General features: G+C 51.8%; 1 protein-coding gene across 2 annotated transcripts; it reads left to right on the forward strand.

Annotated features, from left to right (window-relative positions):
- Positions 1 to 247: 247 nt before the first annotated feature.
- Positions 248 to 34,037, forward strand: OLFM1 (olfactomedin 1; the record flags this gene model as incomplete). Of its 2 annotated transcripts, none has more annotated exons than XM_082008903.1 (6): positions 248 to 1,328; positions 14,283 to 14,432; positions 19,859 to 20,014; positions 22,482 to 22,701; positions 29,617 to 29,723; positions 32,894 to 34,037. In XM_082008903.1, 6 exons carry the CDS (start codon positions 1,263 to 1,265, stop codon positions 33,566 to 33,568), a joined length of 1,374 nt encoding a protein of 457 aa, XP_081865029.1. In that variant the 3' UTR covers positions 33,569 to 34,037. The 2 variants fall into 2 exon arrangements, with proteins under 2 accessions (XP_081865029.1, XP_081865028.1); XM_082008902.1 differs by lacking the exon at positions 248 to 1,328 and adding an exon at positions 12,170 to 12,319.
- Between the last annotated feature and the right edge of the window lie 36,458 nt (positions 34,038 to 70,495).

Here is a 70,495-nt window from a genome sequence, read left to right on the forward strand (position 1 = left end):
CCAGTAATAACCAGTACCAGCGGACTCCAGAAGAAACCCTTTGCAATGAACAATCAAGGCGGAAAATCCTCTCATGGAGCCCCTGCTAATTGTGGGCCTGTGGCTGAGCGCTCGTTAGGAGAAGGTCTGTGTCACATTTCTCACCTCTGGAAAAGTGGAATGATGCTATTCACCTGCCTTGCCAGATACAAAGAGACTTAATAGTATTTATGAGGTCCCGGGAAACCTGTGGTTTGGAAAGCTTTCAAGGAGCGTGTGAGAGGGAAAGGAGGGGTAGAGTCCCCAGGGAGCTTGGGGAGGGGAAGGGCACAGCCAGAGCAGTGTGGGGTGGGCACTGCCTGCACCCCCCGGCCAAGCCCCTGGGAGGGGGTGCAGGGGAGGGTGCCCTGCGGAGCAGGAGGGTCGTCACCTCCCTCCGCTGCCTTAAATGAATTCGGATCTGAGCCTCACAGCCAGTGCTGCTCAGAGCCCTCCTGGAGGGCTTGGTTTGGGAAGGCATCTTCGCTTGGGGGTCGGTCCTTAGGGGGGGTGAGATCCCTCTGCAACCCCCCCCGGACGGGGGGGGGGGGGCGGCTGAGCACGTCCCCGAGCCCGCGGGGGGAGGGGGTGTTGGGGTGTTACGGCCGCCCCCCGCCGCGCCCGAGGCTGGCTTCCCCCGCTCCCTTCGCCGTGTTTAGTTAAATTTCCCCCGCCTTAGTTGATGTCACATCCTGTTCCCCAGCCATCCCCTGCCCGTAGCCAGCCCTACCAATTCCTTTTTTTTTTTTTTTAATCCCTGTCCTCTCCCCATCATCCCCCCCTTTTCAAGGGAAACTTTTGGCAATAGCAGAGATAATCATTTCGTGCTCCGTTGAATTTCTCCTCGCAAATGTCTTTCGATCAGGGGAGCCATTAAAAAAAAAAAAAAAATTGCCGGAGAGCCAGCAACGAGAGCAGAGGAGAGAAACTGGGATCCCAATAAATATGCAAAGTGAAGGCTCTGCTGAGCAGCTTTCTTGCATTGCTTCCTGGGGGTGCTGAGAGCCGCCCGGAGAATCATTCTGATTTTTTTTTTAATTGCATTTTGTTGTTTTGGTTTTTTTCTTTGTGGTGTGTGGGGGGTTTTTTTTGTTTGGTTGTTTTTTTGGTTTGTTTTTTTTTTTTAATTAAAATAATAACACCGCGAAAGCAGCGCGGAGGCAGCGAGGCGCCGGGCGATCGGCGCGGGGAGGCTCGCCCGGGAGGTGATCTGCATGCGAGGTGCCTAGAGCTGGGTGCGAGACATGCAGCCGGCAAGCAAGCTGCTGACCCTCTGCTTCCTCCTCCTGATGGGCACAGAACTCACTCAAGTAGGTTTCTCTCTTGCTTTTCCCACCCCCCCCCCCTTTCTCCCCAACGCCATTTTCTATTAAACCTTGAGAGCACAAAAGAAAACTGGAGTAGGGAGCTGCACCTCCGTGCCCCCCCCCCCCCCGGCACCCCCTTTTGCTCAGAGCCCGCGGTGCAGGTGGACCCCCGGGCTGGGAGCGGGGGAGCGGTGCGATGGGGGGGAGCAGGTCGGGGGGGCTCAAGAGACCGGACCCCCAGAGCCGGGGAACAGAAGGGGGGCTGCCCTGGCGTGCCCCCCCGGCGGTGTGCGGGGGCCCGCCTGCCCGTCCCACTTGCGGGGAAAGTTGCCGTGCGGGGCTGGGGGGCCGGGGGGCAGCGGCACGGCGGGGCTCGGGCTCTGCGAAGTTGGGGGCTGCCCATCCCGGGTCCCCGCAGGGACGAGGGGTGCGGGCACGGTGGCGATCCCTCCTCGTCACCCCCCCAGCTCCTCCTGTGAGGGTAGCTTTGCTGATTTTAGGTGACATGTAAATGTCCCTTGGTGTTTCTATCTGTGACAGGCTTGTGGGAGAAAGGAGCATCTTATTTATCTCCCTCTCCCCCCTCCACCTTTTTTTTTTGTTTCCTTTTTACTGGATTTTAATGCTTGCATTTACTGTCCCGGCCCCTGGACTGAGTGAGTAGTGGGGCTGGGGGCAGGAGGGAGCAGGGAAGGAGGCACACAAAAGCCAGCTCTTACTAAGTGGAAATAAAACTCCATTTGAGTTCTTTAAGACAAGAGGGGAGAGGCAGGTAGGGAGGTTGTCTGTTGAGTTTTTTCCCCCAGTCACTGAGGAAAGGAAGAAAAGTAATTGCAAGAGGATGCTCTAGATTGTGGGGTTAATTGTGATGCTGCCTGGAAGCAAAAAGGAAAGAAAAAGAAGCTATAAATAGGACGGCAATGGAGGCTTCTTAGTGTAGAAGCAATTAGCAGCTGGGTTCTCATCCTGGATGCTTTATGTAGATTATTTTTTCCTTTCTCCTGCTGACAATGCTCTCTCCTGTCACTGCCCTATTGCTGAAGTTTCAGCGGCTGAAGCCTTTTGGCTTTGCACCCTCAGAGTATTCCTGCTGCCCTCAGGAAGAAACGGTTTAAGTAAAGAGCTGCCTTAATTGCATGGAGCCCTGCGGAGAAGGGATGAGAAGGTAGGAGTCATCTGGGAGGGAAGCAAAGACATCCAAGAGCTGTGTGGATGAGCAGGGGTGGGAAGGAACCAGAGCTGCAAGCGAGCACCCAGGAGAAGCCCATTGTGCGCGAGAGGATGCGCGGGGAGCGCGCATGCGCCGCGCTGGACAAAGCAGCCAGCGGCCGCCAGCGTTGCTCAGGAATCAGCAAAAAGGGGCTCCTCGCTACGCGCCCGGCCCGGCCGAGGGCACAGCCAGCCGGGGACCGTGGCAGCACCGTGGCGAAGCAGTGGGACAGGGCTGCCCCTTGCCCTGCTGCCCCTCCAGCCTCCCCGCCTGCCCAGCCCCAGGGAGTGCACCCACGGCCTGGGGACCTGGGTGGTACCCCCCTCCCCAGGGGTTGTCACCGTCCCTTAGCAGCTTTCTCAACCCCCACCGCTCTGGTGGACTTTTTCAAGGACGCAGAGTTATCGCCTCTTGTGCCAAGGATGCCGCTGTGCCTGGCTACTTTTTCCTTTCCTTGCTTTCTTTTTTTGTGAATGCAGCACTCCAACTTTTTGGCCAACTTTACATCAGGGTGAGGATGGGGAATCAAATCTGCTCTGAACTGTGGGGCCAAGCGCCACGGGCTGGCTTCAGCAGAGTTACCTCCCAGCCCGTCCCTGCCCACTGGTGGGAGGTTGGGAGCCCCTGCTAAAGCCCTGGCTTTGCTGAGCTGCCTTTCTGGGGCTGGTTTCTGGTTTGCAGCACCTGCCTGGGCTTTGCTGCCTGCAGGTAGCCGAGTCCTGCCAGGCCCCACGCGCCGGCCGTGCAGAGCTCTCCCGCCAGCGTGCCTGCTGACTCGCTTGGCACTGCAGAGCCCTTTCGGAGTTTTAGCATCTCCTTTCTGTAGCACAGCTGCCAAATGCAATCCCCAAATACGCCTTTCAGCCCAGGCACCGCCCAGCTCAGTGTCTTCCACGTTTAATTCAGTGCCGGATTCATCTCTCTGTCACATGAATGGAGTCTCTCCCATCCCCTACAGAGATCCCGTGCTGGGGAGGAGGGATCGAGGTTCAGGGGAGAGAGGTTGCCGATTTCGGCAGCTTTCCCTGATGATGCAGAAGCTACTGCCGTCCCCTCCTCTCCCTCCCTGCAGTGACACTGGCAGGCCAGCGCACAAGAAAGGAAGAAATGGGGAGAGGGATGGCTGTTAAATGGGGCTGGAAGGGCTGAGCACATGGCTGTCCTGCCAGCTGGGTGCTGGGAAAGCTCTTCTCGTGGAGGGAAGGGAGTAGTCTTCAAGATATTGCTACTGCAGCATCCTCTGACGGTCCCCCTGGGTGGGAGGAAGGATGCCCGCGCCCAGCTGGGAGCACGCGGGTGACGCGCACGCCGCGGGCTGCAGCCCCAGGTGTGGTAGGGGCTCTGAGACCCGCCTAAGGTGGATGGTAGTTCTACCTGTGTGAAACAAGGCAAGAGCCGCCCCTGCGCACACCCCCCGCGTCCCGGTCCTTTGCAGAAGCCCCTGCCCGCTCCTTGACTGCCCGCGTGCCGCCGGCAGGCAGGGCCGAGGGGCGGCGGGAGCCCCGGCCCCGGAGCGAGACCTGCACGAGGCTCTGGGGTTTCTTCTACCTGCCAAAAGTCTCCTAATTTGTTTTGCGCCTTGCCTTGGCTCTCCACAGGCCAGTGATCAAAACCCGAAATGACGTATTTCGGCTGGGTTGAGCAGGCTGATTTCGGGGTGCAGCGGCCGGGTATGGGTGCTGGGGCGGGGGGGCAGAGCTGCTGCTGCGGGCACCCCGGGGTGCAGCACCCTCGCTCTGGCTGTGCGTGCGGCACAGGGCTTTCTCTCCCTGCCGTCTGCTCGGTGAGACCCGGGGCAGCTCTCCCGTGGCCGTGGAGGAGCAGAGCCGACTTACGCTCTCTAAGGATCTGCTTGTCACGGGCAGGAGGACGGTGCTGCCAGAAGGGCAGAGGATTTGGGCTGCTGTAGTAAAGCCAGGGGTATTGTCAGAGGGGGTTCAGGATGCCATCTGCTTGTCTGTCTGTCCAGCCCATCCCTTTGTCATGCCTCATGCTTGCTGGCGAGCTGCTGGGGTATTACCAGTGAAAACCTCTTTGCATTCCTCAAAGTTTCGCAGGCGCAGAGCGGGGCAGCCAGTGCTCTGACATCCACTTACCTGGTAATCATTGAAACCATGCAGGAAGAAATCCCTTCCCGGAGCAGGCAGTTACTAAACAGTTAGGGCTTCTGCAAGAAAAAAAAAAAAAAAACACCACAAATAAACAAAACCAGTTTTGCCATTGACTTTCCTAAAAGCACTTCAGGTCCCTCTTGGGGCTATTTTCAGGGGAGCGGGGGGGAGCTGCCAGGGATGTGTGCTGCATGTGCCCCTCTGCCCCAGCAGCACCCAGCCAGGCTGTGCTGGCTCCCCTCTGTCCATGGAAGACTTCCCAGTGCCCAGTTTGGTGACTGGGCTTTTCCCTCCGCTGTCAGAGAGGCACATGGAAACTAGTAGGATTAAGCTGCAAATCTGCAGCCTGTAACAGGAGGCAGCTGCCTCATCTCATAAACCAATTTGTGTCTCATTTCACTAACTTCAGCTTTAACCAATAAAAAAGAAAGGTAATTTTCAGCCCGGGGTCATATTTATTACTCAAGTTATCAGTCCTTGTAATCAGTATTAGCATCACTGCGTAAAGTAATACAAAACTAATTACTATCTGAGTGAATTAGATAGATGAAGGCTGTAGACTGCGTTGACAGCGGAAGAAGCTAATTCTCAAGTTATGAGTGATAAGTGTTGGCTTTGCTCTGCTGTGATGAAGCTGCGAACAAAAGGGAGCAAGGCAGGGACAGAGACACCCAAGGAGTGTTCCTCTGGGGTTTGTTGCCTGTGGGTGCCTCGGCCAGGCTCTTTGGGAGACCTGGGTGGGCAGGGGGATGCCTGAGAGGTTGAATCTGTCAAGCAGTCCCCCAAAAAGGGGAAGATGCACTTGGGGAAACTGAGGCACAGAGCCTGAAATATATCTTAGCACCAGAAAATCCCAATTGTGGGGGAAATGCACCTAAAAATCCTGATTTTCCTTCCTCTGTAGACTGTAGCTATTGCTTCCTACTGCCCTCCCAGAGTTGAGCCCAGGAGACCCGGTCCCAGCCTCTGGACCAGCTTTGTCCTGGGTTTTGGCCCTCTGAAGCTTTCTTCCCATTCAGGACCCAGGTTCTGGCTCTGAGCCCCCGTCCCAGCTGGGAGGCAGCATTCAAAACCAGCCAAAACGCAAAAGGTCTCCTGGAAAGGTAACAGTGGGGCAATCGCAGGAGCCAGCCCTCGGTTGAGGAGCGCGCCGCAGCGAGCGAGCCGGGAGCAAATGCTGTGTTTTCTAGCAAGCAATGTGCAGAACAAGTTTTCAGTCTAAAGGCGCTTTCAGACTGGAGGCATGCACCGGCCCAGGGAAATGTGCCCCAAAAAATCATCATTCCTAACCAAAACATCCCAGTAACCTCCTGAGGCACCCGCGAAACCTGTGCCTACTTTAATGGGCTCCGATCTAGCCCGGAGGCTCTGACATGTGTTGGCACTCGCTGTTAGAGCGTGGGTTTAATGTCAAGAGCAGCTTTAGCTAAACACAGATGTGGCGAAGTGAAGACCTGCAAAGGGGATTATTCTGTTCCAGTGTGACATAGGGAGCATGTTCTTTCTGCTGCGGAGCGTTTCTACTCGCCGTGCGGGTAACAAAAGGAAAGGCTGCAGAGCGCTGGGTGTGCGCAAGGAGCAGTCCCAGTGGCTGTAGCTGGGGGTTAACTCTCAGCCCAGCACACTGGGCTGCCTGATCCCAAAACACGGCCGCTCTGGAGCCAAGCTGAGCACCAGGCACAGGCAGCTTCGCACAAAGTCCCTCCAGGAGCTGGCAGTGATCTGCAGCATCATGGTCACTGTTTCCAAAGTACTTTGGGGTCTTTGATTGCCATTTTGTTTCCTTCCTTTGCTTTTCCCGACTGTCCATCCATACCTTCCCTGTGATGAGAGGGGAAGAGTTTGCTCTGCGTTGGTACGGTGCTGAGGCGACGGTCCAGCTCCAGGATTGAGGCTTGTGTGAGTGATGGTAGCACAGGTAGTGGCAAAAACAGATGAAGGGGCGAGGATATTTGGAAGTCAGACACAAAAATGGGGGGAACCTGGTACCATTTATCGCTGTGGCAGTCACGACCTGCTGAGGGACAGATGCCCCATGGCAAATGTGACAGAAGATTGTCCCACGGTCCAAAGGTGACAGGTACAAAGTGTATGTTCTTTGATGATGCTGAACTTGCCCGTGCTGCCTCCCAGGGTAGGTGGGCTGCCTCTTCTGCCCGGCGCTGTTCACAGCCCTCCCGCTGCCCGCTGGCCAGTGCGGAGGGGTTTCGGATACCTCCTGCCACAAGCCCAGGCAACGGGGAATGTGAGGGAAGGGGTGACCCTTTAGTGAGTTGAGAGAGGGATGAGAAACATCGTCCTCCTCTCAAGAGCAGAGTCCAGGTCTCTGTCCCGCACACCCCTGTGGTGGCAGGCAGAAAGCGGAGTCCTCTGCACGCCGCAGCTCGCCTGCCTCCGTGCAGCCCGCGCTCCTTTGCGAGGGCAGCAGCACTGGCAGTGGGGCCGCGACAGGGACTCGGGCAGCCCGGCATCAGTCAGGGCTCAGCAGGGATGCAGAGAGTCCTCCAGAGGCTGGTTCAGAGCCCCTCCATCAACTACAGGAGGGAGGTTTGGGGAAAAGTCACTTAGACCAAGCATCTAAGGAGATTCCCTTAGAAGTTACAGAGCAAGGTCCTTCTGGAAAGGACTGACCTTTCCTGCAGCCCCGGCACATCTCACAGCTCTCCAGTGCAGGGAGGAGGCATCAGAAGGAGCTGGGGTACAGGCTGTCCCACGCACCACAGAGCAATACCAGGGCAGGCCTGAGTGCCCTGCCAAATTACTGAGCCCTGCGCTCCCAGGACAGGAGCTGCCAGCCCTGGGAGGGTGCCTGGGGCCCTGCCCTCTGCTGAGCAACCAGCTCAGCTGGACACCGCCTCGCTGGAGATGTCGGCTGTTAGCTGAGATGCCTCCTGCATTTCCTGAGCCAGCTCGGAGCACCACCAAGGTCTGAGGTCGTTAGAATACGGGTGTATGTCTGTTAAAGCAGATCCCGTTCTCTCACCATGCATTAAATAGGAGCTCTCTGACTGGGGTCCACGGGCACAATCTCTACTTAAGCTTGGGAGCAACAGAAACTTCAGCACCTCTTCTTTGAACCAGCCAGGAGAGGGAGACAACGTCCGCTGTGTCCTGTGTGTGTGCGTGCGCACACATACACACGCACACGCACACACACATACGCACAGAGGACTTGGCCCGTTTGCAAACCTTGACCTTGTAGGGCTTCTTTAGGCAGACAGGCACATTTTGCATTATCGCTTCTCAGCAGCGGAAGTTTCCACTTAGTAGCTATTTTGGAAGACCCTGGCCTTTGCTTTTATCTGTCATTCCTCCTCTTTCTCTGCTCGGAATATATGCATGCAAAGAGGCTCTTTTGTTCCCTAAAGGTTCATCTTCTCCTGCTGTTTACTCTCTGCCTACAGCAGGAGGGGCACCGAGGGGGCCGCTCTGCCCCCCCTGCTCCTGATGCGAGCACATCAGGACGAGAAAAACTTGGGGACGTGATGGGGTTTTTTTCCAAGGCAATGCCCTGTGCAAAAAAACCCCAAAGTTTTCAGGAGAAAGGTCAACTCAACTGGTTCAGCAAAACTGGTACTGAAAAGATTTCTGCAGACTTTAGAATGGAAAGTTGCTCCTTTAAGGACAGATCCGGCTTTGCCCTGGGAAGGCCCATCAGTGAATGCCATCGAGTCAAAAGGAGTCATCTTCTTCATCAGCCTCCTCCTTCTTCATTTCACTGTGTTTCTTCTGATTTGCTCTAGCATGAGTAAAGGCAATGTCAGGTCTCCCACATCAACTTCATGTCCTTACTGGTTTTTTGCTGTCTGTGTTTTGTTTCATTTCCATGCTGGGCTTCTAAAACCAGGGAAATCATTGGGGTGGGGAAGAGGTTTCCATGTTTGCCCATCACCTACTTCAGGCACTGAGATGACAAAGGTCGTTTTCCTGCTTGATGCCCACGACCTAGCACAGCACGAGGTGACCGACAGCATCTCATTGCACAGCAGCGACTGCTGCCTCTTCTCTCTGAATAACCCTTCGGCCCTAAAAAAGGGAAGCAGCGGCATTCCTGAGAGCCTCTTTTTTGTCAGGTCTCTGCTTCAGACCAGCTGATGTGGGTCCAGCTTGTGTGGCCGTGCGATGGGCAGCCCGACGTGTTGGGGAAGGGCCGTGGCTCTCTGCCGGCAGGGGCTCAGGGCCATCCTGCTCCCGGCACAGGCCATTAATGCATTAAGTCACTGAACTTTCTGAAAAGGTACGGAAGAACGATTGATCTCTTGATATCCCTACCTTCACTCCCTTTATCTTACCAGCAAAGAAAAGACTCACAAAAACCAGCTGCTTTTGGCTATTGCATAAACACTAGAAGCAGGAGAAAGAACGAAAATCACCTGGATTTCTCTCTCCCCTGTTATTACGTGCACAGCCACTCTTTCCGCTGGCATGAAGGGTTTTGCTCCAGGGAAGCGGAGCGGCTCTGCCGACTGCCGCTGCCGGAGCCCAGCCTCCCCCCGCCTGCACAGACCCCCTGTGCCGGGCACTGGGAAAAAACTCCTGGTAGTGGGCCCTCTCCTTAGCAGGGACTTGTGGCTGCTACTCTTCTCTCTGTGCATCGCCATCCCCGTCTGCAGAAGCTTTAATCATTGCAAAGCACTTGAAGGGCATACGAATGAAATCACCTGCGTGCACTGGCAGGAAATGAGTCTCTCTTTAGTCCAGGTGGAATCCAGAGCAAGGCAGAGGAATGCTTCTTACCCCACTGAATACCATTTTAAATAATAAAGTACCCATAGGTCTAATTCCCTTTGCATGTGTTTGGAGTAGACAAATATGAGGGACAAACTTTACTTATAAACTCAGTTTCAAAATGAGCATTAAGATGATTTAAGTGTAGCACTCAACTTGTTTATATGGTATGAAATCAGATAAGCAATCAGAGTCTCGTCTGCTACAGTGCTGAGCACAGCATAAGCACCTGTTAGAACGGGAACAGCACGGCGAGCTGTGATTTATTCCAAAAGATGGAAGCCATCCGAGGATTTTGCTGAATTGATCTGTTCCCATAACCACAGCCTGAAACAGCCCCTTGGTGCAGACCACCTCCCCAGGCACAACGCTGCACGGCCTGACGGCAGTTTTGCCGTGGAGAGAATGCCTGGGCTGGGTGAAGCCGATTTCATGGGGTGGAAACAGCTCAGCTGCTTTGGGAGCCCTAAGCAGGACAGTGTCCGATTCAGAGGGCAGGAGTGTTTTCTTACTGATTTCAGCAGCAGATTGACCTGTCAGCTGGCTGACTTACCCCGATCAGAGCTCGTCTGGCCTGAGTGTGGGGAAAGGGCAGAGGTGACACGGTTTGAGGGTGCTGGGAAGCGAGGGAAGGGAATGGCATTTCAGCTGCTGCAGCCTGTGACACGCATCAGCCGCTGCCTCCCAGCTGCCAGTGTCTTGATTGTGCCGCCGCGTTGTCGGAGGGACAGGATCCAACCCGGCGTCAGCACTCGTACTCTCTCTCATCTCTTTTTCTCCACCTGGTGGACTTGTTAAGTGTGCTTTTGTTTCAGTGCTTTACAGGAGCTCCCCAGCGCTCTCTGCAGAAACAGCTCCACTTGGCTGTCACCGGTCTCTGCTCCCTTTGCCCAGACCAGTGGTGCTGGGGGATGCTGGGATGATCCCATGTCAAGGGCCAGGTCCCCAGCTCAGGGCAAGGTCCCATTAAGGTGGGGCAGGCCAGCTCGGCAGCGACTGCATTTCAGGGCACAGCTTCCCCGCTTCCCTGGTTGGGACTTGCTCCGCACACCAGCCTGAATGCTGTAGAGCAAGGAAGTACTGGTGGGTCAAGACCGTGGGGCACCCCTCAATGCCCTCTCAGCTGTAGCCCAGCCAGCTCCTGGGGAGGGGGCTGTGAGACCCACGCCCCACACGGCTCTAGAGGTGGCAGGTTTGGGGCTGGGCTCATCAGTCTCCAGTGGGAATGTGGTGGCTCCGGCACGCTGGGTGTGGTGGGGCCACGCGACAGTGCAGGGTCTCCTGGAGCAGGGCCGTGGTGGCTGTTCCAACATGCTGAGGCCAGTTGGATCTGAGGGGTGTCACTTCTGTCTAGTGAGGGCCAGGGGATTAATTTCATAATTTCCTTTGCATGGGGTGTTTAAGGGTTCAATTAGGGAATAATGTGTAAGGAACTGCAGATCTCTGTTGGTTGGAGTCTTTGGTTCTGAAGTCATCAGGACAGTTCTGCAAACGCCTTGAGGAAACCAAAGTTGTGACAAGCTCCATCTCGCTGCCAACTATCTGCCAGGCCCAGATAGATGCGCTGTATGGTGTTAGCAGGGTAACAGCCCATGGGGTTCCTCAGCAGGGTTTGCCGCTGAGCCACAGCAGCCACAGAAAGTCAAGAGTTTTCTTCAAACTCTGGGGTGGGATGTTCTGGCAGTGTCTGACACTGTCCCAGCTCTCCTGTCCGTGCAGCCTTGCCTGCTGGCAGCGGGGCGAGAGCAGGGCTGCTAACTTGAAGGCAGGCAGAGTTGCCAGGGCATTTTTTATTTAGCTCAAGCATGCTGACGGAGGGCTGTGGCTGCAGAGTGTGGTGAGGAGGCAAGCGGGGATGTTGGGGATGCTCTGTTGCCCACAGCCGGGGAAGACCACATGTCTGGGCACCACCAGGTGACCCGCCTGGCTCCCACACCTCGTGGGTTTGGGCGGGAGCGGTGTAGCCCCTGCGTGCACCCCAGCAGGGGATGGCGCTCCCGGCTGCCCTCGCTGGCAGCAGGTCCCCGTTGTCACCCGGAGAAGCTGCGTCCCCGGTCACCCCGGCCTTGCGCCCACCGGCCCCGGCTCCGGCTCCGCGCCGCGCCGCGTCCGCCGCCGGCAGGGGGCGCCGCAGTGCCGCGCCGCAGCGGGGGACCCGCCCCCCGCCCCGGCAGCCCCGCCCCTCGCCGGCGCTCTTCTCCCCCCGCCCCAAGTCCTTTCCACCTCCTCCCCAAATCTTTTCCCCACCCCACCAATTTTCTCCGAGCTTCCGGAATCTTTTCCCCACTCCCCAAGCCTTTCTCTCCGTTCTCCAAGCCTTTCCGCCTCTCCTCTAGCCCTTTGCCCCTCTCCCCAATTCTTTCCCCCCTCCCCAAATCTTTTCTCCTCTCCTCCCCTCCCCTCCGCTCCCCCCTCCCCGCATCCCATCTCCCCTCCTTCTCCCTCTCTCCCCCTGCCTCCCGCCCGCCCCCGCAGTCGCTCCGGCTGGCTGGGCGCTCCGCGGCGCTCACGCCCCCCGCCCCTCCCTCCCTCCCGTCCCGCCTCCCGCAGCCGCCGGCCCCGCTCCGCTCCGGCTGGGGCGCAGGGAGGCAGCCCCGCTCCGGTGACACCGGCACCGGCAGCGGCACCGGCAGCACCAGCGCCAGCGCCGGGCAGGGCCGCGGCGGAGCGGCGGTGGACGATGGGCCGGCGGCGAGCGGCGGCGGCGGCCGGGCGGCTGGCGCAGCCCGTCCCCAGCGGCATGGAGCCCGGCGCCGGTGCAGAATGAAGGGTGCCTGGCGCCCCCCCCCGCAGACATGTCTGTGCCTTTACTCAAGATTGGAGTCGTCCTCAGCACCATGGCCATGATCACCAACTGGATGTCGCAGACGCTGCCCTCCCTCGTGGGGCTCAACACCACCAAACTCACGGCGGCCACGGGCGGCACCTTGGACCGCAGCACGGGAGTAAGTGCGGGGGGCGGCGGGCAGGGCACGCAGGGCGGGGGAGGACGCCCGGAGCATCCCTGCCTCCCCGGGGCGGCTGCTCCCCGCCGCCGCCCGGTCCCTCCTCGTCTGGGTGTCCCCCGGGCTACCTAAAACCCCTCCTTGCCCGAGTTCCTCCCCTCCGGGACCTCCCCGCCCGTCTGGCTCCCTCCCTGCCGCTCCCCCGCCCCAAACCGGCAGGCCCTGCAGGAGCCCCCCCGGCTGCAGAGAGCAGCTTCCCGGGGAGAGGCTGGCCGCCGCCCCTCGCGGCGATGGGGGGGCATCGCTCACCCCCGCCCCCCGGGTCCGTGCAGGGGTCGAGGTGGTCCGGGGTCGGGGGGGGGGGGGCAGGAGACGGGGGAGAGGGGTGGCGGTGTGGGGAGCACCTCTCCTCCTCCGGCTCGTGGGTTGAGCCAGCCCTAGCCCTGGGCCAGGGGCGACCCGGCTGTCGGCCCCCCCCCGGCCCCCCGTGCCTTTAGCCCGTGGGTTGCCAAGTTTCCCTCGTCGCCTCTTTGCCGTCGCGGGGCGAAGCAGCGTGGGACAGGAGGTGCGGGTCCCGCCGGGTCTCGTTCGCCTCCCCGCTTTTAATCAACCGTCCTTAATGGGATGGCAAACGCGGTGGCGAAGTTGCGGGGTGTTTTGGTCGTGCCGTATGTGCCCTCTTTCGCTGGAGGGCTGGTACCGTGCCTGGTCTTGCCACTTCGGAAATGGCTGAGAAAACCAATCCTGCCGTCGGTCTTTCCGTAGCGGGGAGAGACGGGCACCTCTCGCCTCCAGGCTGCGTGCCTGTGCCTGGTGAAAGAGCTAGCGTCTTATAGCCCTGCTGTTTTAAGAAGACTATTTCATGTGGTGCTTGCTTGTGAGTGAAGCTGGGATATTTTTTTTTTTCCATGTTACCGGGGATTATGAGACCCATTTATTATTTTTTCTTTTCCAGTTGCTTTAGCTAGAGAATCACATTGTCTGTCTGTCTGCCTAGCCATCTCTCTCAGTGCATGTCTGTCAGCATGGGTATTTGCAAGGTTATTTGCAATATATTGAAATAGTAGAACGTTTCCTTTCTGGGTGGCAAAACAGTGGTATCTCCAAAGAGATCAGAGACTGGATTGTGGATAAATAATGTATTTTGCAAAGTACTGTCAGATCAAAGGAAAATTTAAGATCAGAGGGGTTTGGAGAGCACAAGGAGCACGAGAGGGGCTGGGGAATGTGCTGTGTTTGTGACTGGGCTCCCTTTCCGTGGTGTGTCTTGGAAGCTCAAACAGAGGCACCGATCGTACCCTCCAGACCACATCCCTTCTTTGCTGGCATGCTTTGCAGGGCACGGCACCGGGCTTTCCCTGCCCGGGACCCACCAAATGTTTTGGAGTGAAATGGCTGTCTGGTGAACCTCCCCATTCCCAGGAGAATCTGGCAGGGGAGGGGGAAAGCATAACTCCCAGTGTCCGTTTACTCAGGAGAGCTGATTTTTCCTGCTGCCGGATCCGGGAGAGCTCTGCAGAGGCACACTGATCACTGCTTAGCCCTCAGCCAGGACACCGTATCCTCACTGGTAGCTCGGGCACGTCCTTCTCACAGTGTCAAAGTCAAGTGCTTTGTAACCACAGCCAGGCAGCGGGTTCCTCACCCCGGTGCCTTACAGCACACTACAACCCTCGCTGTCTCGTGGCCTTCCTCATGTCCGTGCTTTCCCACTTGCATTGCCTTGTTGCTTCAGCTCTTGCTCTCCTTTTCAGACCCTTCTTTTATTTGTCCCAAATCCATATTTTTGCATTTCAAGTGCGTTTTGCCAGCTGAGCCTTTGGAGGAGCCTCCCTCCACTTCCAGCACAGCTCTAGTATCTGCCACATCCATCCTGCTTCCTCCACTCAGCCCCCCCTCACCTCCCACACCCCTGCCAGGCCTCCCCCCATTTACTTAACCCGTCTTTCCCTGTGCTAATTAGGTGTTGCCTACCAACCCAGAGGAAAGCTGGCAGGTCTACAGCTCTGCCCAAGATAGCGAGGGACGTTGTATATGCACAGTGGTGGCACCTCAACAGACGATGTGCTCGCGTGATGCCAGGACAAAGCAGCTGAGACAACTATTAGAAAAGGTAATGGTTGGCCCCTTGTGGGAAAGGTGGTTTGGTTTGGCATGACACTGGGAGTAAAAAGCCGAGCGAGCTGCGCTGAGCCTGGGTTTCCAGGGAAGATGGAGCCCTTGGGCCAGCCCTCCTGTGCCATAGTTGTCCCTGTGCGTGTAGTGGGGAAAAATCAGCTGCAGTTGGGAGTTTAAATCTCTAAGTGTTCCTGTGGCACAGAGGAAAAGGGATCGTGGCCTAAGGTCAGGTTAAAACTGCTGACATCAAAGCAACGATATTGAACCATATTGCTAAAAAAAAAAAAAAAAAGATGTAATTTACTCATTTTTTTCATTATGTTAACACAAGCAGTTTCAAAGGGTGAGCCTCAACAAAGACGAGAGAAGATAGAATTAAAAACCCCAAGCCCATGCATTCCTAGCCAAGCTGATATTAAAAAGGTCGAATAAAACAGTAGAAGTTGTTGACATCAAATAGCACAGAAATGACAGTTAGTGGTTTTCTTTCTAACGTTGACATCCACTTGATCAGTTTTTAACAGCCCGCTGTCCAAAGAGATCAAAGACTCTCATTAGGGAAACATTCCCGATAACAAGAAATTTTCCAGATAATAGATTTCATTGAAGAAATGCTGTTTCATGTGAAATGGTGCTCTTCTCTTTAAAATGTAAGTGGACTCCTGTGCTGGATATGTAATTATCCCTCATGCCCTAATGCTATGTTGGCATGTGTTGTGCATGACAAAATAATTTTTATCCTGCTGCTTGTAGGAAGTTGATGTATTAGTCACTCATAACAATATTAAACCTACACTTAACTGATTTTCCTATGTGATAAGGACAATAAAGCGAGGCAGGAAACATTTAGCCCCAAAACACTTCTTTGGTATGTCAGAGGCTTCTAAAAATAATCCCACTCAAGCTTTTATTACTCTAAGCAATATCAGCAATCGGTCCAACAGCACATTTGTCTAAGAGGCAGCAGGCATTATATTAGCAGCTGACACGGGCATCCGAGAGCCATCGCGTTCCCAGAACCGCTCACGTGCATTAAACAAGCGGGATTTGACCCAGTGCCCTCTGCTAATGGACAGGCGAGTTGGGCGTACGAGCCCCGGGATAACAGCAGCTCCCGTGCCGAGGGTGTAAGTGCTCAGTGATTTTTCCCTTATGCAGCTCTCCGGCTGCCAATGAATAAAGTGAGGAGGAGCAGTATTTCGAGGCGTGTGTTCTGGGGATATGTTACCTGCCTGCTAATCTGTCTGCATCTCACTCCTACGCTAACCTATATCAAAACCCCAAAATAAAAAATAGGCTCTTAGTGCCAGACATCTGATCTTGACGAAGGCTGAAACGATAATCCCTATAGGAAAATGCAACTGCAGAGAAGAGCTTACAGCTTCCCAGGAAGGATTTCAAACCTGAAAACTTCTTCCCTCAGCTGACATTTTAACTCCAGCTTTGTGATGGAAAAACTCGCATCTCCTAATTTCCCTCCGCCAGCGGATGAAGAAGCATGTGTCAAAGAGGTAACTGTTTGGATTTTCAAAGGAGGAGACCTGGCAGTCACCTATGGAGATAATAAGGCATTGCTTTTACGGGCAAGAAATAAGCTGCATTTGTGTGTGCGTGTGTACACGAACCAATTACAGCATCTTCAGTGAAAATTTTCTTCCCAGGGACTTCAGCAGCTGAACGTACTTTGAGGTTCAAAGATGGCAAGACCCCGTCTACCCTCAGCATATGGGCACAGGCATATGCCTGGAAACTGCGGTTCACGCCGCTTGCAAGAGAATCCTGGGCACCCCGTCAGTTTAAAGAGCAGGCGGTAAGGGAGGTGAGGTGAGCCAGGTCTGCTCGCCACCGCACAAACTGTTCAGCCCATGTTTTGACACCGAGGTGTCTGAGCTCATCTTTGGCTGGAGTACACGGAGTCCTTCCAGTCTTTTATGTGTCAGGTGCTGAGTCCAGATCTTGGACTGCATCCAAACCAAGACATTGCCTAAATCTTGTTCATAAACAGATTATGTTTTATCTTCAAATGGATTTTTTTCCTTTTTTTTTTTTTTTTGGCCCTGTTATCTGGGAGGTCTTCCTCCTCTGATGGTTAAACCATTTTTGGTTTCCTGCCAATTCGTATTCTTTGCCAGCACCTGGTTGCCAGATTAAACAGTTCTTTTTGTTCCTTTGATATTCACTCCAAGGTGTATATAGGGAGGACAATGACATCTCTTCTCAGTCTTCACTTTGCCTTCTAGAGACATTATAAGATGAGCTTTTCATGACCTGGTCTGTCGGCTGAGTCCCTCTCTCTGCTTATCCTTCCTATAGACCACAAAAGTCTCCCTCCAGATGCCTCATGCTATTGCTCCCCCCGTTTGTCCAGCTACCCAAAGCTAAAGATGCATCCCAGTTCAAACCCCAAAGATGGGCTTAGAACAGCTCCTTTGAGCTGGCATGAAAGGCTGGTCCACAAGGAAGCTTGAGCAGGGTTTAAACCATGGCTTTGACCACATGAATTTCACTAGGGTCATCAGGCCAATATTGTCTCTCGGTTACTTAACTTGGTGTCAAATGATGACAAGAACAGCACTGGAAGTTTCGTTTGTATCAATTTTCTATTTCAAAATTAACTCTTTGCCCCAAAACAATCACAGGTATCTCTCCCATTAGCTTGGTGGAGAATGAAGTTTCATGTTGAGAGTGTGTGTTCCACCAATGGAGGCAAAGAGCATTTTAGCTGATGTTTGAGGATAGCGGTTAATGGATGAAGCTGAGGGAATTTGAGAGACAGTATCCTTCATTCTCAGTTCATTAGAGCACTTACGTACGTGCTTAAGTTTAAGCTATGAACAGTCTCATTGAAATCTAATCATATGCCAAAGTACTTCGCTGGATCAAGGGCTTAATATGCTAATGAAGGAAAACAAGTAGATCTTCAGCTGATGAAGCATGCAGAGATCAGGAACGATGAAGACCGACTTTTTACAAGTCTGGCCAGAATCTTGCCTGGTTGAAAACAATATGGGCAACGAAGAGTGAGAGTCTGGACTTGTAAAACACATTCCCAAAATAGCACAGCAGCTAATTTTAGGCATCTCGATTTAGAGACATGTGAGGAGGCTATTCTCCTCTGCAGTCAGGGGAGAGGCAGACTCCTCCAGAGGTGATTCAGAGCAGAAGCCTGAGCGAGATGCTGTGATTCATTTCCCAGTAGAGCCTGGCTCTCCCTCCCCACCATCCAAGAGGCAGCATAAGGAGCCTCCCTGTAGCCTTGCTCAGCCCCTACGGGGTCAGGTACCAGTGTACTGTTACAGAAATGCTCGTTTCTGATTATTTGCAGCTTGGCCTTTAATTGGGGTTAAGCATTAGTGGAATAAATGAGGTCAATTTTGTATGATCCCTACAAGTCATTCCTATGCCAACACACTGGAACAATTCTGCTATGTAGATACAGCGCAACTCAGAGGAGGATAAGACTGGATTACCAGGATAAAAATATGTGCAGACCACTCATGCTTGTCTAAGACTTTCCTTCTCCTGCCTCAGGGTAGAGAGAGGTCTTCAAACTCCTCCACATCCAGCCCAGGTAAATTAGCACCCAGCCGTGTCCGCTGAGTGCTCGCGTACCCCGGGGGAGGCATGGCTAAACGGGAGCCACGCAGGCTCGGGCTGAGCTCAGGTTTGCTCTTTTCCTCTTCAAACCAAGAGGGTCTTGTTCTGCTCTTCCCTGCTCCTCACACCTCCCTGAGCAGGTCCGTGGTGGTAGTCAGGATGGGTGCTGGTTCATCTCTGGGTGATCTGTTGGGACTCAGGTTGAAAATAGCTTCAGCTTTGCTGAGGAAGACTATTAGACCCCCGGCGCAGTTGTACTGGTTGTAGGAAATGTTTCCTCACTGTTGGCCTTTGAAATATAGGTTGTCCATACATTTTTTTAATAGTTCCCTGTAATAGTTTTCTTGTCATCATGCATGAGCAATGGGCGTTTTGATCCCTCTCAGAGATGCAGACGCCAGAGCTGGCATTTGACCTATGCTGGTTTCAGCAAGTAGTCTCCAAGACCTGGCTGCGTGCGGGTGTCCCGCCGTCCCCTCGCTCTGTCACTCGAGGTAAGTCACAGCAGCCCAGTATGATTTGCTGGAGGAAACACTGCCCTTGCACCGTTCTTTCCCCATCCCAGCCTGTCTGCGCGTGGCTTTGGCGAGGACGCAGACGGGAGCGGATGTGGCAGCATGGGCTCTGGGAAGTGTCTCGGAGCGGATCCGCAGAGACGGCGCTGGCTCACATTTGGGTTTTGCTCAGATGCCCACAGACGAAGAGGCTTGGTCCAGGATGCCTTTAGTTAGGGCCATGATGCAGCAGCGTGCTTAGATGCCTGATTCATTTTAAACACAGACGTCATCCCTACCGGTGCTGACAGTCGTATGTATTTCTGTGGGCAACGCGGCAGCGGCAGGAGCACCAGCTGTGGGCTGAGCCCTGTAATGTACAAACCATGGCACAAACACAACTGTCCCTGGTGCAGACGTCTTAAATTACACCCACTGCTTAATGCTAAAATAGGTGCCTGCCTAAGTCAGAGCTTCGTTTACCCTCTCCTAGCCTGAAAAACGAGAGAAGGAAATGTCTTAATAAATCAAGTGGCAGCCAACCTTCAAAATCAGGTCAGCCTAGCTATCGTTTCCCTCCCCTCCTTGCACCTTCAGCTCTTTTTCTCACGATGAGCCCAGCCAACCTTCTTGCATCGTTCCTTCGGCGGGGCCAGATGGGCGCTGCGCGGGGAGCCGCGGGGATGCGGCATCGGTCGGCTAGAAAAGATGCCGACGCGGCACGACCGCCCGAGTGGGCAGGCACCCGTGGGGCCAGCCAGAGCGCGGGAGCTCCCGTGGTACTTCCCAGCTTCGAGATGCCCTCCCCTGCCGCTGGCTTTGTGGTGGCAGATGCTGTGTAAGAGTGGGGCTGTTTGGATAATGAAGTTTTTACTAGCTGGGAGTAAAGTTTGCACATAGGCAATCAGTAAGTGTCACTTGCGTACACGAAGAAATGATAATGTGCACCTCAGCAGAAGCGTTTCTCGTAGCCAGACCTGCTTCTGCTCGACTGAGAGCCTCTCGTGCGACAGCGGGTGCCGTCCCAGCCTCTCAAAGAGGCCGTCGTGAGTGATGCATTTTAGCCTTGACTTACAACCCTCATTTGCACGTGGGATTGTTAAATTATTCTCTGCAGCACGGCAGAATAAATGTTTATGAAACCAGTTTGCTCTGTTTTAGAGCGTAGGGGTTGTAATACTGTGGGATGCTGCTGATGAACTAGTAAATAATGCATAGGCTGCTCTACCCTTTAGCTTTGCTGCCTGGGGAGAAGGGCAGTGTTCGGCACTGCGATGCGAGCGGGGCTGCCTTGCGACACCTTCTTAACGAACCCCTTCTCGTTTGACAGGTGCAAAACATGTCCCAGTCGATAGAGGTGTTGGACAGGCGGACTCAGAGGGACCTACAGTACGTTGAGAAGATGGAAAACCAGATGAGGGGACTGGAATCAAAATTTAAGCAAGTGGAAGAAAGCCACAAGCAGCACCTGGCAAGGCAGTTTAAGGTACGTCTGCTTTCCAACCTGCTCACGAAGCTGTGGCCGGGGATTTAGTGGGGTGCACGCGGGACTGTGGCCCCGGTCCCCATCAGCCTGGTCGTACGCGGCGCTGGCGGCCGCCGCTGTGCGGGTCCCTCCTATCCAAAGCACGGCCAGATCCGGGATGCGGCGGCGTACCCTGAGCCGCAGTACGTTTTTCTGTAGGGTAAAAGCATAAATCTCCGCGTTCCCGTATCCACAAACCACCTGGGTGCCTCAAACAAGGCAGTGTAGGATTGCTCCGCGAGAGAGGGTCTGCAGGGAGACCCCAGGGCGGCTGAGGTCAGGGCGAGGTGGGTTCCCCTCCACGGCCAGGCAGCCCTTCCCCACGCCGTGCCCGGGACCCAATTTTCTTGGGAAGAGCCGGGAGCTGGGGCTCCCTTCCCATTTCTGCAGCACGTGGCAGACCGCAACGGGCTGTCACCAAATCGCTCCCCTCCTTGGGGTGGTTGTAGCAATGGGGCAATCGATCAAACCAACCAACCCCCTCCCCCCCCCCAAAAAAAAACCAACTATTTTTACGACTATTGCAGCTGTCCTTGGGCTGGCAAACTGCACGACTGAAGGGTGTGCAAATGTCCAATTTTGAATTAATGGTGTTGGCAGCAGAACCAGCACCTTCTGATGGATTATGTGTGTGTTGTCCTGGTGTCGTACAAATTAGAAGTAAAGATACCAGCCTTTTAAATGAAGCTGTCATTGCGAGCGATGGACTTTCAAGAACTTGCCTCAGAACAAAGGAAATCATTGCCAGAAAGAGGCTGTCAGCAATATTTGGAGGGTTAAAGTTCAGTAATGTCGTGGATTAATAGATATTAAAAAAAAAACAATTGAGAAGATTTCTAGTGAAATTTGGGGACATTTCTAATCAGCCACCCAGCTGATTCCCATCCTCGTTTTCAGGCAGCTGCCCAGCAAATTTTTTAAATTGATATGTTGAATACTGAAATACCAAAACTACTAAAAAGCCGGGAAGAACGTTCTTGAAACTTTTCACCAACCCCATCTCCTCCACTCTCCATCTCCTGTTAACCACAGGACCCTAAATTTAGCTCCACACTCTGGACGTCAGGACCATCTTTCTGCTTTAAGCATGACTTTCTTTTTTGTTTATTTCTTTTTTTTTTTTTTTTGTCCCCCCTCCATTCTAATGCGTTTAATCCTCCCCATTGCCTGCCAGGGAGCTTGCACCAAGGAACTGCAAGTAAATAAGAAAACAAATATATTCCCCACATGCAAACCACAGGAGGGAAAGCCTCCTGGCTTAAATAGGAGGGGTTGGGAAGGGAAGAAATGAGGCTGAGGACCAATTTCTGATCCCGCTCACCCCCGAGCTGGTTCAGCAGACAGCCAGATGTCACAGCCCTGAGCGCCGTGAACTTGGCCACTGTGCAATAGTTTAAGCAGCCCCAGGTATACTGTGTACACTAACATGCTTCATTAACGGCTAGGTGCATGCATATTTATGTCTGCTCATTAGCTGCTGGAGCAAAGCATCTTTAACAAAATGCTGCATACCGTGCCTTTAAACGAGGCCTTCATTTAATTTAAAAAACAAAAAAGAAAAAAAGTCTTCGTTTCTGCAAAATAAATTTGATAATGACTTTGATTTTTATGTTCTTGATAGCATGCCTAAAAACAGTATGGAATTTTTGTCTACTTTGCTGCCAAAGCACCATTTTAAATAACAGCCACAGCATTTTGTTTCTGCTAATGCCAGCATTAAAATGTGAGTGGTTTGGAGCTCTTGTGTTTTTGTTTGTTTTTCTTTTTTTTTCCTCTTTCGTTCCGTAAGAGTATTTGTCTATGAATGGCTATCTATATAAGGCAGGTTAGTGAGCTAGATCCTCAACAGTATTTCATTTTCTTGCTTACAGGGCTAACTTAAAAGCAAGTTTTTTCAATGCTGCAGTGACTGAAGAAGCAGTTCACTCCCATGTAACCATGAAAAGAGGGCCACAGAGCATTTTGCACCATGCATTTATTTTTTTTATTATTTTCCAAATTAGCACCATATCTCACTAAGGAACCTTGAACCACACAACTGAGATCTTCCTTTGCATGCAATTGTAGATGCATTTCATGAATAGTTTGAAACCCTTGTCAATGCATATATATTATTTTATTTTATTTTTTGGAAAGAAAAAAAAAAAAAAGAACTCTTTGTGTATGTGATCTGAAGCATGTAACCCTAAGATGTTGCATTCTAAAAATGACAAATAAAGGCCTTTCCCAAATATTTTGGTGTTCTGCAGCCTGTTTAATATGTTCTTTCCAATACATCATTTGGACCAAAATAATAATTAAAATAATTTTAATGATAATAATTGTGGGATATGAACATTGCACTCACGTAGGAAGCGACCAGGTCAAGGCAGAGTGTTGCAGATTTTTGCACGCATAGCACTGAACCGAGCTTATTTTAACCTTGCAGGCAATAAAAGCGAAAATGGAGGAACTTAGGCCTTTGATACCAGTGTTGGAAGAGTACAAAGCCGATGCCAAATTGGTATTGCAGTTTAAAGAGGAGGTCCAGAATCTGACGTCAGTTCTAAACGAACTCCAGGAAGAGATTGGCGCCTATGACTACGAAGAGCTTCAGAACAGAGTGTCAAATCTTGAAGAAAGGCTTCGTGCATGCATGCAAAAATTAGGTAGGCTCAGAACAACGTGGTGGCACTGGCTTAAATACCATCGACGTTAAACCACGCATCCCGTCTGGAGGCAGAGATGCTAGACTGGACATCTCCTCGTGCCTTGCCTGGCTGTAAGGGATGAGTTCGCACAGCCAGGTTTGATCCTGTAAATATTTATGCTATAAGTAACATTAATCTTGGGAGTAGTCCCGCTGAGGATTACTTGCGTGACCGATGTTGCTCATGGCGTAAGTGCTTCAGGATCGGGCCCTTGACCAGGCATGTGACTTTTTGCAGCGCGTTTGCATAAGCGGACGGTGAAACGCGGGAAACGCGCGGCCTGCGGCGAGCGCCGCTTATGCAAAGCAAACACATGCTCCCATTTTGCTTACGCATCCACGTCCCATCTGTTTGCTGGCCGGACCCGGCCCATCAGCGGCGGTCTCCGCGCGCCGCTCCGAGTAGCGCGCGCGCAGGCTGTGACTCGGTTTCCCTTTTTTCCTTTCCTTTTGCATCTTGCAAACCCCTGTTGAGAAGAGCATGATGTGGCCGGCGCGGGTTCGCGGTTTGGTCCGGCCGGTGCCGCCGTGCAGGGTGTGAGCCCTCCCCATCGCCCCCGTTCCCCGAGGGAGCCCCGTCCATCAGGCCACGTAACGAGCGGTGCTGAGCCCTGAGGGGCTCCTCGGTAATCCCAGTCGGGGGGTTTAACTGACCGAAGCCTGCGGGTCCGCTGTGGGGAGACGCAGCTGGAGCTAAACCCGGCATCGGACCCCAGGGAGAGGGTGGCGAAGGGCGGAAGGAGGGTGCTGCCTCCCGCGGCTGCCAGCAGCCTCCCCACCTTTGTTGGCCTGGCTCTGACTTGATTTAATTTCTACTCACATGATTGACTTTCTTGTTAAGCAATTTAGATAATCTAAACACATTAACTGCTCTGCAGTCTATTTTGGTAGCACATACGAAATTACACTCTCAGGTAACTTCATGGAAGATCAGGTCTCTCCTGAGCTCTTTATATCCTTGGCAAGGTAACGCTTCGTTTCTCTCTTGTCTCCGCTGCTGGGATTGCTTTTGCTCGGTTCTAGATGCCTCCGCGCTTCCGTAGGCAGCCGCCTGCCCTGTATTTCCCCCTGCGGTTCCGTCCTGCCCTCGGTTGCCCTGTACGTCCTCCATGAGCGACCTCAGGGAGGAAAGCGAACCTCCGCGTAAGCCTGGATGCTCGAGGGGTTTAACTGTGGAGCGAGTGGTGCCCTGAGACCCCCGGGGAGCTGCCGGGCGGCAGGTACAGCCCCCCGGGAGAGGGCAGAGCCTGGTTTCTCATTTTTTGGTTCGGGGGCAGGACAGGCTGAGGCGAGTCGTGCCGTTGCTTTCCGCACCGCGTCTGCGGTCCTTGTCCTCGCCCCGTGCTGGTCACGGGGGAGGCAGCGGCGCCGGGGGTGGCGGCAGGGAAGGCCGGACCTTGTCCTCACCCGCTGGAATTTCACCCTGAAAGCTTGGGGGGGACAGAAAGGGGGGAGGTCGTAACGACTTGGTGCGCTCTGCCTTAGCAGTACCTAATGCCTGGGGCTTTACCACGTGGGGTCCGTACAGACACCTCGGGAATGGCGGTCCTGCAGCAGGTGAGATAAGAAGGGATGGAGAACCGGCCCAAGAGCGCCTGGTTGAGCAAGGTCACACAGCAACCCCCCGGCAGCCCCCCCGCAGCTCTGCCCTATGGCTTTTCTCATTGCTCCCCTGCTGAAGGCAGAGGCGGGCGTGACGAGAGGAGATGGTGCCCAAGGAGGGATCCGCTTGCTGCATCCGTAGCCTTCAGTCCATCTCTTGAAGATGAGGAGGAGCTGTGGGTGATCGGGAGAGGGAACAGCAGCAGGACCAGGGATTTCAGTCTGGCTGTAGCAGTACTTTCCCAGGGGTAGTTCTTTAAACGAAACCGCCCTGAGCCCCACAGCCCCTCTGCAGCCGGCTGTGCTGGAGCTGCCCAGCCCCGGCTGACTCCACCAGCACCAGGAAGCTGCGATGATCCTCCTGCAGCTCCCAAACCACTCAGGGCTCCAGAAAAAATAGAGTTTGCTCTTGGACCATTAGCCCCTTCTGCTGTCGGCCATGTCCTGGCTCATGCTCAGGTCCTCCAGCTGGCCCATCCAGCCGAGGCAGTAGCCCAGCTAAGACTGAGGCAGCTAGGATGGTGAGCTCTTGCGGACAACATTTTCTAGAAACTTCTGGGGGGGGTCTGGAATCTTTTTGAGGCTTTATTGGGGCTTCTTGTTGGTGCCCCTTCTTTCTCCTCTTGCTCTCTCTGTGACTGTGGGGTCAGGGCAGCTTTTCTGCCTCAGGGTGTTGCAGCAGCCCTGGGTGCTTGTGGAGATGGACACTGAGCCTCGCAAGGGTTCGTCCGTGAGGGTTTGCTGCTCTCCCGGCAGCGTGATTTATTTGGTCACTTAACAGCAAACAGCATGGATTGAATTTCCAATGTTGTTTATCGCTCGGGAGTGTAAACCGGTGAAAACGGTGGTTAATTGAGTTAAATTCGGATAACAACCTTACAGACACTTCGCTACCGCACGGTGAAGCCGTTTGCTGAGGATGGCTGTTTGCTGCAAATTATCTGCTCAGAGGGATTCGCTGACACTTCAAGTGGCACGTCTGAGCTTAGATTTGCTCCTGCCTGGGCCAGCAGCGCTGCTCCCCTGGTGCGTGTTCACCTGCTAGAGCTCAGGATACAGCTTAGAGACCCCAGAGCAGGACCAGGGAGCTGCTGCATAAGCACGGGACAAGGGAAGGGGGGGATGTGCCATGTTCCCATCCAGTTTGCCTCTCCCCATCCTCTGGGAAGCACTGATGCTCAACAGTGCAGCAGCGTTTTCCTTAGACAAGGTCCTGTTTTGCATTTTGGGTTTCCTGAGCATTATTGATGGATCAATAGTGAAAACACTTCCTGACCCTGGCATGTGTGTGAAGGGAAAAAAAAAATCAATAATGGCACGTTCAATCTGTTATTCTGTTTACACTCTTAAAGATCACTATTTATACAGGGATTTTAACGTTTCCATTAACGTTCCTAAGAGGAGCCTTGGAGGAGTGGAGAGGTTGTCGCTCCTTGATCCAAGGGGGAATTTAACTCGGCTGTGCTCCACAGGCTCACGTTTGCCTGGTAGCACAAGCTTTCCCTGACTCTTGCAAAGATCTCAGCCCACAACCCTAGTGCAGAGGTGGGGACAGAGCCCTGCCAGCCTGTCCCAGATGTTTTTGGGACCCACCCCAGGGTCCGGGCCAGGTCACAGAGGCGAGAGCAGGACGCGACCCAACCGCCGCAGCCCCGTCCCCGCTGCGGAGGGCTGGGACCGGGATGGCAGGGAGGTCAGACCTCGGCTTTGTGGGAAGCCCCAGCAGGGAAGGCAGCAGGCCAAGCAGAACCGCGGAGTCCAGAAGGAGATGGTGCTGGTGTCAACACGGTGGTTGCGTTGGCGGATAAATTGCTGCTGAGCTGCTAAACGTCGCTTGTGGGCTGGATCTTAGGAGAAATATGGAGCGGGGGTGTTGGTAACCGGGGAGGATGGTAGCGCTCGTTTTAGCTGGCTGGAGGAAAGCGTGTCTTCTCCTGATGGAAAATTCCTCGCGCAGCTAGAGGAAGGGGCTGTGTGCCTGGAGGTGGTGTTTTGTCGCTGCCCCCCTGAGCTGCAGGGAGCAGGTCGGAGGCAGCTGGCTGGGTCAGCCTGGAGGGTCACTCGGGAAGAGGCTGATTTGTGCTGTTTTCCAGGAACGGGGACACACACGTGGGCCACAGGTCCAGGGACCTGAGCAGTGCTGGGGAAACCGGAGTGAAAACAGATCCTCTGTGCATGCCCCGAAAGCTGCTGCTCACAGGCTTCCCCCGTGTCGCGGACTCGTGGATGAGCACCAGGCCATGCTTTCCCGGTGTGCATTCATCTGAGTGACTTGAAATGCCTGTAGCATCCCATGCTCCTGCCGTCCCAACGGCAGAGCAGGTTTGCTGCGAAAAGCTCAGCACCCGTGGGTGCTGGGCTGCTCGGGGCAGGAGGGCTTTGCTCAGGGCAGCAGCTTTAGGGCAATCACAGCCAGGGCTTAAAAAGTCCCCTGTGCGAGTCAGCAGAGTCTGGCAGAGGAAGGACTTGGATGCTGGGTGGCTCGGGCTCTCGCCCAGCTCTGCTCTTCATCCGCAGAGGAGAGCACTGCTGAGACCGGCAAGCGCTGCTGGTGGGTGCTTCAAGGCTGCGCAAGCTGCTGCTTTGTGCTGGAGCACGGGGAGATGCGGGAATCTTGTCTCGTGAGCTGCTGCTCTGATTCAAGCTGCAACATGTCCAAGGGAAGCAGTAGAAGGCAGAGTCCCCTCTGCCCCCAGTAAAATAATCCTCCTGCTTTTAATGATTGCTTGTCCCATAGAAGGGGGGAAAAAAGCCGACGGTGTTAGGAGTGTGGTGTGCATCTCGGCAGGAACGGACGGTGAATGAGGAACACAGAGGCTGTGGTTGTCCATCCCTGGGTGGTAAGCCCAGGAGAGCTGCAGCAATGTAGCTAACGAGGGGCTTTAAAGCGCTTGGTTCCAGGATCCGTCTGAAGCCTTCCCGCTAGCATCAGCCTTCCCTTCCTTACGCCAAGGAAGAAAACCCCTCGCCCTGTGTAAGAGCAACCCTCTTGCATTGCTGAAGAGCTGTTGTGAATGTGCCTCCAGCTAAACCTGTATGAGATGTAGCCTCACTACTTGCAAACAACACTGGTTTACCCTTATCAGCTGCTGCTGCTTTTTCTTTACTTTTTTTTTTTTAAGCAATGGGCTTTCTCTCCAGGGAAATGGAAGGAAAGAGATAAAGTGACAGCAATATAGGGCTGTGATAATGGAAGGTAGCGTTGAGCAGATCTGTGATTAGAGGAAGGCTGGTCCTCTGCAAGGGGAATTTGCAAGACATTAAGCATCTGTCATTTTAACCCGTTACATCCCTTTGTCAATACCTCGCTCTCCTCCCGTGCTGAGAGGCTTGGAATGCATCAGGCAGGCAAGAGGACAAATTCCCATACGTCATGTCTCAGCGAGGCCAGGAAAGCTCTCTGCTTCTCGGTGGGGTCTCTGTCTGCCTGCTGTCTGAATGCTGTGGGAAGACTGATGGTCCCTTTGGCCATGTCGTGCTGGTGCATATCAAGAACGTCTTCATCTGGTTTATGCCCAGGCTAAGGTGACCCCTTTGCCCGCAGCGCAGAGCTGAGGTCGGTGGCTGTGGCCCGTGAGAACAGGCAGCGAGGAGGTGTTGCAGAGTGCGCGTACCGGAGACGTTCAAGGTCAGGTTGGACAGGGCTCTGAGCAACCTGCTCTAGTTGAAGATGTCCCTGCGCACTGCAGGGGGTTGGACTAGATGGCCTTTAAAGGGCCCTTCCAACCCAAACCGTTCTGTGATTCTACTTGGCAATTTTGAGCAGAAGGGCCTTGTCCTGAGCTGGCAGAGCTCCACACATCTTTCAGCAGCACCTCCACGGGCTCCCACCGGTGGCCTCGGCCCCGGGTGCCCTCAGTGCAGCTGCAGCTCAGCCTGCAAACCCACGTCAAAAAGGAGACGTCAGGAAACACCTTCTGAACTTCAGGTTGCGGCTGTCCCGCTGGTGCCGCTGACCTCGGCTTGCCCGGCTCAGGAGATGCTGCTGCAGCACCGGCTCTGCGCTGAACGTGTCCGGGTTTTAAGTGAGTGCTCCCGTAGCGACAGAGCATCCAGCACCAGCCCCCCGCACCCCCGCCACATCTTCACCTCCTCCCCTCTTGTTCCTGAGTACACAGGTGCTGAAATGCTGGGGTTGCAGGAGACCGAACGGCAGCTTTGCTGAAACTCGGGGGTATCGTTGGAAGTGGGAACTCGGCGTGTGGCTGCGCCTTCGGCACTGAGGTTGTAGTCACTGAGGTTGCAGGCACCTATTCCCGGGCATCCCTGGAGGGGTGCTGAGTTCAGTGTCAGGGGACAGAACCACGGAAGAGGAACAAGCAGCCGGCGCAGTGAGTTGGGGAGAGAGTCGACACTGCTTCACCTCCTGTTCAGGGCTTAAAAGCACAGCCAGGCACTTAGCTGGGCTTGCACGTGTGCTGACATGCCCGGTGAATTCAATGGCCTGAAATCAACGGTGTGGAGCACCTAAATATGTTTCAAAACCTGGTGTGTAGCGCCGCATGGGTGCACATCGCTGTTGCGGTGATGCTGAGTCTGAGCAGGATTCCTGGGGCAGCACCCGAGGGACCCTCCCACCTCCTGCCTTCCATCCTGCTGTGTTTGGGCTCCTCTCCTGGCGCTGGCGAAGCCCCGGCGGGTGGAGGAGACAGGAGGAGGCTGGGGAATTCATTACTGTCTCCTGAGTGTGCAGACATGATGGGCAACAGACAAGGTGGCTGGTAGAAGCTGGTAAATAGTTTTTGCAGGGAAGAGATTTATATTGCAAATAATTTCCCACCTTTTTTTTTCTTCTCCTTTGCATAACCTGTAACAAGTACATGTTTCCAGCAGGGCTGGAATAGATACCTCTGTCTTTTTATCTCGGCTGCACCCACTCGATTAGAGCAGAACTGAGCAGAGCTATTCAGCTAATTTCTCCACCTGGCTGCTTGACCCCGGCTAACTCTCCTCATTTTCTGTTCTGTGACGTTAGCAGCGTGGCTGGTTCAGGAAAGCTTGTTTTCTTGGGGCAGTGTGATAAGGACAATTGTTATTAAGAGGCATGAAACAAACAAAAGCATCCGACAGTTGTTCTCAGCCTAATTACCTCTAATTAAATAAAACCAGAGCTGCCCATCAGCGGGGGAGAGCGGTGGGCAGAGCGGTGTGGGTGGTGGCCGGCGCTGGTGCCCCTCATCGGGGGTTCGGCGCTGGCTGGCAGACACCCACCGCCGAACGGGCCGTGGCGGTGGTCTGACGTGCTGCTCACCAGCCTTGCACTCTCTTTCAGCTTGTGGCAAGCTGACGGGAATAAGTGACCCAATCACAATTAAGACCTCGGGGTCCAGGTTCGGATCGTGGATGACGGACCCTCTCGCTCCCGAGGGAGAGAACAAGGTAAGACCGCGGCAGCTTCGCCCCTGTGTTCCCACCTCCACCAGCGCAGCTGGGGTCATTGAAAACTCATTACATCCAAGGGCTGAAGCCCAGGCTGTGCCCCGTGAAGCCCGGGGAAGGTCCTAATTCATCTCACAGGGCTCTGCTGGCCTCCTCTGCAGCGGGAGGGGGCTGCGGATCCCGCAGGGAGGGACGATGAGGAGGGGGCTGAGCAGCCCCGCACAGCGGTCCCTTCCCAGGGCAGGTGAAGCGCACTGCAGTGCTGAGCGTGCATGGTCTCGGAAGGGTCACCACGAGGTCTGTGCCCCCTGCGGGGGGGGCGGAAATCAAATACTGGGTTTTTCATCTGGGTTTGGCAGGCAGGAGGGAGCTGGGGCCGACCCATGGTCCTGGTCCCTGCCGCCCTTCTGCTGCCAGTGCCTCCAACACTGTCATCTGACTGCATTTGTCCTCCATCCTGCACCTTCATTGTTGTGAGGAATTAAGTGACTGCAGCCAGAGAGAGATTTGTTTTGCTTTGTTTTTGTCTTCCTTTTTTTCCATTCAGACCATTCAATTTTGATCCCAAGGAGGTAGGAGGCCAATAATGGGCTGAAAATCAATCCAGGCTTCTCATGACTGATGGAATGGAAAAAATCTCGAGTGTTTGCTGCGGATTTGCAGGCAGCAAAACAAAACAAAAACCACAGAGCTTGGCTGCGTGGTAGTTCCCTCCTGCGTGCAGCAGCCTTCATCAACGGATGAAGGCACCAGTAAGGGCTGTATCGGGGCAGCTATTTTGAGGGCTCTGCCCCATGATCGCCTTTCTGTAGCTAAGGGAGGAGGAGGGATGCTCTGGAGAAGCCGTCCCTGGGGGTGGCTCCATTTGCCCGTGGATGTGCAGCAATGACTTGCGATGTCGGGCTCTTTCCCTCCAGCAGCCAGCTGGTTGGCGCTGGTTCCCCAGTGTGACACCTCCATATTTTACAGTTATTAAACAAAATTTCACCTATAGCCCCAATATGATCCTAATTATGAAGCGGGATGGGAAAGCTCTGCCCACATCACATCTTGTTTGCTCAAGAGAGGGGACAGACTTGTCCCCTTCAGGCTCTGTTTGCTGCATCCCTCAGCACTAATGTGATTTATACGTCTGTGAAGGGAGGGTCAGGCCTGTTGCAGCTGGAGCTGGTTGATCAAATGCTAAATATCTTCCTGTGTCTTCAGAGAGTTTTGTCTCAAACCACTATTTTTAAATATTTTTTTAGCCGTGCTTTTTTCTGCAGTGCATTTTTGCTGCGAGATTAGACAAGCAGTTTACTCTGGACTGTACCTCAAGCTTCGCAAGCGTGTATGTGTATATAATCTATAAATCTACTGGGAATTTTATTAGAAACACACAATTAAGTGAACTTCATTGGCTACCTGGCAGAGTGGGAAGCTGGTGATGGGGAGAGATGGGCAGTTCCCCACATCCATCTTAATGTCGCCAAGCCCCGGGAGGTGTTCGGTGGTTCGCATGGTCATTTGTTTGTGTCAAGAAATCATTGAACACAACTGGGGGAGGTTGCGAGTCTCGCCGGCGCGGCCCGGCAGCGAGGCGGCAGGTGGATGCTGAGCACTGGGATTGATGTGTATTGGCAGGAGGAGGTTGCTCAAAGCCAGCCGGTGCGATGAGACGTTGCTATCCATCGATCTCTGCTTCTCCAAAGCGTGAAACGCCATCGGGTCCTGCCACCTTGCAGCCCCAGCAAGGGGTTCTGCTCTTCTGGGCTTCTCTTTGTCTCTCTAAAAACTGAGCACAATGCATTGGCACGCGTGATTTTTTTTAATACCAAATAATGAAATGGGAGCAGCAGAGAGACAATCAGTTTTCTGTCTTGGCTTTTTTTTTTTAATTTCCCGAGCTGGTTTTGTTGAACGCAGGCATTTCGTTACGTGAGGAACGCTCTCCGGTGCCGAGTCTGACAGCAGAAGCCCTCCCAGGCTGCAAGCACCCCTCCGCCGTGGGCTCAGGGACATGCGTGGTTTTTCTCCGGTGCTTTTGCAGCCATCCTCAAGCCCACGGCGGAGGTGTGAAGGTCAGAGCCACTTGCTGCAGCTTCATTCCCCACCTCGGCAGTGTTTCCGGGGGGGTGACGACGGAGGGCTGAAGTTCCCTACAAAGTTTTTGCAGACCCCACCTGGCCTTTCAAGTACAGCAGCCAAAAGCAGTTTACATGCACACACCGTGTGTAAATGTTTGTCTGCTCTTCTGAGGGACCCTGGAGACAGCCACATTGCAGAGGTGATACCCCAGATTTTACAAGGGGCTTGCAAAAGAAGTGTGCGCTACCACATTACCCAAATCTGCATCCTTAAAGGCTTCCCTCTTGCTATTTAATTTACCTTTTCTCCTTCACAAACAGTTTCTACAGAGAGCAGCTATCTTATTTTTAGGCAGGAACTGCACAGAGAATGTCACTCGCTGGCTGGATATTTCTTCTTGATATTAACTGCACAGCTTTGTCATATGCCTCAGAATTGGTTTCATATGACAAAATATTTGTCTTTTAAGGAGTCTAGACAGTGTCCCTAGTGAACTGGCACTTAAATGATGATCTAAAATCTCTCCCCCATCTACCAACAGCGAGATTTTGATGTCTTTGTCTCTCATATTTTAGCAGCCTTGGTTTCAGCTTTTGATGCAGAAGTGCATGATTTTTAAACCAATATGGACTTTGCCTGAATTTCCTTGACAATGAGCGATTGCATCCATCGCTTCTGCATGCCAAATTAACGGAGTTCTGCCCAGCAGCTGGTATCATTTACTGAGTGCTACCACCACGGGGCTTACGGGAAGCAAAAGCGGCATCAACATAATATGCTGGGTTTAGCCAGAGAAAAGGTGTTAATGGCCCTCTGGAAGGATGGTGTCCATCACACAGCTTAAGCTCCCAGGTTCCTAGGGAGATACCAGGTTACCCCCCAAGGAAAGCTCCGCTGTTCAGTTGATTTCTTGGCTGATTTGGGGTTCCAAAAATTGAGTTTATTTCTGGGCGTAGGTGGCAGGCATCGGACACATCGTTTTCCAACAGGTTGGATTCCTTGCTCTGGACTTCCCTCCCAGCTCCGTTTCTAGGGTGATGTGCAAAGGGCTCAGCCGGGTCTCTGCTGTTTTCTAACCCCATGTGTTTCTGTTGCTCACCCAGGTCTGGTACATGGACAGCTACCACAACAACCGCTTCGTCCGTGAATATAAATCCATGGCAGATTTCATGAATACTGACAATTTTACCTCTCACCGTCTCCCTCACCCATGGTCGGGCACCGGTCAAGTGGTCTACAATGGCTCTATCTATTTCAATAAATACCAAAGCCACATAATTATCAGGTTTGACTTGAAAACAGAGACCATTCTCAAGACTCGCAGCCTGGATTATGCCGGCTACAACAACATGTACCACTATGCCTGGGGTGGCCACTCGGACATTGACCTCATGGTGGATGAGAACGGGCTGTGGGCCGTCTACGCCACCAACCAGAACGCAGGCAACATCGTCATCAGCAAGTTGGACCCCAACACCCTGCAGAGCCTCCAGACCTGGAACACCAGCTACCCGAAACGCAGCGCCGGGGAGGCCTTCATCATCTGTGGCACGCTCTATGTCACCAACGGCTACTCGGGAGGTACCAAGGTGCACTATGCCTACCAGACCAATGCCTCCACCTACGAGTACATCGACATCCCCTTCCAAAACAAGTACTCGCACATTTCCATGTTGGACTACAACCCCAAGGATCGGGCCCTCTATGCCTGGAACAACGGGCACCAAATACTTTACAATGTCACCCTCTTCCACGTCATCAGGTCTGACGAGTTGTAGTCCATCCTTGTGTAGAAACTGATTTAGAAAAAATAAAAAAGGAAAAAAGGGAGAAACGAGTTTTGGAAAAAAAATACTAGTATCAAGGAAACACATTTTAAATAAGTAAATATATAAACAGCTGCCAAAATTAAGACCAACATCATGGAGGATAATTCAGCATAAACCTGACAGATCATCATTACCTCTGCATTTCTAGAAGTCTGGCCCTGTGTTATAGACTCACGAATAACCATGTACTTGCAGCTGGAACTGCACTTAAAGAACCACTTAAGTTTTGGGTTTTGTTTTGTTTCTGTTCTGATAGCAAGCGTACAGTACATACTGAAGAAGTAAGGCAATGACTGTTGAAAGTTTATCCGTGGGAGACTCGCTCTCCTCTGTGTGTGGGTTGCATGGACATTTTCCCGGCATCGCGGTCAGCTATGATGGATGTGTGATTTGTATTTCTAAGCAGAAAAAGCTGCCCCGTGAGGAGCTCTCGCTGTCTGAACAAGACCTATCGCAGGTTAGTTTTCTTCGCCTTCCATTGCAGCTACTGTCTCTCAACTGTGTTCTTGTCACTTAGATTAACTGTGCTGAGACCCGAAGTAGCTCATGGATCTGTGTCTTAGTAACTATTAAACATGATGGTTTAAGTATGTATTATGAACAAGTTGTTGTACCCATATTGTTTGAACTTATGTATTCAGCAAATATATTGTATAATGTATGTCTGTTATTTACCAGAGGTGGCAAAACTTTGTATGTCCAGTTTATGCAATGAATGTTGTAAATGCAATGATGTAGTTTGGATTAATAAATGATGGTTTTGTTTCTAAAAAGAAAAAAAAAGATCAGTGTTCACCCTTATACACAGATAACCAATTTCATGTTGATAATTACAAGAATATTCTCTTACTGTTATACTATCTACATAGCATTATGGTGGTTGGAACTTGCTTCTGTGGAAATTCTGTGGCATCAGATTCCCATGGGAAGTCCTGTTTATGGAAGTGTGAAGGTAATTAATTTTTTTTTTAAGAGGAAAACTTTGTACTATCCACAGTTATCTAAGGAACAATAAAAATATTAGGAGACTTCCCTGCTTTGTTCGTTGTCTTCTCTGTACGAGTGGACAAGTGTAGGGGAGGGGTAACAGGAATTATTGCAGGGGTTTTGGGTAATTGCTGAGCAACCATCCCGACTTTCCTTACTTCTTGAATCGAGTGGTACCTGGTGGGTAGCTGCCGCAAGGAGCCAGAGGCTGAGAAGCTGGAGGGTTTGGCTCTGCGCTCCACAGGGGCTCGGGCAGCGGGATCACCTTCCCGTTTGCGTTCGGAGCAGATACTGCTTCGAGGAGATAAAATCCTGCCCCTGCTCCTACGGCTGCTCTCCGCTGCGACGGGCAGCGACGGCGGCTGCGCTGAGGCTGCGTCGCTGCCTGCCACCGCGGGCAGGGGCTCCGGCTGCCTGCGGCGCTGCGGCAGCCGCCCTTCCGTCCCGGGGCGGACGGCGGAGCGGGGCCGGGGGGTGACGGCGTTTGATATCGGCGCTACAGCGGGAGAAAATTGAGTCCGTCGCGTTCGATAGAGTTGGAGCCACGGTGCCTCAGACTGCCCGGTGCAGTTGGATCATTTTCCCTCTCGGATGCTTAGCGCGCTCCTCATCCTGAATTTGCTGTAGTCTTACGCCGGTAGAAATCCCCTTCCATCTAACGCAGCCAGCACTGCGATGCTTGTTATAACGAGCAGCGTCGCGGCCTGAACGCTCGACAGAATCTCTCCCCTTGTTTTTGCCAAAGCAGCGCACGCCGTGAAATGATCCGAGGCACTTCTCCAGCGGAACGCTCCTAAAGCTCCTGATAGTTTGAAGCTTAAGGCACCGGACGTTGACATGCCCTTCTCAACCGCCTTTAATAAATCCTGCGTTTCCCTGCTCTCCCCTTAGATAATTCCACCGTATGCTCTCCCCGTGGCAGGGCTCATTTTACCGGGAACCCAGCACCACCAGCAGCTTCGCTCTGCCGCCGCCGAGGCTCAGCCCTCGAGCTCGGCGTTAGAGCCCTCGGAAGCAGCGCGGATCACCGAGGTCAGGAAATTGAATATAAGCACTCGGTGACTGCTGCAAATTGCACGTACCGATTTCAACCTCTCGACCTTAGCGGAAGGTCCCTGCTGGGCTCTTCAGCAGCAGGAGAGGGGAAAGAAAAAAATGGTGTAGTGTGTTTCCCAGAGTTGGGTTAAACCACAAGCGACGAACCATCCTCCACATGTCGGTGTTTGAGCCAGTCACGCGGGTCTGAGGTAGATAGAGCCCTGTGTCAGCGCTGCTCCTCTGACTGAGGACTCCTCTCTGTGCTACGCACCGTATTTCCAAGGCTCTGGACTGCCAGGTTTGTGGAGATCTTCGATGTATAGCAGTGGTTTTCCCTCCAAGAAGCTACAAAAAGGGGGCTAGAGACCCACGGTGTAATTGGCAGCGGTATTGATCTTCAATGCACAAGAGAAATCTGTTAAGCCAAAACCCTGTAAGGCACCTGCAGTCATTTCTATTTAATTAGTGCACTTCTTCAGTGCAAACTCACTTAAGGGGAGCACGCTGGTTTTATGAGATTTAGAGCTGGATCCAGCGACCGCTGCGATCAGTGGGACAGACACCGATGCCTACCGCAGGGGCCAGGCTTTTGCAGCAGCCTGAACCTGCTCGCTGCACAGCTCCTCGGGTGCATCGCGACGTTTCTCTTGCACAGTCTTGCCGTAGCTTTGAATCATGACTGTCGTCAGCTCTACCACACGCCCAATTGCTTTTCAGTGCAGATTATTGTCCCAGCGTCTGGGCTTTGCATACTCTGCGTCCCACCCGCCCGCACACCGCAGCACCGTGCGGATCGCCCCGAGCACCGGACGGTTCCTCTCCAAGACCTCTGCAAGTGTGCCCTGAGGTTGTCCCAGCCAATGTGTCCAGTTTTGGGGAGATGTTTCAGGTAGACCAGAGCACACGGCAGGGCACCACCCGAATCTGCCGGCGCCCCAGCCAGGCACGCTGCCACGCCGTCGCACTGCCATGCGCCAAATTACCCACAGTCGTCTTTGTCATTAGGCAAGATTTGAGGACAAAAGAACATGTTTGCTTCAAAACATTGATCTGCAAAAATAAATTGAATTACAGAAAGGCAAAATAATGCATTTGCTTTAGGGCACAGCTACATTTAGATTCTAATTTTCCTAGTGCAATTCGTTTAATACAAGACTCAACAGCAGAAAATGTCCTTGAACACAACAAAGACAGAGAAGCTTTTCTGTAACATGTACCCAAAGTTAATGAGATGAGAAAAGTGCTTGAAGGGGTGTACCTTTGTCCCATTTGCCTGTAGTGCAATATTCTATAAATGGATGCCATATGGTCATATACTTAATGGTATGTATTACTTTTCAAGTGGATGAGCCATTCAAAAACTAGCACGTCCCAGAGGATTGCTTTCTATAGCCTATGACTTAATTATTTGGTGCACGAGGCTTGCTGGTCCAAATTTAGTCATGGGAGTCAGCGAGTTACCTCAGAGAAACATCTGACCATACTTCTCTATCTGTGTTTATGTGTCGTTAATATTTCACAAGGGATTAATTCAAAAGCACTCTACTAGGTGTTTGTGAGCGTTTTGGCTGGATGCAGAACCCAGGTTCGGCTCCCAGCCGCGTCAGCCGTGCCGAGCCCCAGCTCCATAGCTGAGCGAGTAACCCGGCAGGTTTAACTTTGCGTGCCACAGCACTGCCGTCCTCCGTCCTTCGACTCAGCTGCACCGGTGCTGGTTCGTACCTGCCTTGGGATGAACGGGGTATCTCATGGGGTTTGCTTTCCTCCCGGCAGCTCACCGAGCCACGGTCCTTTTCTGTGCTTCGCTCCGAGGCAAGCCCCTTCCCTGGAGCCCACCCCAGAGGATTCCTGCCGACTTTTGGCACCGCAGGAGCCGGATGCAGCGGCGTGCCTGCCGCAGCGCGGCTGTGCGCCCAGGCAAAGCGGCTCCCTGCGCCCGTCACCGCCGTACTCTGCCGTTCGCCAGGCCACGTCCAGCAACGCCTGTAGCTGGTTTTGTGTGCAGGGGAGAGCCTGGCTTTCGGGGCTGACACGGGAGCCGACGCACATCCTCGCCCCACCGGTGGCAAAGCCCACGGGGAGCAGCAGCGGGCTGTGAAATGCAGCTTGGAGCTGCGACAGTGCTTACACAGACTGTCCCGTTGAATTAAATGGAGCTCGCTCAGCACCTGGCCTAAAACCCAGGCAGAAATACTGGCTGTTGCTTAGCATCATCACAACACCGAGAGCTAGAAATTTCCCTTTCCTCCTTTGCTCTGACCTTCATTAGTTCTGCAAGCACCAAATGCAGAGCCCATATGGAGACAGTTATCATACAAAAATGAATCCTGGCCCCTTAATTAGCTCCTCATTATCTGAGAACTCCATATTGAAACATTAAGACGTTGCAAAGCAATTTGTTGAGTTTCCAATTAAAACTTTTTAGAATTGTTGAGCCTTTTAATACTTTGTGTTTACAAATTGCCTTGGACCTACACCAATATACACATTTTCTTCACTGGGGAAATATAGCTGAGGAGCTGATAGTTATTAATATAAAATCCTTGGTTTTAATAAAGTCATAAACCGTGTCAATGAAGCTGCTCTTTTTATACCTGATACAATAGAGATGACTCTCTTTGAAGAAGTGCAGAAGAGTAAGAATCATTAAGAGGGCAATTATAGGCTGATTTCCTAACTACTCTGCTTTTACAGCACTGTAAAAACAAATGTACGCATCTCTTTTTGTATTAATTTACCCTGGATATGTTCCTACTAGGTGCCAAGACCCTCCATTTTTGCGGAGTGTGGGGGGAAGGATTTACCAAGGCTCAGCTCCTCCCAACAGCACATTGCAGGATCAGGCCCATCATGTATAAATAAAAGCCAGATGGGCATGGCTTATATTCACCGCATTGTGCAAGCTGTTAGCTGGAGGAGTGCAGCTACCGGATACTAACACAGAAGAAAAATGGGTCTCTCCTACGAAGCACGGAGTCGCACAGACTTTGCCTGGCTTCCTCGGATGAGTCTATGGCCTGATCAACTGCAGTGGCCAAAAAACTGGGGAGGTGGGTGGCCGACTGACAAGCCCGGGGCTGAACTCTTCCTAAACTCCTCAGAGCCCCAACGAAGCAAGGGGAGCAGCAATGGCTCTGCTGACCTGGAGAGGGATTAAGTGGCTTGCTTACAACCTCTCAAAAACGGTTCCCAAGCCATTTGGAAGGGATGGCCATCATCATACCACATCACATCCCACAAGCGTAAAGGAGGGATGCAGCTTGTCTGCAGCAGGACAGGCACCAGCCCACGGAGCTTTAACTAACCCCGAACAGCTTCTTCCTCCTGTAGAGCAGTGCCCAGGTCTGCCAGGCTGAATAAGTTCACGGCCATTACGAGTCTGTTGTATAATCGTCATAGGAGGGCACGTACCACCGAGGGGAGCCGACCGAGGGAAGCGGCTTTGGTGTGCTGTAAGGAGGGATCTGTGCAAGCCATGACAAACAGCACCGTGCCGAAGCGACGTGCGCTGGGCTTTTGTTCTCAGCCTGTGCCCAGGACTTGTGATAATATGGTACTTATGTTCTTTGGGATGTTGTAACACCATGAGCTGATCTGTATTGAACATGTCATTTGTATTCCCATGCTGTTTTTTAAGCAAATCTGTCAAATAAAACAAAAAAAAAAGAATAAAAGGAGGAATACAAAGGGATGATTACATAAGGAATTCACTGCGCAGGCAGCCATGGCCACTCTGGGCACCGGCGGCTTCGTGGCTTTGTTGTCCTCCAAGAGGAGATAGAAATGACCCTGAGAAACAGCTTTGGTCTGGGACAGAGCGCAGCATCCCAGACCACCGGCTGACACCCAGGCAGGGGCTCAGGGCCATCCCCAGCCGCTGTGCTACTGCGTTTGTCCATAGGCTGCTACTTCCCTCCTGGCCCTCAGCATCACCCGAGCTGTGGGGCTGCTTTGCAGTGAATCACCTCCCCCTCGACGGACGAGGGCTGAGCTCTTCCTTGCCTTCTCTCTGGCTTTTTGATCCGGCTTTTAAAGCCCTCATCACTTTCAGGATCATTTTTTCATGCCCTTCTGTGCATACTTTCCCATTTTTGCACTTCCTGAGCACCCAGCTACCAAAAAAAGGTGTCTACCACCTGCAGCAGCAATGTGGGTCCTTCCTCAAATACACATAGCGAGCCCCCAGCAATGCAGTCAACGGACCTTGGGGGAAGGAAACATAAATCTGCCATCTGTGGCAATTTAGCATTTACCAGCCATATTGCGCTAGGGCACTGTCACTCCGAATGAACGTTAAAGCGCTTCCTCTCTGTGGCCCGAGCAGTCTCCTTTTCTCATCAAATTGGCCATGGCGTGCCATAATAAAATAGACATACTGTGGCTGCGAAGGGTCACTCAGAGGGGCTGACATTAACTCAGGGAGCTCCCCTTTTGAAGGAGGCATTCAATTAAAGTTTTATTGCAATTCTGCAATGGGAAGCCGCAAAGGCGAGTCTCAACCGCTGTGCTGGGATTTTAAATTAGCGGCTGAGTACGAATTTGCCGGTGATCCTGGCCGTGGGCACCGGGCAGGCAGCGGTGCTCAGCTGCAGGAGCAAGGTCCGGGGAAAACACACTGGTGGCACCACGCGCTTGGCTTTGCTTTCCCTGACTGGCAGGTGGAAGGACGAAGGGACAGATCTGGCTTTCTGGAGGGCCACGGTGAGAGGGACCGTCCGGGGGACACGGGGTGGCTCTGGGAGCCGGGGTTCAGACAGCACTTTGAGAAATGAGACTTGGGTCAGTCCTGCAATCCCGGCGGAGCTCGCATGAAGAAAAGGTGTTAGGTTAGGCCCACTGTCTTTGAGCACAGATACTTGTGCTCTCAAGCAAGATTTCCTCCTGCAAGCACCGCTCAGGAGCTGGCAGCCTTCAGCGGCTAACGCTCGGGCTGCACAGCCCATTGAAGAGCTTAGACAGGAGCTGAGAAATGTTTCCAAACTTCCACATTTCCTCTGTCTTATCATTTCCCCCGCAACCACAGGAAGAATCAGCCCAAATCAGTGATGCAGCGGTGGCCAGAGGCAGTCAGGACTTGTGAACGAATGGAGCAAAACAGGACTGCAATCCTCTGCTACAGCTGCGGTGACAGCAGCGATGATGATGATGATGATGCCAGGTCTGAGCGACTGTCTCCTTGCTGGACGCAGGGCTGGGCGCTGGCTTTCCTCTGCGGATTTTAGGTTCAAAGCCCAGCTCGTCCCTGGGGAGGAAACCAGCCTCTGGAAACACGGGGTGTTCTGCAGGAGGAGATCCCGAATTTCTGCCGAGCATCCCGACGTGCCTAACACGTTACCGACACACGCACGGCTCAAGTGCAGGTGCTTGCAGCGCAGCTGCTGCAGTAAAGACAGAGGAGGGTAAGCTGTGGTAAGCGATCAGGGCTCTGTGCCCAGATTTTAGCCATAACACTTACTTTCAAAAAAACCTCAGCTAACCAGTGTTTTGCACAGGAAAAACTGTCAGACTTTTAATTACCAGCCACCGTTTCTGTGTTATCGTAATGCGAGCGAATAGACGCTGCTCTGCGACTGCCAGATGCTCATGTTACGGCAGCGACGAGCGTGGTGCTGCCCGTCCCCGACTGGGAGCCAGGGCGAGGAACCCCGGCCCTGCCGCCCCGGGCACGCACAAAGCTGGGATAAAGAACTGTAAAATGTTCCAGCCTTCGGCATAAAAATAGGCTCTGCAGTTAAACCAGATGGGATAAAACCTGCGGAAGGGCAATCAGCTCTCATGCACCAGGGCGCACGATGGTTGTCAGCTAAGGGTCAGGAAGAAATTTGTCCTGGGGGTGATGCTATCTAATGGACTGTATTAGGAGCTGTAATGCTCTCTGCTGAATGCTGCTGCTGGAAACAGGCTACCAGACCTGGTAGTACACAGTGCTGCTCCGATACGTTTTGCATTTTAAATATTAAATGCGGTATTAATATTGTAATTCCCGTCTGTCAAATCAGTACCATAAGTACTCTGCTACGTCAAAAGCCGCCCCGACCCTTGCAGGAGTCCCTGGGCCCTGCAGACGCTGCCGGAGCCCGGGCACCCCTCGGTTTCAGTTGCTTTTGGTGTCAGTCCAGTTCCAGGTGAAAGTCCATGAGGGCGTAAAACTGGTGGCAGCTAATTAACTCCCTGGAAGCACTAATGAAAGGAATGGAGGGGCAGGGTAGGGACACCCCGTGGGTCCGCCCAGCCAGGCCACCGGTGCCTGGGGAGTGCACCCAAGGGTGTCCTTAAGCAAGGAAGAAGAGTTGCGTTGTAAGCAGAGGGGAGAAGTACAAATCCGAGGAACTAGGAATGCTTTATCCCATAGCAACAAGCCTGTTCAACAGGAGGAGCGTGTTCACAGCAGAGCCCTAAAAAAGGAGTTGTTAAAATAAACATTGGCATATCTCACACCTCCCTCTTCCCTGAAGGATGCTCTCTGGAAGCACATGTGGACAAACTAGGGAAGGAAAGAGAAGGAAAATAGTGATGAAGGGAAAGATTAGAGGTACTCTAATTAAAGTGCTGAAATTAATCCTCTGTTGTCTTTCACTATCTAATATGTTTAATCATTACGGCTTCTCTGTCGTTCGCTGATGAATCCAGCAACCTCTTTCAGAGCATCTGGTCCTATTATTCCCTCGCTTAATGATAGCATAAAACCCCTCAAATGTTTCCTGTGGAGCTTTTGCCCTACATATCTAATGCCATCTTGTAGGCAGGTAGCGAAGAGGCCCTGTAAGCAGCGGCTCGCAGCCTGCAGCGGTGCTGAGCCCGAGCCCCTGCACATCGAGGCTGTGATAGTCTCGCACCCCTCACCGCACCCCAGAGCACCCCAGCCCAAGGAAGGAGATGCTGCTGCCTGAAGGGAAAATCCTGCCGGGGCTGAGAGACATCAGAGGCGTTACGGCAGCGTGCCGTTAGCGTGCGTATAAATGTGGGAAATCATCGCTGGAGCAGATAAAAAGCCTCTCCGTAAGCGCCCTTCTAGCCTCAAGGTGGATGGCTGGTTTTCAGCGGTTTTTTCCCTGCTTTCTGTGTGTTGCCTTGCTATGCGGAGGGATTAAAAAACACCATTTTTCTTCTGCAGACTGAAATAAGATGCCCAGAGCCTTCATAAGCCTGTGCTGCCCTCGCTCAGGACCTCCCGGGGTGGATGCAGATAACATCACACGCTGCCATCGCGTCGCCTCCCGGGACACCGCAGACCCGAGCAGAGTCACGTATGTACATGTTGGTCTTCGAGGAAAGGCCAGGACAATGTTATTTTGGAGTTAGCATCACACTTGCATTTGCTCTCCTTCCTCTTTCCGCTCTTTTTGTTTTTATCTTTGCATCAGAGCCGACCAAAACGACAACATGTCACCGTCACCGCAGAGCAGCTGAAAATGTGACATGATTAGAGATCAGGGCAACAACGAGACCGTTTATCTTCCCTACACATACAGCACTGGATGAACCACGGGGAAATAAAAAAAGCATCAATAAATCATATTGCCTCTGCCACGGAAGCAATAACGCCAGCAACCCCGGGTAGAGGGAGAAGTTTGCTCTGACACCAGCTCCCGGGGCGTCGCGGCTGCGACGCGGCGAGTCCCTGCCGAATCCCCCCAACCGCCCCCGGGCACGGCTGGAGCTGCCGTGCCGGCAGCGGGGCTCAGCGCCTGGGCTGGGGCTGCGGGGGACATCCGGAGCCGTGCGAAGGCCTGGGAAGCCCCGTTCCTCCTGAATCCGCTCCCGCGCTGCAGTGTGGGCTGCTCGCTCAGTATTTTAGGAGCTCTTGCCCCGGGGAGCCATTTAACTCTTTGTGATGGGGGTGTTCGCTTGAGGAAGGCTGGTTTGTGAGGGGAAATTCAGCAGGCAGCGTTACAAGGCAAGGTTAACCAGGCTTTTCCTCTTTGCTTGTCCTTGCTAAATCACAATTTCTCACCAAAAATACAAATAAGCTTTGTCCAAGCCCTAAACCCAGCTGCACTGGGAGGAGCAGAGCTGGCAGCAAGCTGGGGCCGACCAGGAGACGGGAGCAGGCCGCAAGTCCCATGAAGCGCCGAGCGATGCCGCGCCGGCGGCTGGGCTGGGGGCAGCCGGGCGGTTTGTCCCCTCTGGTGGGACACGCGCCCCACCAGACGCTGCTGGGGGGTGGCACGGCCCTCCCTGCCCCCCTAACAGACCCATCTCTGCAGGACAGACCTCCAGCCACGCGCGGCAGGCTGGACACCCCACCTTCTCTTGCATAATCCCTGGGCTGAAGAAAAGCGACTCAAAACGGCTTCCCACTCACATGTCCAACCCCCTGCAAATGGCTTCTTGCCCTGGAGGAACAGAATATTGTGAGACTGCCATAAATAGGTGGCAATCAAATAATGCTGCAACCCACTCCCATCTGCTAGAGAAAAATCCTGCCCGAGCGAAAGCAAGAGAGAGCTGGGAAGAGTCGCTGTATCCTGCACCACACCTTGGGCACCTGCTTCTTGCTTGGCACCCACTGCGCTGTTGGCACAGGAATGGGGTGGGCATCACCTCTCCTGAGCCCGGAGGAGTTGTTGGTTGCAAATGAACGTGCTGGAGTGCAGACATCTGGCTGACGGAGTCATGCGTTCTCTTTATACTATGATATTGGCAATGTTATGTGAAAACATTGATGAAAAATGAAGCCAGATACTGGGGGAAACACATAAAACTTTGTAATTCTGACTTGCATCACTTTGAACATGACCGTGTGGGCTGATCTTATAAAGCAGCAAGAGATCAGTTCATCTGCTGGAAAAAAATCCGTTCAACAAAAATCAGCGTAGAAGCCAGGACCCCTTTGCAGCAGCCACACCGACACGTGCTGAGGGCTGTGCCCACGCACGGGGACGTGGCTGCTCTTGCTGGGTGACGGGCCACCCTTGGGGTCCTGCCTGGGGGAGATGGGGCACCCACCCCTGCCCTGAAGCAGGTCAGCACTTCTCAGAACCCACATGTCCGCTAGCCCCATCTCGTCCGGGTCCTGAGGGTGGCTTTGTGGCTGTGACCAGCTGGGCTGGCTTGGATTGAGCAAGGTGCCGATAGCCCCACCACAGCCCATAAACCTGCGTTTGCAGGTGCTGAGCTGGGTTTGTTAATGGAGTATCGGGCAAATGACTTCAGCTCCGCAAAGAGCGGATTCTCTGCAGCTCTCTCAGAGGACACCTCGCTTGTGCTGAACGGTGAGAGCAAATCCCCCCGGCTCGGGGCAGGATGGGGCACACCGTGCTCTGCTGGGGTGATAAGCAAAGGCAGAAAAAACTTCCAAAAAAAGGTTAATCTCAAGAAAACTTTTCATCTGGTTTCTCTGGCTCTTCTGCCTGACAGGTTGTAGCAACATCAGCTGATCTACAGTGAGTCCCCCCAGACGAGAGGGGAGGGAGAGGCAGGACCAGCTCTGCTCGTGCCCCCACCCTCGGCCCCTGAGTGAGCCCATCATCCCCAGGGACACCTCGGGGCTTGGGTTTCTTCAGCCTGCGAGGCAGCTAATGGCATGGGGATGCCCTTGCTTTTAACAGCTGGCGGTGGTGCTACCAAAGGCACATTGAGAACATGCAGCACTGGAGGCTTTGGGCCGGGGTCCTGGGCGAGGGGCAAGCACAGCCCCCTCCTTCCCTTGCCGTAGCTTCTCGGAGCGATGGGGCTGCTGGGAGCCGGTCCTGAGCAGAGACCTTGCACACGTACGGAGAGTGCTGATTCATCGTGCTGCCACTTGAGACAAAAGAACATCTAATTAAGTCGCTGGCATATAAATAAATGTACAAGGTATAACCTCAGAGCACAGAACAGCACTGGAAGATCTCAGAATTGCACAATATGCTTTTCCTCCTCTCCAGCAGGGCGGGAGCTCACCTCTGGGACTACTCCTTTGTTTAGAAAATATCAAAGCATGGGATACTTAATTTTTTTTCTGTTGTAGTATTAGTTTTTACATTAAAATTAGGTAATTTTCTCTCTCGCTGCAGCTCAGCTGTGTCTCGGGTACACCAAGTCTTTGATAACCTTCCAAATCTAACTCGGAGCCGGGCACAGTTTCCAGCTCGATCAAAGAGTGCATAGGGTCTGCATCCCTTTTCAGAAGAGAGTGAAAAACACCAGCAAGTCCAACAAAAACCGTAAACAAGTAATTGCCAGTGCTGTTTTAATTGCCAGCACTCTCTGGTACTAATGGCAAAGCTGAGGTGCCTGCAGCTGCAGGACACAGCACCAGTCTCTGTGTTTTAATTAAGCCTCATTAAGTGAACTTTGCATTTTGCTCAGAAAGCGGTCAGATCCTGGCGTAGTCTTGCAGCAGGAGTGAGGAGTTTGCTAACAAGAGCCCAAACTTGGGGTTGGGAATTATTTGGCACTTTTCCTGAAATGCCACAGCTTTGGGACGGAGCTGCGGGGGCTCCCCCGCCCTGTCCCCCAGCACCTCCCCAGGCTCTGCAAACCACTGGTCATTGCTCAATGTTCTTTCCCCAGCCTGAGCGGGTGGCCAAGGCTGGGTCAGGTCTCCGCGGCCGTTGGGTGTGCACAAGCATCACCTCTCCCCTTCGGAAGTCTCTCCTTACCATAAAACTATACATCATTATTTTTATGGCCCTTTTTTCCTCTTTGAGCTCTTGCCATTAATATCCCAAAAGACGCCTCTGTTGCACAAAAGCTGCGGCGCTCTGAAGCATCCAGCCGATTTGTTTTGATGGCGTAACGAGGTTTATAAATTACTGCCATGGCCAGGAGCTCTGGGTGTTTGTGAGAAAATAAATCCCTTGGGGTGTCCCCTCCATACGCCGTGCTCATTAGGGCCTTTGTGGTGCCATGAGCCAACAGTAAAATAACGGGAAGAGGCTTTGGCCAGCCCTGCCCTCCCATGGGGGACAGGGTGGTCCCGTCCTGCTGCCCCAGAGAAGCTGGTCTTGGTGGCCGTGCCCAGGAGGAGGTGGCCGTCCCTCGCCGGAGGCAGCAAGCTGATGCAGCCGGCTCCCGGGACGGACTTTCCTGCCAAGAACCGTATTTTTGAGACAGCAAAGCACTAATCATCTCCAGTGGTTTGACTGATTAAAAAAGAGAAAATCTGAAAGTTCTTGCATTGAACATGAGTAATAATTGCGTATCCCTCTGGCTGCTCCAAACAGGGGGCTGGGAGATGATAATTAAACCCGTAATCTATGCACATACCCCACTGCTCTCCGTTGCTTGACACTTTTCAGAGGCGACGCTGCTGCAGCCCACGTCACGGGGCCATGCTGGCTGTGCAGGAGTTTCCACGGTCCCAGTCTCAGGGGCATCTGCCTAATTGCACCAGCAATACTTTTTTAACGTGCTTTCCTGCATTGCCTACATCTGATAAGGTCAAAACCACCTTGAGGACAGCTGCTCGGCTGTCTATTTTGGCTTTTCCTCTTCTGGATCCAGGGAGGACACAGCTGCTCTGACCTTTTACGTAAACCTAGTTAAAGGTGATCGAGAAACACGCATATATTTCCCAAAGCAATTTGAAGGAAGTGTCTGGGATGGATTTGAAGGAAGTGTCTGGGATGGATTTTATTTGTCATACCAACTCTCTCAAAGAATCACTCACAGGAGGGCAGAGCTCTTGACTGTTTTTCACAGAAAATTAAGACACATAGAGAAAGGTTACCTCCAGGAAGAACATCCCTGCCTAAAACTGGAATTGGAATTTTATGGCCAGAAAAAGAAGGAAAGAAAGAGCAGCCAGCCTGCCCTGTGGTCTTCAGCAAGGCTGGTTTTTCTTCTGCTTGTTTTTTTGAAAGTTGGGACCTACACTGCTGAAGATATGACAAATTAAGCCAGATTTTCTAGTGGGTCCTTGCAAGGTCTGAGTTCAGATTGACAACATTGGTGTGACATGGTGAAGACTCCCGTGGGCTTGGCCGTGTTATGGACATGAGGCCAGGAGCTACAAAATGCTGCTGAGTCCCGCTGTGAGGTCCCTGCTCAGCACTGACCCTGGCTGCTGATGCAAACAGTGGCCACCGCCACCAACGCGATGGGCTTGAACGCTGCTGTCTGAGGGAGGAACCAGATTTGGGAAGCGGTGGCTGTGAAAATCTACACTGACCCATTTTCCTCTGGATGATGGATACAGGGACTGGTAAAAGCTCCATAGCAACTGGATGTGCACAGTTTAATTACAACACCCCCTTGGTGCTCCCTTGCAAAGATAAATGGATCCGGGATATTTTCACCTCTTGCAGCCATTATAGACCCTCTATATTTAGAAGGTCCTGTTCCACTTTGCTGTGTGCCAAGCAGCAGCGCAGCCTGAGGAAGGACAGTGCTTTGGATGAGTATGTCTATGTCAACACATGGCATGTCCTTCCAGGAATGTTTGCAAGCCTGAGGAGTCTGGATGTCATCGCACGGCACTTAGAGCCATCGGCTCCTCCCGGGCAAAGCTGGTGGTAGGCACTCTCGGTCACAGTGGTGACGTTTCGCACCCGTTTGGCCCCGGTGCAAATAATAATACCAGGTATAACGGGGAACCCAATAACCCCATTCCCGATGTTAATCCCAAATGGGGCGTCAGATCCAGCAGTGGTGTCGGATCAGTGTGTATCAGCCATGAAAGTTTTGAGAAAGGCAAGGCAAGACCAGAAGAACTCTTTCATTAAGACTAATTTTTAGCGTTTGTTGAAGTTGTCTTTTGTTTAAGCTCTCCACAACAGCTCAGGTCAGCTCTCATTACACTCGAGCTGTCCCTCCCGTTCCCTGGCGCAGAGTATTGAGACACAGGCAGCGAGAGCTTTTAGATGGCATGATAAATAAAATAGATGCTATTATTAAAGCCCTGTCCCGTTTTCTGCTGCCATGGTATCTCTTGTCTTGTCTGGCTTACCGCTGATGTCTTCCGTCAGCCCAGCTTGCCTTTCTTGGGTGTATGATTTATGGTCCAGGGAGACGGAGCAGAAACATGTGAAAATTACAAATGAGGGTGTTGGGAGGAGCACAGGCAAGAAGACAAGAAGCGACTGCGATGCTCTGATGGGGATGTGCAAATGGGTCCCTCTCCCACTACCCCCCGACAGGAGACGGTGTTCAGGACAGCGTGCTCAGACAGCCAAGCAGCTTGTAACATCCGAGCTGAGAGAAGTAAAACCGGGAGCAGGAACAACGTTCCCGCTCGCTTTCCAAACTATGTGTGAATGCCTCCAGCGTGGCGTGGCACCTGGTCCTAAAGGCCCAGGCAACAGCCACCAACGTCCAGGTCCAGCAAGAGCATGACACCCAGCAGCCAGAGCCCCCGCTGCTGCAGATCAGGTTCGTTCCTTCTGCCCCAAGGAGTTTGTCCTCTCCTGTATCTGCTTCTCTGCAGCCCAGCGTGGCTTGTGTGCAGGCAGGATACGCAGCCACGCAGGAGGGAAACCGCAGGCTGCCGCTTGCGATAGGAAGCTGTCCTTGCTGGCAGGGGTTGCAGCTCGGCGGGATGCTATTTTCATTACCGTGTCTGAGGCTTGTGATAATTGAAAGCTGTTCCGCTCGGTCCTGCAGCTTCCCCAAACTCCAGGCGCCTCTCGCACATCTCTCCTCCCACCAACCCAAAACCCGGGAGCAATGTTGAAGCGCCGAACAAACAGCCCGTGATTTTCGGTGCCTTTCATTGCACCCTCCACCGGAGCAGGGCTGGGGAAGGGGGCTCACGTCTCCGGGGTGCCTGCCGGCCCCCGCTGCAGAGCAAGCCCAGGCACGAGGATACCTGTGTGCTGGGGAGGCAGAGCAAGTCCAAAAGGTTCCCTGTAATCCTCCCCAGGATTCAGGGAGAAGATGAGAAATGGGGATTTCGGTTAGTTTGAAATTGAAACCAGTGAGTTGTTTCATTTCCTTGCACCGAATGGCACAGTGTTTCCAAAGGCTGTTTTGAGGCAGATGCTGCTCCTTTAATCTGGTGTTTTGGCCAGTTATACACACATGTACTAGTCCTGCTCGGATTACGCTTTTGCATCAAGGATTACCGTTCAAATCCAGCAGTGCTTTTAATGCCTGGAACCAGGCAAAGAAGCTGACGTTAATATATTTCAGGAGTGAAAACACAGCCGGAGGGTTAGTCATTATAAAGCAGGATGTAGCAGACACACTGCTACATTCCAGCTGTGTATTTTTCTTGGGCCATATCACCCACTCGTTGATCTTCTGGATTCTAGATAATTATTCCAGATATTCGATGATCAGAGCCGCTCTGGATTACTAATGCAGGCTGCTGTGCTTGCCCGGGGGCTCAGCACATCCTACCGGATTGCTCTGCTGCACAAGGAATCCCAGTTAGTGGCCTTGTGATCTACCTGTTTGCAAACTAGTTGAAACTTCAGTACAGGAGTCGCTGCAGATATACCAATAAACACCAATATCCAGAAGTTGACAAAAGGAACCAGGGAATTCAGCTGCTTTGGGTTCCGAGTGCTCTGTTTACCCCAGTTTAACATCCAGCTGAAGAGACAAAGGTGCTGTCTCTAATGGTACATGTGTAAATGTGTATGCAAATCACAGCTAAAGATTAGATGATTCAGGGTGCTCTAAAGCATCCCTGTGAATGTGAATTGCCATCGTTTCATAGACAACCTTCCTTCCCGTTGGCACTGCTCAAGATGTGGGTAGATGGTTGCAGGAGATTGAGTTATGGGGGCTTAATGAATTACCATTTATCAGCAGCCGCTATGCAGAATCTTAAACGGTTAGGGTCAAAATAAATGAAAGAAAACAATTCCTTTCTTTGTCCAGGCATCTCAGGGAAGTCTGGGTGATCAAGCAAGTCCCCAGCTCCTTCTGCTTGCTACATTGCAAATCCACCAAAGCAGGTAATTGCTAAACAGAGGGGTGAACCTGTAGGAAAATGTGTTGCCTCGAGCAACACACTCGAATGCCAGTTGGGAAGGGCATTAACTCAAACGGCTCTGCAGCCGAGGAAGCCATCCCCGTGAGGAAGAAGCTGCACCCAGTGCCAAACCCACCACGTAACAGGAGGCGGGGAGAGAAGGCCATCTCCCTGGCTGTGGTCTCACACCATCTTTTCTGGGTTAAATCTGAGGGAAGGGTTAAACCTGAGCTGACAAGGCTTGCTCCTCCACCCTCACCCCCTGCAGAGAGGGTGCTAATTGAACAGGCTGAATGGCCAAGGGATTAGCAAGTGAAACAGGTGAAAATGAAATTGGTGAGAAAGAAGGCTAATTAGCTTCCACCTGCCCAAAGCCACTAAGTACCCCCCAGCCGAGGAGCCCGGCTCCCCTGGGTGCGAGTCTGCCTTTGCCCGGCCAGCTGGAGCTGCGCCGGGGCCGAGCCCGAGTCAGGAATTGCTGTTTCTCAGCCAGAGGGAGGAATCCTGTGTCCGAGCGAGTACCGGGCATCCTTGCTGTCTGCATGACCCTGATTGCATCGCTTTGCTTCCCTTCCTCCGTTTCCTTCAAGCAGCCCCGGCCCCCTGCGCGTGCCGCCCCGGAGGCTGGGCAGCCAGCGCCGCCGAGGCGCGAGAGCCCCTCGTCTGAAGGGCGCAGCCCCATCAGCATCCGCTCCCCGGAGCCTGCGACCGTGCTTTGCCTGGGCACCCGGTTACAGGGAATAAACTGGACCCCTTTGAAGTTGCCTCTGTCGCCAACCCTTCCGTCCGCTTTCGGTCGCCGGTGATGATTTACAAAGGAGCGGTAAATGTCACCTCCTCGATGGAAAAGTGGGCTGGTTTCTCTCCGGTTTGGGTGCGCATTAGTCCCCGGCGTGGTTGGGGGGAATCTGCCGGGCGCCGGCGATGCGCGCGGTGAGGAAGGGTCGGATGTCTGTGCGGTGCCAGGCTTCAAGCCCACAAGTGACAGCCTTGTGTTAAACACAGCCCAGCTTCCCTTGGCAGTGCTAAACTAAGCATGGCTATTAAACCTGCTTTTAATTTTAATATGGCTAAATATAAATATTTTACCTCTAGCATTAGGCGTCAGCTGGCATGGATTGCTTTCTCTAAGTAATTTGGAGAAAAGGTTGCTATTTTTCCAGTGATTTTCTAAGAGACTGGAAAGCAGCTTGGAGTTTACTTGCAAGTGAGGTTTTACATCCTCCCTGGACCACGAGTTTCTTTTGCTGGGCCGTGGGATGTCACAAGAATCAGTCCCAGGTTTGCACATAGTAATACCTGGCAAAGCTTCAGCAGCCTCCGTCGCTGGGGCCAGGCATCCCGCTGGCAGAGATCAGCTGCGTTCAACTGCACCGTCTGAGCGCGCAGTCCTTTTATTTCATCTCTACTTGCAAGGAAAAAGAGCTCAGAATGGCTTTACCATTTGAGAGTGAAGTGAGTTCAGTTGAGGATTCTGTCTTGAGTCATCTTGGCTAAAAACCACTCTGGGAAAACTTTCCATTTCAGTAGATTTAGGAAAGCGGAAATTAAACTGCTTGGGGATTTTAGATGGTGGTAGAGGTTAATAAAATATTGAGAGGCATGCCATCTGTAACTCCGGGTGGATGGGGCAACAGAAATACCAACTGGGCAGCATACATGCCAAGAGCAGGAGAGACTGCTGTCCTGTTTAGATGAACACCCATTCTACAGCATAGGAGATGTTCCCAGGAAAAGTACACATATGATGGCAGAGTTTGCAAGGGATTCTGCATTCTTTTTTTTTTTTCCTGCTATTTGTGACTGCCGCACTCACTGACATGCAGGTGAGAGGCAGCCCTGGGAGGCTGCACAGCCTGCCGGGGAGCAGGACTCCATTCCCTTGCTATAACTTTATTTAAGCAGATTGTTGTTACCCACGTTCAGTTAAAGCAAAGAACCGAAGGAAACTGTCTCTCTACAGATTTGATGTTGGTGTGGGACAAAAGAAGACATTGTAATGAGACTTTACATTTTGGGATGCTGTAATCCTGCCTGCCAGGGCTGCTCAGGGCTGCCCTGTGTAACTGATGTCTTCCTGCTCAGATAGACCTTTCCTAGGACAGGTTCCATCAGCCATTCGTAGCATAGGGCACATGACACTGAGAGGGTATTGGGTCCATCTAGTGGAATAATTAGGCCCAAGCAATCTGAGAAACTGTATACAAATTAAGTCATTAATTGCAATCTCAGCCTTGGCAGTCTGGCGATGAGATGCTGCTTCCCCTTCTTGCCAAAGAAAGAACTAAAGGCCGAGTCTAGCACTAGCAAAATGCGAGGCACTCTCAGTTCTCACATCTGAGGTGGAGAACTGGGTTCCTTGTTCCTGCTCGGCTTTAGCTATAGAGAGAGGTAAGAGAGCAGCCCTATTTGCAACACGAAGATAGATCTCTCTCAGTTTGCATGTCGGCTTGATGTGGCCCAGGGCTAAGAGATCCCGCTACAGCCAACGGAGCTGCTCAGATCCCCCTAGAGAAGGCAACTATAAATAGGCTGCTTTGATGTTAAATGGGTAACAAAGGAAGGAAAACAAGAAACATGCTGTTGAAAGTGTTTGTGGCTCAATTCCTAAATGCAGGGCTGAGCGGCAGCAGCGAAGCTGTGGTGAAGCTGCGTGCTGTGGGAGAGGGCAGTCAGTGGGGACCCGGCCAGCAGTGGGGAGCAAATCCCCTCCGGTCCTCACCCAGCTCTGCTGGGATGGGGCTGAATGTGGGACAGAGGGAAGATCAGCACCGACATGAGAATTAGGTAAGGAAACTTGCTTCCGAGTTGAAGTCTTCTTCATGTGAGCAATGAGGCAAGGCTTTAGCAAAATAATTAGGTTTTCAAGTATGATTTTTTTTTTTAATTTTTGTTGAGATGTCTTCTTTCTCTGCAGAAAGCAGAGTGCTTCTCCTGAAGTTCTACTTTCTGTTATGCATATGCATTTGCTGTGGCAGGAAAATCAAATCCAGTAGCCACAAGGGCTTGGGAGAGCTTTCTCAGGCTCAAGTTAATCTGGGTCTAGAAGCAAGTCCACCCTGACCTGATCAGTTTGGTGTATCCTTTCTTGCATTCTCCCCGACAAAATCAGTGCAAATGCCAGTATGTGTGCGGGCAACCTCCTAGGATTGGGGGAGCCCAAAGGTGAGGCAGCATCCCTTAGCAACTCGCTGAGTTGGTGTTGGCAGCTGCCACATCTTGGGACCTTCCACCCTGCAACATCTGGGGACAGGGAGGGACTACAAAACTATAAACCAAGGCCAAATCCTGCGTACAGCCCCCTCCTTCCCCTGAAAACCCCCACGTTGAACTGGCTTTGCTGAACGCTCCCGTGTCAAGCGCACCTTTTCGCTGCCTCCCTTGCAAGCAGGTGTCTAGGATGCTTCAACTCTTTCACACGTTACGAGTTTTTCCATTCTTCTCCCTAAACCTTCTGTTTTCCTGCCGAGCCTGCCACAGGCGAAGGGACACATCTTCTCTGCTCGCCTCCAAAGCCAAGCCTGGCAGGCTGCGGAGTCCAGGTGTTCTTGTTTCACTTCTTCCCCATAGAAGTGGCCACGTGTTTCCCAAATAGCTTTTAGACTTTCTTTAACCTTTTCAAACTCCTCACTAGCAGGGACTGCTCTGTTCTTTCCGGATTGGGTTGGCATTTTAACAGAAAAATAGCCTTTCCATAAAAATCGTAATTTTCAGCGGCAAAAATGGATTTATTGAATAAAAGAATGGATCCTTCCATTGGGGGAATGGGAACGACAGCTCCCCGGTGCCTTCTGAAACAGCTGCTGTCTGCTTTGCTTTCTGCCTGCAGAAGAACCAGGCAGGTGGGCAACTTGCAGCTGAAAACTGGCTCCCTCAAAAGAGATTTGATTCTTCTGGAATGATTTTCTGTAAAATATTCCACCTTTTTATTTTCTGTTCCAGTTCAGTGCAAATAAATACAAATAAATCAACTCCAATTATTTCCCCCTTTGTATTTCCCCTAGGGCTCTGCTGCGACTATGTGCAGATAAATAAATTAGGTTAAACAATGGTAAATTGTCCTGAGCTGCCTTTTATTATCAGAAAGTTGCGTTGGCAACTAGATAATTTGCTGATGTTATTTTACGTGATCTTAGTTCCTGCATCTATTCATGAGATTATTCTAAACGTTATACTGGTGCATTTAAATTAAACATGAAAGTGTTTTAGGGCTTTTTGCAATGATTGCTTATTTATTTTACTATCAATAATAAATTTAAAGCAAAGGTAGGAGTCCCCACTTTCAAGGACAGTAGAATGCAGAGGAGGAGCTGGTGGCACATAAACAGCGGCTCTTTAGAAATAGAGCTGAGCCTGTGGAACGGCTGGCGAGAAACTGAGCTGAGATTTCTGGGTTATCCTCCTGATTCTTTCTCTTTTGAAGCAAACCGGTCTCTTCTCTGGGCTTCGCAGCCATTTGTCATGAAAGCAGAAGGATGACCTTTCTCGATGTTGTCGTGTTGTTGCTGTGCTACATGGGGAAGTGCTTAAAAGCTTCTGGTAGGACTGGTAGAAGATTTGACCCTGTGGTTATATTTCGTGACAAAATTTTGGTTTTCTGTAGAGAGCAACTTTTACACCCACTGCTCTGTTTTCTCTGATATATTTACAGGTTTTAAGTAATTACATTTGCGTTGGGGTATGGTTTTTACGTAATTAGTTGGTTTCCTTTTCCATCCGGGCTTCTCGGAGGGGGAGGAAGAGGAGAGACAAACCTCACCTTCCACTTCATCTCTGCCTGGTTTTCGAATTGTAAAACATTTGCTTCTCCAAATAAGCCAGCATCCTCGCAGAGCATCTGCCCTGAGACTCAAACGGTGGAGGTGGAGCAGTGGTGGGGTGAGGGGAGTTGGTGCAGGGTTCGGGTGGCCATGGCGAAGGGTTTCCAGCCCTTTCTTCCCTCCTACTTCAGCCTAGAAACGCTTTGTCTGATTTTCTTCACATTACGACTGAGCAGCTGGAAAACGTCCGGAAAGGTGCCCTTTGGGGAAGTGGGGGCTGCATGAGGCGGCTGGGGGAAAGCAGGTCTGCTGGGTGGCTGGGGGCTGGCTCGCCTGGTGGACGGGCAACCAACTCAACAGCTCTTGAGCTCATACTCCATCTCTCCAACTGTCCAACTCCCCCCTCTCTGCCCACCCATCCCTGTGCTATCTAATTGAGAAATTGATTAATTGACCAGGGAGATTACAGCCTTTCTTCTTCTGTGTCTTAATCAGACTTGCGCTGCTGCTCTGGTCCTGGCACGGAGTATCCAGCACCGTGAATCTCAGAGCTCCGCTCCGGCAGCGATGGCTTCAAAGGAAAGGATGTTCTAGTTTCCTCTATAAGATGGAATTAACGTAATGAGAGAAAAATCAATGCACAAAATTAACTCAGATATGGATGGTGTTGATGTGCATCGAGGATTTCACACCTTGTGAGCTGGGTGGGCAGTTTCCCAGACACCCAAACAGATGACCCTCGCGTTTCCAAGCAGGAGGTGAGGCCAGTCCTTCTGACAGCCATTTCATTTGAGCGGGACAATATTGACACAAACGTTATTTCCTTAGAAGACGTTGGCCCTCTAGGTCTTCCCTTCCCACGCGCTAGCTGGGTTACCACGTGTTTGCGGCTCCGGCAGGATGTGTAATGAAACACCTAATATATTATGACAAGTAAAGAGCTTTGCAGCGTGGTAGTTAATGTTCTTTTTCTTTCACGTGTGTGGTGATAGATCCTCTGCCGGTTTGTTTTTCAATTACTAGGTACGGTTTTAGTGACAGGGATGCTGTTTCTAGCATTTTGTAGTGGAATCCTTATTATAATAATTATTTAAAATTAGAGGGTGAATGGAAATGTTCCTGACAGTGAGGGATTATTAGTGCTGATTAAAGCCAATGGCAGTACAGGCAGGTATTAATAGACTGTTCCCTGCACATTTTTCTCCCAGCCTGTCTCTCTCCTGGCTTGCACGCTTTGTTCTCTTAGTTGTGCTACTTTCCAGGACGTTTAATAGTAAAGCCCCTTGCACTGCCAGCTGTGGGGTTATTCCAGAGCAGAAGTCATCAATCTTGCCAAACTGGCCAATATTTCTCCTGCAAGCTACTGGGCTATGCTGGTCCTGTGGTACGGTCTGGTCAGCTGCAGAAGCTGACGGTCCGAAGAACCACGGGGCGGTTTCTCTGCGCTGGCCATAGCGGCAGCAATCTCTGTCCTGTGTTCGTTGTTGATCCACAAATGCACCGATCTGGACTGGAGCACTGTGGTGTTTCCGTTTGGGGTTGTTCAGGGGGGTTTTTTTGCAAGATTTTCCTGGGAACCCATAGACCTCTCCCACACTCAAACAGGTCTTGAGCTCATACTCCATCTCCCCATCCATCTCCATGGGACGCTTGTCCCATGCAACCACTACCTCCTGCTGTTGCCAGATTTGAAAATGGAATTGCTGGTTGAATTAGTAGGTGTGAACACACATTTGCAAGTGTAACTTGCTGATTTGGTCGCCTTTTTAATCTAACTCCTAGGTTTGCTTTCTCTGACTTGAGCTAGAGGCACATCTTAACTGTTAGGTATTGTGGATTGATCTGAGCTACTGACATCTTTTCCTTGTGCAATCCATGTTATTTTCTCAGAGGAGGAAAGCAGAATTCTTTATTTCATGAAAGGAAAGGCTGTAGCCCTGTAAGAGGAGACAACAGCACTACAGTCCCCTGGAATCAGGGGGAAATATATAACACGGCCACTGCCGTAACTGGCTCCTAAATAATGCCCAGGGGACCGAAGCGTCTTGGTGCAACGTAGACCAGAGAGGCACGTCTGAGAACACGCCTGGGGCACCGCGGTGCCGGAGGATCAAACCGTGTGTGCAGACAGGGCTTAGGCGAAAGCTCCAAGTAGTCAGTCGTGAGCGTCGGTGCCCGTCAGGCCTGGGGAGCCGGGGGGAGGAGGGCAGCAAAGAGCCATTTCGCTGGTCCCGGTTAATTTACTCAGTGCTGGAAGGGCTGTGAGAGGTGTGGGCTGGGGCGGTGGCGTGGCGGGTGCGGGAGGTGTGCTCAGGGAGAGCAAAGCGGGCCGGGGGGGGGAAATGAAGCAGCCCTGCTGCTGAGAGAAACGGCGACCTTCGTGCACTGCTGGGCACGGGAACTTTTTGCCAGTATGATGAGCCATCACAGGCAGGGCAAATTTTTGCTTTTAGTATCGACTTCTGCCGAGCAGGCTTGCATTTCCCTGCAGTCACAGGGAAGAGCTATAACCTTGTGCCTGCTCTGGGAATCCAGCCTGCACCAGAACTGCAGGTTAAGAAGGATTCACATCTACCTGGCTATTTCTTGGTCTCTGAGCTGAACAAAAATTGGACACAGAACCCAATCGATAACAAGCCATTCCGACAGCAGCGATGCTTAAGATAAACCCTGGGATCTCTCTAGCACCAGAAGCTGCTTCTCAAGAGCTCCAGGGCTTTGCCTTCGAGATAAACTGTGTGTGCATGCACACGTGAGTGTATATCTATGGCATCATGTAAAAGTCAGGAGATGGGTTAGGAATCATAGCTATTAAAGCCTGTGATAGAGACTGAACAAGAGTCCTTAAGTAGTACCATCACACAAGGCTGTACCATTTGAACCGTCTGGTGCTCTATCATTTTAACAAGTCTATAAGCCAAACATCTTACTTGTTTTTGGACAGGGATTTGTTCTAAGCACAGATGCTGCCTGGTGAGAATAAACTCAAAAGTGTGGTTAATGAATAACAGAAGATCCTTTTCTTCATTTTCTTTTTTTTTTCTTTTCTTTTTTTCCCAGCCTGTGATCTTGAGGGTCAACACGAGGGATGGCAACCTGTCCTTCCCAACTCAGTGAGCATTGCTTTCAAACCAGCTTTCATTAGAATTTCAGTCTCCTGGAGCTGAGACATGGCACAGGATGTGTCCCTTTCCTGCCATAGATAGTACGGGCATGCAGGTGCAGAAAATGTGCTCCTATTTCTGCAGACTTCTGAAAAAGAGCCATTCAGTGTGTTCCTTACCAGCTATTTAGAAGCACAGCTGTTACCGTGCTCTGCTGTCTGGGTAATTCAGGGCTTTGGCGGGCTGGGGTCCAGTTGTTTGCTGCTCAGTAAGATCCTGAGTTGCTGGTGTTTGGTGGCTTCCATGTACATTGGCAGGGGAACACTATGTGCTGCCACTGCTGGAGATCACAGAATAAAGGTGAGGTATTAGCCATCGGGAAGAATTTATTAAGCCTAGATTAAATGCTGTGTGTATGGGAAAGTCTCATTGCAGCAAAACCCCATTATGTATCAGTGGATTGAGTTACAGCATTATGAAAACTCAAACTGGTTAATCATATGAAGTTACTGAAAGGAAAGAAAGACTTGATCCCCCAGAAAAGCAAATTAAATCTCACAGCCCACAGAAGTCCTGTAAAGAGGAGCACGCTCCGCTGCCTCCCTCGCGCAGCAGGAGCAAGGGGAAGGGCAATGGGGAGGAGCAGGAGGGAAGGGGCAGCTCCCCTCCCTCGGGAGCAGATGGGGCAGATGCCTCCTGGTGTGTTGTCTTTGGTGGCTCCCCGAGCAGGAAAGCAACCTCCCTGCTTCCAAAATACAGGTGTTGCGGCCATAGGAAACGCAGGTCTCCATGATGGAGGAAAGCTGATACGATGCTCCTGGAATGAGGGTGGCATTTCCCAAAGCTAGGATGCCTCCTCTTCCGAGAGTCAGACTGATTTATTCTCCTTGGAGAGAAACCAGGTCTGAGTGCTCTTTGTAGGAAATGCATGTCAGCTTGCCTGTCCCAAGCTGGCTGCCAAAGCCTTCATCTTGCAGTGGGTCTGTCCTCCTGCTGTGCCCTCGGGGCTTTCCTAAAATCTGCTTGGCTTGCCTAGTAGCTAAAAAACAAAAAAGCAGAGCTGACACCAGAAATCTTCCTTGAAGGCTTCCTGAAATACAAATTAATGATGTCATCTGTGACAGTCTGGAGCTCTACCTCCAACAGCTGAAAAAGAAAAGGTTAAAAAAGAAGGCATAAAAATAAATTTTGCCCCGAGAAGTTGTGCTGTATTTTTCCACCCTCCATCTCTCCGCGGCTGTTCATGTCTCTGATAACATCCAAATCCCTCTGTTTTGACTAGCAGGTTTGTGCTTAGAATTTCTTATGGAGATTCTGGGGTGCCTTGGCTGCCCTCAAACAAATAATTGGCAGAGGGGTGATGCTTTGCCATGGCTGAAACTCAGATGCTGAAATTGGAGCTCTCCCTGGGGGAAGCTGTGGGCTGAGCAGCCTTTGGGGATGAAACCCTGCTTCTTGACCACGTACTGTGACCCTGTGGACAGAGCAGAGATGATAGCAGTGCTTGTCATCCTAAAACTCCCCAAACCGGCCTGAATTCTGCAGTTCTTGTGCTTTGGCTGGAGCATTTGCTGTCCCAGGAACCGGGTGTCTCTGCAAACTGGGGTTAAAAATAAATTATTAAACAAACAACAATTTTCCCCTTCCTCTCGGTTCTGCCTACCAGTATGTATAATGAAAAAGGAATTTTACACATATGTCCTACCACAGTCAAGCCAAACCACCCTGCGCCTTCCTGCTGACCTGCAGACATACCCACAGGAAACCCTCCAGGGCAGCAAGAGCCTTGAGGCTGCAGAAGGCTTAAACAGAAATGTCCCTCTTCTTCCTCTTCACTTCTGTACGAAAGGAAGAACAGCTTTCCCTTCCCCCAGCCTGGGATATTAATAAAAACCTGGATTCTGGCCAAAAGTCTGCCTCCATATCTCGCTGGAGTGGATTACTTCTAGTTCATCCTTCTGTGCAGAAGTGGCCCAGCACCACCTGGGGATGACCGCAGCCCTGGAGAAGGGCTTTGCTGGGCAGGGGAGCCTCCCTGCTGTGGCCAGAGCTGATACAGGGGAGAAGGCAAAGGGGTGGCTTGGGTGAAAAGGCACAACGGTGTGTCGGGTCACTGCTTGAGCACCAGCAAGGATGTGGCTCCCTCCCTGCTTAGCCTGGAGCCTTTGGCTCAGTGGTTTATCCTGCTTTGCAGTTTTACTCGTATTGTTCCTGCAGCACCATCTTCTCTCCTCCTGGACTAAAACATATTGTGCACCTCAAGTTGTCAGTACTAATGTTTCCCATCTGCAAGAACAAAAGTAGCAGAAGTTGGCTCCTTCGCCCTTTGGGACTCACCAGTTATTTGCCACTAGAAATGGCAGAGAGATTACAATCCATTAACAGGAGGACTTGTTGCCTTGTAAGAGGAAAAACATGTAGGAGAAATTCAGCTCTTGCATATTTTTAGCAGCTGAACTGAAGCTTTGGATGGATGTTCTCTACAACTCTGCTCCAAGAACATAGCCCTTTTTCTGAGCACAGCCAAGTAATGGACTGTAGAGCTGCAGCCAGTGATTCCATGGAGCTGTTGCTCATGTTCTGCTTCTGACTTCCCTCTCCCCATTAATCCATGTGCAGCGTTGCACAGGGGCTTTCCTGCATTCAGGAGCAAGAACAGCCAAACTTTCAAGGGTGGCCAAGTGTATTTACCAATCTAACATAGGAAGGCTGCAGGGGTTGTCTGAGATGAGAACAAGCCCAACTGATTCAGTTCAAAGGTTTCCTCCCAAAGGGACTAGCTTGGCAAGCAGCTGGCACATGTGGGGTCAGGGAATTGTGATCAAGGACTGGCCTTGCCACAGAGCACGGGAAGTTGGTGGAAAAGGGAATATTTATCTTTAGTCCTCATCCCCCCCAAAAAAAGGCCCTGGAATGACTTTAGAGGTGCTTTTAGAAAGGTCCATCCATCCCACCTGACAATAGAAGGTGGTTTCGCTGCACACACCCAGCACTGGGACTCCTAAATCAGCTTTGCGGAAGTTTAGCAACTGCCTGTTGTTCATTTCATTGCAAGATGGATTGCATCCTCCCCTGGAGCTGGAAGCTTTGCAGTTCAAAACTGGCCGTCCTGGCTCTGCACAGCCTGACTTATGAGATGTACCATGACCTTATCCTCAGATATCATTCCTTCCCACCCACTTTACCATTACCAGCTGGAGATGTTGTAGCCAAAAATGTTGAGAAGTCCATCTCTCATGATCGTTACAAAGAAACTTGGAGCTTGAACATCTCAAGCCACATGCTGGGTCAGGAAAAGCCATGTGTTTCAAGTTTTTCCTGTGTTGGAGGAAATGATGAAGTGGTGGTTATTGCCTGGAGGTAAAGGGTATAAATCAGAGACTGTAGGGTTGGCCGCTCCTTATAGCAGTGAACAAATTCACAGTTGAATGAGACTTGGGAGTCAGCAGAGGAGCTTAATGAGGAGCATGCTCAAAGAGAAGAGGCTGGGGGAGTGCCATTCACCTTCAGGTTTCTGTTTCCCGTGGTGCACGTTTTCTTTTAGTAAGTGATGGGTGGGTCTCTTATGAGAGACTGGAGTTAGCAGCCCTTGCCTGAAGCCAGAAATTTTGAACACTGGAGTGTCTCTGTTTTCCCTTGGATGATAAGATCAGAGTGAAATCCCATATGAATTCTGCAGCCCTCATGCGTTTCACCAAGAACCACAAAAGGCAAAACCAGCACTTCTTTTCTGACCTGCCTCCTGGTTGGATGAGACACTGAGCAATTTCAGATAGCTCTTGAAGACGTGTTGTGGCTATGTCTTGTTTTAAGACTCTCACTTAAACACAGATGGAAGGAAGAGCAAGAAAAATGGGCACCTCCCAACAAAAAGCCAAGAGCACCTAAGGGAGACATCAGGCAGCGGGAATGGGTGGAAGAAAGCAGCAAGTAGAGCAAGGGGTCCAGAGATCACCTCGGCAGTAGAAAACAACAAGAACAGGATTCGTTTGCTGTCTATAAGAAAAGTCTGAAGGGAAAGATAGTTCACCAAGTATGTCCAAGTTTTCCACAGAGAAGAGGAGATCTCAAATTTTTTTTTTTTTTTAATTTTTTTTTACAAGTTCACTGCTCTCATGAAAAGAGGTGACGGCCTTAAAATAGCAGCAGAAGAAATTCTGGAGGAGAGATCAAACAAACATCTGTCAGGAGTGGTTTCGGTCGAGCTGATCTTGCCTGGAGGCAGGGAAACAGACTCAATGATTTATCAAGGTCCTTCCACCCTGTCTCCTGTGACTCAGAATATCCCTCTGGAGCCATTCACTTCTCTCTTCCCCTACCGTTCTCTGTCTTTAGGTAGCTAAGGTCCTCACCAAGGCTTTTTGGTTAGATAAAGTTACTGCCTAACTTTCATACAGTTAGGCAGTATGAAAGGTCCCCAGAAGACTTTATAGCTTCGTTTTCCCCATCACGAAAGACCGTATGCCTTGGAGAAAGGTGAAGTCCTGCCTTCCAATCAAAACATAGGAGATATAGTTTGATTTTATAAATATATATAGGTAGAGACACATACATATATTGTATATGTTGCATCTCTGTCATTCTCCAGAGTTAGCTTTGTGATGAGTGGACTGAGATGAACATGCAAGATAGAGACTGGACCGCTTCAAGACTCAGGGCACAGGCCATTTAAAGGGCAGCTGAACTGAAACTTCAGGCAAAGTGACACATTGTTCATTTGTTTCACTGTTTCCTAAGCAAAATGCCCTGAAAGGTTAATGAAAGTGCTAGGAAAACTCAGCCAGAATGAGCGTTGTGAGGCCAGATGACAAAAACAGGAGCTGACACTTCCCAACAAGCTCAACGGTGAGAATTTGTTTAAATGTAATTAGTTGGTATAAAAAAGAACAAAAAAATCCCTCTGGAGCCAAGGCTCTGTGACTATTTGCTGTGCCTTTAGATTGAACCAATACATCTTTCTGCATTCAGCTACAAGGGAGGGGAAAAAAAATCACTCTCATTTCCTCCGAGAGATGGATGAAGAAGTGTGAGCTGGTAGCTAATGCTGGTAGCTAACGTGAAGGGTCACACCGTGATCAACCACTGTCTCTCTCTGACCTCAAGCAAGTCCTCAAACTCCCAGCAGCTGAGGTTGCCCAAGTGTCAAGTGTGCAGCATTAATATTCACAAGGCAAGTTGGGACGTTTCAGTATCGTTTACTGAAGAGCACTTGGGCCCCAAGTAAAACGTGCTCCAGATACACACAAATTGCCCTTGTCACCAAGCCTGGCTCCATGGGGACCAGCAGCTCTGCTGGCAAGCTTTGCTCCAGCCTCACTCCGTGGGGGCTTTGACATGCTTGCAGCCGCTCTTTCCAAGTGAATCTCAGCCTGGCTTTTCAGCCAGACCCTTTTTTCTTCCTTTTTTTAACTCTACTGATTTCCCAGCCAACCCACTGAGAGAGCAAAATCCTGGTGACTATTCTCAAGACATTCTCTCCCTTACCTCTTGTTCACCCTGTTTTGTTCAACCTTTCTTTTGAGCAGTAAAATGTCCACATCCTTCTCCGGCCACTCCTGCGATACCATTAATGGCACCACACTGACTGACTGGCATGGCTTTTGGGCCACGCCGCACCCCTGGTTGGCCTCAGCTTGGCTCCGAGCCCTGAAGCAGTTTTGAGCCGGGGCTAAGTCTCATCTCCAGCTCAGGAGCAAGTTCTCGACCCCTTGCTCTGTCCCTCCCAGTGAAAGGATGTACTTTCATGTTTCTTTTTCCGGTTGCAAGGCTCCTGCAGATCTCCCCGCACCGGGGAAAGCCCGTGTGGGATGGAGAAGGCACCCAGATGATTGCTGGGCTTGGCTGCTGCTGCCCAGGGGATGGGGCCTGACAGAGTCACGGGAACAAATCGCCTTGCCAGCACGGGTGAAAAGCCTGGGGGCCAGATGGCACAATCATTCTCCTCATTACTTTTATTGCCTTCAGAATGGGAGAAAAGTGAGTGCTTCGGGGGCTGAAGCAATCACAGACTGACAAGTAAGTGTTGGACTGGGAAGAAAGGACCGGGGGTAGCACAACACCGAGGGATGGAGTGAGATGCGGCTTCAGCTGGCGTCCCCTTGGACGTGGGGGGGGGGGGGGGCTTTTGCTGGGAGACCAAGAGGGCAGCTCAGAGGATGCTGCAAGCCAGGGAAGACAGTGGGGTGTGTTGGGAGTGACACCCACCAAAGGCTTTGAGGGAAGGTTCGCTGGCTACGCCTGTCATGAATTTAGAGGGGGCTGAGGAGCTGTACATCCCCTATAGCATCACTGACCCAGAAGTGCAGTCCTTTCAGCGATGCTGTTAAACCAAGTTTTGTTAAATACTGAAATACAGCCTCCTCTCTCCGTTCCTTGTATTCTGCTCCCCTCCCTTCCCCACCAAGCAACGGCCTGAAAATTGCGTGTTATGGCCAGAAATTAAAACCATCTCTTTCTGGAGCCTTTCATCATTAACTGTTCATCACTTTGGAGTGCCTCCTAAGGTCAAGAGCGTTTCGTCAGAGCCATTCATCAGCCAAGTGTGTGGTGCATTATCTAGGGCTGTCTCCCAGGGAAGCCAAGGTCGAGCAGCAATACACCAGTGAGGTGACCTGCTCATTACTTTTAGAAACATTTTTTTGTCAATGAATGGCCCTTAGTGAGCATTTAATTTAGATTTAATAAGGTATCTCATGTTTGTTTAAAAGGACACTATACCTTCAAGGTATTTGTCATAATTGGAAGGAGGATATTTACCCGTACTGTTTATTAATAAACCCCTTAAAAGATGGAAATTGAAATCAGCTCCTTTGATGTCTTCTCTGGTACCTGGAGGGATGGTCCTTGCAATTACAAGAATCCCCACTCCCAGCCTGCACCCAGAACTGGGAAAGCTGGAATCGGACCAGAGCGCCGAGTCCACGTCAGATCCGCTTCGCCGGCTGCCCTCTGCGCGGGGAGATGGAGACGCCGATGCCTGCGGGGGTGTCTGCGTCCGGGGGCTGTGAACGCGTCTACCCTGCCTTAGCCTGAGCCCCCGTGTGCCGTGGGGCTGCCCTGCCGGGAGGAGGGGGAGAGCCCCGAGTTTATTCTGCGTCCGTCTCCCTCCACGCCTTTTTCCAGATGTCTGCGCGGGTACCCCAGCCGCCTCTCTCCCCCCGTTCGAAGGGGAGGCGTAATGTCGTGAGCCGGGTGGGCACACCGCAAAGAAACGAAGTGATCTGTGCACGCGATGTGCCGGGAATGTCAAAGACTCATCATCTTTCTATTTCTCTCCGGATACGTAAAACTCTAAGACTCGAGCAAATGGGGGGCAGAAAAAAAACGCTTTTATGTACTCTCCCAGCCGGCGCCCTCGACAGATTCGTACACCGAAGAAACAGAGCGATGTCAAGGCTGCAGTGAAAACCGGGGCGCGATCGTCAATCGAGAGCGCGGGCTGCGACAAGTTTGGGTTTGGGAACGGTGCAGCCTGCCCGAACCAGCAGCCCTGCCGCCCCGGGCCAGCCGCTTACCCCCTGCGAGGGCAGAAGTAGGATGATCTCCCGAACGGGAGCTCCATTTCCCATCGAGCCCACGACAAGACGTCCGAGGCCGGGCTCTGCCCCACACCTGGGAGCAGGGCCGGGGGCTGCTCGCTCTCTTTTCCTAAGAGAGCGACGGCAGCACCGATCCCCTCGCAAGAATTCACTTTGTTTTAATCTGCAAGGCACGGTTGCTAAGTGAAGAACCATCCGCGTGCTATCAGTACATGAGGGAAAAAAAAAAAAAAAATAGCTGATATTTAACTCTAAAATTATGTTGCCGAATAGCAGGACTTCATTCAGAAGATCATTAGGAAGAGTCTTAAAATGAGACGGGCTAATTTCAGGCTGCGTCTTCATGTTCCGCTGTTTGGGAAGCCCTGACAGTGAGATAGATGCTGGTGGGAAGCTATTAGAAATGGCAATTCATTTTTAATCCCATTACCTTGGCACACATCAGTTTTTAAATCAAGGGATATACCTTTTCAAATGATCCTGCTGTTATTAGGTGATGTCTATTGCTCGGAGGGGGAGAACAGGTAGAATTAATTCTAAATATGTGCTATAATATTAGATTGATTTCTTTATTAACACCTTTTATAGTCAGTTCTCTTCGTCAAAGAGCTCTGTCATATCTCCTGCTGATATAAAAGGATAGCTATGATGTTTTAAAATGAAGCCAATAAAAGTAGAAATTTGTGAATGTGGGATATTTAATGGCAAATTGTTATAGATGGTCCACCAAATTGGGGAAGCAGAGACTGAATTAAGCCTCTTGAGATCTGACATCTTATTTGCAAGATAAAAAGCACGAGGTTGGGGACTGATGAATAATTTGGAGGTTTTACCCTACCCTTCCTGGGTTTATAATAGTTCCTTCAGTCATGGTCTGCATTGTTCTAAGTTGATGAATCACCACCGGGTTTCGTGGTGTCTTCCCAGTACAGGCAATGTCGCCAATTTTAACCTTTCTCCTCCACCGGTTCAGCAAAGCACAACAAAAATTGTCTCGCAGATCAGCTTGTATCCATCCAATATCCCAACGGCGAAAAAAGCAGCTACAATTTATTAGCAGCATCAGTGTATTTTGCTACTCATCTAAGGATATCATTAATATTCCTTCATCACCTTCTCTACAACTTTAAAACCTGCTTCATAACATTGAACTCGCAGCTAACCAGGAATGAGCAAAATTTAACATTTTTACTCCTCAGAAAATCCCTGTGTTTCCACATTTTGGCATTGTGTCATAACATCTCGAAGGATGGTGTGTAAAAAACAAAGCTGGATTTCAGATGTTTTGGAACATTTCACTTGCTATTTTTCCACTAGCGCATTTTCTCACGGCGAAGGTGAAATGTTTTGGAGTGGTTGATTAAATTGCCCCGCTGTCACTGGATTCTGAATCAGTTTGAGATTGGTTTAATATTGAAAAATAACATTTCTCTCTAATAAGCAGGTTCTTGCCAAGGGTGGTGCCCGGGACCCCCAGGCATGCACCATCCTTTTGCCCAGCTTAAATTCCCTTTCTCTCTCGCTGGCGCATCTATGAAAATGGCAAATTCCGTGGGAATGTCGTTCCAGTGCGGCATTGCCAGCCACGGCTGCTGCTTTCTATGGACTTATTCCAGCAAGGGGAGCACATCAGCAGGGCTCTCCCGTGGCTCAGGATGGTCCGTGGCGGAGACTCCAGTCCCCCCTTGTCTTCCCCACAAGCATCTCTCCGACTCTGGATCTCGTGACCACCCCTGGGCCATCTCTGATGGCAAATCCTCTCTCTGCTCTGCTCACCGATGCCCCCCGTGTCCCCCCAGATGCAGCCCCTTCCCTTGGCCGGTGCAGGTGGGGCAATAGAGCGACCCTTCAGAGAGCAGGAGCTGAAGATGTGGTCTAGCGTCGCTCGTGGTCCACCACGTGCCGTGAAGGATTTGGGGTCCTTTGGTGGGATTCCTAGTGGTGGAGGCTGGAAAGGAGCAGTTCTCCAATGCCCAGACCGACTCCACGATCCAGTGAAATACCGTGTTTCGTAATCTGTGTACTTGTCATGTAAATCAGTGTCCTCACAGAGCTGCAACACGTGTTTGGGTTTTAATTCTGGGAACTAACAGCAACGTAGCAGGAAAGGGCATTCATCATCTTGAGTAATGGATTTTCTATGACTAATATACTTGCTCCGGCATTCTTCAAGGGCAGTATCTTGACTATCCCTCCTCTCTCGTCCTCCCCTGGAGGAGCACGGTTCGCCAGAGCTAACAGCAGCAAAACGCTTTACAGGGAGGGGAAATTGCAGCTGGTTTTCCTCCCTGCAGACCCGCGTGCGGCAGTTGCAGTAAAGCTCCGTGTGCTGTTTGTGTTCCTCAGATTAGCTGAGCAAAACGCAGACCCCGTGGGGACAAAGCAGCAGGTGAAGGGTTTCCCCGCATTGCTCGGTTGTTGTCTGGCACCCGGCGGGGGTGCATGGGGGCCGGTGAGGTCCGGGTTGCCGGCGGCTCTAAATCAGCAGCTAGCCGGGGGTTGGTTTCCGCAGGAGTGGAATGGAGCTCCGTGATTATGGCAGTAAATCCCCTCCGTTAAAGCCAGATGCCTCCTCCAACAAAATGCATGGTGGGGGGAAGAACGTGTTTTAAGGTCCTCCTGGGAGCGGCGGGAGAGGAGAGGGCAGCAGTGGGGTGGGCACGACCCGGGGGTGGTCGCCTCGGCGGCTGGAGCCCAGCACCTCCGTCCCCCGGGGCTCTGCTCCGGCCCGTCACCGCGTGCAGAACGTGGAGTTTGGGGTTCGAGCAGAGCGCGCTGGGAAGGGGCTGCATCCCTGGCAGGAGCGGGAGCGGCAGTGGCGTGTCGGCGGGTGATCGGGGCGAAGAACTGGAAGTCGGGATTTCCGAGACGTGGTCCCTGCCTCTGCCTCGCTTGGCCGAATGGTTTCGTTTGTCCGCAACTCATTTTCATTCTGCGTAAAACCCGGGGATGTTGATACTCTTTGGCTTCACAAGACGCATTGCAAATGAATTATTATTTGTAAAGTGCTGCAGGTGCTTTGGGTGAAAGGGAATGTTGTAATTGCAAAGCGATGCTATTAAGTGGCAAATTGGATGAAACCTTTTACTAAATGAACTGTGTTTCGAAACACTGCATTTGCAAAGACCGTTCCTTTGTAAAACGAATCCGCTTCTTAATGTTTCTTGTTTTAATCTTAGTTCTTAAAAAAGATTTACAGTCTCATCAAGTCCTGAGAGTCAATGTTAAATTATTGTAATTTATTCCACATTATGTTACGTTAGTTTTTGCCACATATGGTATGTTACATTAATTTAGCTAATTTATGCTAATTTTGTGCTAAATTTATGTCACAGTTCCCAGATAGCATAGAGATTGATGCCTTAGAAATTAACGTAATAATAGTAATAATTAATAGTAATAATATAAAGACTTTGGCATTGCTGCGTTGGAAATGCTCAAATCGGGTTTATTGTAGCTTTGTGGCGCGACTCACTAGCTACTCAAAGAGAAAAGAAAGAGAACTTGTCTCTCCTTTATAGAGTCATATATCAGCCCCATAAAACACAATCCCAACTCTTGACAGCCCCGTTGCAGCCAAAGTTGTTAGTCTCTGCGGCATAGGGCCTCCAAGCACAATAATCTTTTCTGCCTGTAAACTCCACAACAGCTGGACATTAAATCTCTGGATCGATTCAACAAGTTTCCCTGTTTCTCTCCGCCCGGTCACCAAGGGGTTTTTGCGTAGGGAAAGGGCGTAAGGTTCCAGGGCAGGGCAGGACGCCGGCGCTCTCCGTCCCCGCGCTGGCGCACTGAGTGCTGTGACGCCGGCGCGTCGCTTTCCAGCCTGATTCCAGACGTGGCTTTGGGATCTGGCCAGCTCAGCAGCGTGGTGGCCAGCGCCGGCTTCCCGGCGGCAGCTCTGGAGGGGACCGTGGGGCGGGGGAAAGCACCCGCCGTGTGCCCTATTCCCCGCGCTGCCTTTTTCCAGCGTTCTTCGTTCACCAGCTCAGTTGGGATTTTGGACGTTGAAGAATTCAACTGGTACATCGTGGCGGGGAGGGAGAGCGTGGCCCCTTCCCTGGAGCCCCCCAGCCCCTGGGACCGCCGGGCTGCAAACGCTCGGGCTTTGCCAGGACACACACGTACCCCGGCCAAGGCCAGCGGAGAGCGGCCCTGCTGCGGAGCGACGGGCTGGTCGCGCTTCCCCCAGACTGAGCCTGCAGCCAGAAACACTCTGAACTGCATTTTCTGGTTGAAATTCCTTTTGTGCAAACTCTTCCTGTCAAATCGGTCCTGCATTTATGGAGTTATTAACATCTGCGTTAATTACAAGAGGCTCTGATTAAAGGCATGGACCGTAAAAGCAGATTAACGTTCCCCTGATTTTAAGCTTCTACATGAAACCATGTATGCACCAGTTCAGAAAAACCCCGTCGTTTCAGGAAAAATAAACCCTGTACCTTGCTGTGGGCAGAGCCCGACCCCACCCCTTTAATCTCATGTCTCTTCTCTGCGCTGAATTAATGGGGGCTCAGAAGAATTTCATCTGTTGCCCTAAGCCTTTTTGGTGTTGTTATTTAAGAATATTTAATCTCAAGGACAGCAAATAAATATGAAAGCAG

Source organism: Phaethon aethereus (genome assembly GCF_964289735.1).
Source record: "Phaethon aethereus genome assembly, chromosome: 20".
NCBI classification, from domain to species: domain Eukaryota; kingdom Metazoa; phylum Chordata; class Aves; order Phaethontiformes; family Phaethontidae; genus Phaethon; species Phaethon aethereus.